General features: G+C 55.1%; 2 protein-coding genes across 2 annotated transcripts; both read left to right on the top strand.

Annotated features, from left to right (window-relative positions):
• The first annotated feature begins 4943 nt into the window (after positions 1-4943).
• LOC142907281 (ankyrin repeat domain-containing protein 50-like) lies at positions 4944-14567 on the top strand. Its single transcript, XM_076056589.1, has 3 exons — positions 4944-5913; positions 10351-10801; positions 14298-14567. Exons 2-3 carry the CDS (start codon positions 10523-10525, stop codon positions 14565-14567), a joined length of 549 nt encoding a protein of 182 aa, XP_075912704.1. The 5' UTR covers positions 4944-5913; positions 10351-10522.
• LOC116958361 (ankyrin repeat domain containing 50) lies at positions 14450-45034 on the top strand. The gene is made up of 3 exons (XM_076056553.1): positions 14450-14563; positions 20286-20638; positions 40421-45034. Exons 2-3 carry the CDS (start codon positions 20311-20313, stop codon positions 44212-44214), a joined length of 4122 nt encoding a protein of 1373 aa, XP_075912668.1. The 5' UTR covers positions 14450-14563; positions 20286-20310; the 3' UTR covers positions 44215-45034.
• Positions 45035-61936: the final 16902 nt, after the last annotated feature.

The following is a 61936-nucleotide window of genomic DNA, read 5'->3' as shown; positions in this document are numbered from 1 at the left end:
GTAATATAATACAATACAGCGTAGATAACAGGCCAACATAACAGTCAACACTCTACCTGGCTGATTACGTTCCTCTAAGGATTGCTAAATTTAAGGGAGTGTACAGATCGCAGACACATAGACACACTCTTTGGTTCTATTCGGTAAAGTCACGTGGGTAAAAAATGAAACAACAAAAATCACGACGTTTCGGCCACAACACAAGCGGCCTTCATCAGGTGAAGGGACCAGACTGTCTCTTCACTCCAGCGCTGTCCTCGAGACAGCCTGATCCCTTCACCTGATGAAGGCCGCTTGTGTTGTGGCCGAAACGTGATTTTTTTACCCACGTGACTTTACCGAATAGAACCAAAGGAGTATGGATCCTTGCAGTCACGAAAGCTTCAAATCTAGACCATACGTAGACATCTAAGCAGAGAGAGTTAGCACAGAGACACACAGACAGAGAGAGAGACACACACACACACATGGGACACAGTGAAACAGTGCTTCTGTGTCGAAGCCTTAAATAGAGGGAGGCGGAGACTGAGAGATTAAGGGATACAAATTAGCATGGACTGATTTGGAGCAAGTAGAGGCAACTACACACACACAAGACTGTTTCTACGTGACTTTACCGAAAAAACCACCAAAGAATAATTCCTGCAGTCACGAAAGTTTGAACCACCTCTGCGGGGAGGTACCACCAAGTCTCCACATACTCTTTGGTTCTATTCGGTAAAGTCACGTAGGTAAAAAAAATTAACAAAAATCACGACGTTTCGGCCACAACACAAGTAGCCTTCTTCAGGTGAAGGAACAGAACTGTCGGGACGACAGAGCTTATATTTTTTTACCCACGTGATTTTACCGAATAGATCCAAAGGGTATGGATCCTTTTGATTTAAAGCTTTCGTGACTGCAGTAATTCGTATTCTTAGCTCTTTCGGTAAAGTCACGTGGACTTTACCGAAAGAGCTAAGAGTATGGATCCTTGCAGTCACGAAAGCTTCAAATCTAGAATAGGTACCAAGTCTGTGTCTCTGCGTTGTCTCTGCTTGTGTGTCTGCCTTTGTGTCGACGTGTACGTGTCTTGTCTCTCTCCACAGTCCCTGTGGGCATGCCAATCTGATTTTGTGCCCGTTCCCCACGCTGCGGCGGCGTGTTTGTGTGTGGTGTGCCTCCTCCGGTGGGGAAGGCTGCGATGGCTGGGTCATGTAGCCAGCATGCCCAGCCACCGCATGCCGAAACAGCTTTTGTTCGTCCGGATTCAGGGGGCTAAGCGGGCGCGGCACGGGCTAGAGAAGAGATGGAGTGATGTGGTACGGGAGGACGTGGAGCTGAGTGGACTTGCCGATGACTGGTACCAGCGGTGTCAAGATCGACCTCTGTGGAGGAGGCTCGTGAAGGACGCTACTGGGCGGTTGGAGGCAGTCGCCCTCCAACAACAACGGAGGGCGGAGGAGCGACGCTCACAACAACGAGCGGAGCGCCGGGTGGCTAAAGCACAGCAGGTTGGCACAGTAGGGGGCACAGGTGGTGCATCAGCCAGTCATCTCAGTCAGTCGACCCGTGGCACCTGGGTCTGCCCCGTGACCTCCTGCCAGCGGGCGTTCGACACTTCACGTGGCCTCAAGGTGCACATAGCCTGGCACAAGCGTCGTGGTGACATCACCGCCACTTAGTGGCGAATTGTGGTTGTTGTTGGTGTGCCTCTACTTGCTCCAAGTCAGTCCATGCTAATTTGTATCCGTTTATCTCTCAGTCTCCGCCTCTCCCCCCCAACTCCTCTCCCTCTAAGGCTTCGACACAGAAGCACTGTTTCACTGTGTCCCATGTGTGTGTGTGTCTCTCTCTCTCTGTGTGTCTCAGAATCAGAAAGGGTTTTATTCGCCATGAAAGTTCACACCGACACGGAATTTACTTTGGCAGGATGGTGCATACATTCAACATATAGGAATCTAAAATCTTAAATAAGTTTTAAACAAGTCTTACTATAATAAGGTTTAAAAGTCTAACACCAAGGGGCTGAAGTATATAAAATTGAATACATATCGAATATAAAATAGCTTTAAGATATGATTTAAAAATAAAAAAATACAAATAGGTTAACATAGTTAATATCGGCAAGGTGTCATTATGTAGATAAAATGTTAAAATCTGTGTAAGCCCTTGGCCTTGTTTAACAGGCCAGCAGCCGCAGCGTGGGGAACGGGCACAAAATCAGATTGGCATGCCCACAGGGACTGTGGAGAGAGACAAGACAGATACACGTAGACACAAAGGCAGACACACAAGCAGAGACAACGCAGAGACACAGACTTGGTACCTATTCTAGATTTGAAGCTATCGTGACTGCAAGGATCCATACTCTTAGCTCTTTCGGTAAAGTCAACGTGACTTTACCGAAAGAGCTAAGAATACGAATTACTGCAGTCACGAAAGCTTTAAATCAAAAGGATCCATACCCTTTGGTTCTATTCGGTAAAGTCACGTGGGTAAAAAAAAAAATAAGCTCTGTCGTCCTGACAGTTCTGTTCCTTCACCTGAAGAAGGCTACTTGTGTTGTGGCCGAAACGTCGTGATTTTTGTTGTTTTATTTTTTTACCTACGTGACTTTACCGAATAGAACCAAAGAGCATGTCTATTTATGTGTCTGCGATCTGTACACTCTCTTAAATTTGGCAATCCTTAGAGGAACGTAATCAGCCAGGTAGAGTGTTGACTGTTATGTTGGCCTGTTATCTACGCTGTATTGTATTATATTACTCTCCGTGTCTCTTCTTCTCTCTCTACTTATATGTCTGTTTTTGTGTGTCTCAACTTAACCTATAATTTAGCAACCTTTGAAATAACGTAATCAGTCAGACCATGCGTTCATTGTGTTTTGACCGACCCTCTGTGTTGCATTATATTGTTTCCAAATTTTACTAAATCTTGTTCGATTTGATGTGCTTCTCCATCTCTCTTTGTCTCCCCCTACGTGCTAAGGCCTCGGCACGGAGACCCCTGTCTCTCTGTGCTCCGTACGTTGTGTCTCTCTTTGTGTCTCTGTGCTAACTCTCTCTGCTTAGATGTCTATGTATGTGTCTGCGATCTGTACACGCTCTTAAATTTAGCAATCCTTAGAGCAGACATGGGCAAAGTACGGCCAGTTGGGCTTTTTAATCAGGCCCGCTGAACTTGTCCAAATAATATAATTATTATTAAATTAAATTTTACCTTTTTCCTGTAATGCCCCCATTTCCCCATTAGATGGCGCACTTTGACTGGGAGTTACGACATGTTTTTGTATTGTTCATGTTCGTGCAATTTGTTAAATTGCCTCGCAAATAAATGCTTTGCTACCTGTTAAAGGCCAACTCCTTTCATGTGATGATTTTTAACACGTCATTTATACTTAGTTCACACAAACACTCCGTCCATCTCTGTTCCTGGCCCGGCCCCTCTTGTCAAATTTTAGAACCCATTGTGGCCCGCGAGTCAAAACATTTGCCCACCCCTGCCTTAAAGGAACGTAATCAGCCGGGTAGTGTTGACTGTTATGTTGGCCTGTTATCTACGCTGTATTGTATTATATTACTCTCCGTGTCTCTTCTTCTCTCTCTACTTATATGTCTGTTTTTGTGTGTCTCAACTTAACCTATAATTTAGCAACCTTTGAAATAACGTAATCAGCCAGACCATGCGTTCATTGTGTTTTGACCCACCCTCTGTGTCGCATTATATTGTTTCCAAATGTTACTAAATCTTGTTCGATTTGATGTGCTTCTCCATCTCTCTGTGTCCCATACGTTGTGTCTCTCTTTGTGTCTCTGTGCTAACTCCCTCTAATTAGGTGTCTGTATATATTTCTGCGGTTCTGTTTCCTCTCTCTCTTAAATTTAGCTCTTCTGTGCCTGATGATGATTGCTTGCGTTGCAATCGAAACGCAGTACGCTATTATGTAATTTTATTATTGTTTCTTATTTCTACGTGACTTTACCGAAAAAAAACAAAGATTAATAATTTGTATTGTCAATAACAACAATAATAACACAACACCAATAACAACCATAACCACAACAACACCGCCAACAACAATAACAACAGTAACAACAACAACAATGTTATTCTTGGTTCTTTCGGTAAAGTCACGATGAAGGGAAACAATAATATGAATCCCTGCAGTCACGAAAGCTTGAAATCAACACAACAATGTTAACAACAATGACCACAACAACAATAACCATAACCACAACAACAACAATGACCACAACAACAACTACAACAATGACCACAACAACAATAACAACAACCATAACCACAACAATAATAAAACAACAATAAATCAACAACAACAAGAGCTTGCCATTGAATAATAATAATTTCAAGGGTTGCCTAGGGCCCACGTCTTTCTCACTCTGCACTTGCCCCCTCCACTGCTGTGGAAGGCTATCGGGGCATCCTTTGACTTTACATTAATCACTCCACCTTGTTGGAACCCCGCCCACTCCGTGTAAGGCCCCGCCCACCCGCGGGTCGCGAGGCCCCGCCTTCTTGCATACAAAGCCAAATAGGTGGTGCCGAGCCCCGCCCACTTCGTATAAGTCCCCGCCGCCCCCCCCCCCACGTGGTCAACAGCCAATCGGGGGGGAGGGGTTGGGCGGGGATAAGCCTCGTACATGAATCCCCAAGGCCCCGCCCCCCCCGAGAGCCGTGTTACTCCGCCCCTCTGCCAGCAAAGTCAATGGGAGCGTTAGCCCCGCCCAGTTGGTGTTAAGGCTCAGCCCACTGATTACGAGGCCCCGCCCTCTGACCAGCAAAGCCAATGGGGGGGCAGACTGAGGCGTAAATCCCGGGCCCCCACCCCCCTTGGTCGCGAGACCACACCCAACTTGGTCGTTAGACCCCGCCCCCTAATTCGCGAGGCACCGCCCACCGCGTCGCTAGACCCCGCCCCCTGGTCGCGAGGCCCCGCCCACCGACCATCGAGTCCCCGCCCACTAATCGTGGGCGTCTCCCCACTGTCTGTATTGGACGGTGATGATGATGGTGGTGGTGATGGTGATGATGGTGATGATGATGTTGTTAGCGATGTGATGTTACGACAGCGATGGTGGCGATGTTGGTGATGTTGCCTTGAGCCCAGCGAGAGGAGGATTCTTGGTTGTTCATGGTGGTGATGATATGATGGTGATATGATCATGGTGATATGATGATGGTGGCGGTGATGATGATGATATGATGATGGTGATGGTGGCGGTGATGGCTACATCGCGGCTGTGAATCTCGTCACGAGGGAGGAGGAGGATGATGATGGTGATGTGGTGATGATGTCATGGTGATGATGATGTGATGATGATTTGATGGTAATGTGGTGATGATTTGATGTTGATGTGGTGATGTGGTGATGGTGATGATGTTGTGGTGGTGTTGATGTTGATGTGATGATGGTGTTGATGTGATGGTGATTATGGTGTTGATGTGATGATGGTGTTGATGGTGATGATGGTGATGTTGATGTGGTGATGGTGATGATGTTGATGTGATGGTGATGATGGTGATGTTGATGTGGTGATGATGGTGATGTTGATGATGTGGTGATGTTGTTGATGCTGGTGATGTTGTTGATGTGGTGATGTTAGTGATGATGTTGATGTGATGGTGATGTTGGTGATGATGATGGTGATGTTGTTGATGTGGTGATGGTGATGTTAGTGATGATGTTGATGTGATGGTGATGTTGGTAATGTGGTGATGTTAGTGATGATGTTGATGTGATGGTGATGGGGTGATGTTGTTGATGTGGTGATGTTAGTGATGATGTTGATGTGATGGTGATGTTGGTGATGATGGTGATGTTGATGTGATGGTGATGATGCTGGTGATGTTGGTGATGTTGGAGTTGTAGAGGCCGCCTTTGTGTGAGGAGCGACGGCCGCTGGGGGAAGGGTGAGTACAGTACGAGAGTACAGTACGGCATTACTGTACGAGAATACAGTACGAGAATACAGTGCAATACCTCACGTCATTACTGTACGAGAATACAGCACGAGAGTACAGTACGAGGATACAGTACGGCAGCACAGCACTGTACAGCTGTACGATAGTACAGTACGTCGATACAGCACGAGAGTACAGTACGCCGATGCAGTACGATAGTACAGTACGGCAATACTTTACGAAAGTACAGTACGGTGATACAGTACGAGAGTGCAGTACGCCAAATACAGTACGAGAGTACAGTAGGACAGTACAACAACGCAGTACGGCGATACAGTACGAGAGTACAGTGAGACACTACAACAATACAGTACCGCCGTACAGTACGAGAGTACAGTACGAAGGTCCAGTACGGGAGTACAGTACGATACTGCAGTACGCGGGTACAGTGCGAGACTGCTGCTAGAGTACAGTGGAGTGGCTTGTTTGCATCGTCTCAGTCTGTCTCAGTGTATCACTCTGTGTGTGTCTCAGTGTGTCAGTGTGTGTTTCTGTCTGTGTCTCTGTGTCTCTGTCTGTGTCTCTGTGTGTGTCTGTGTGTGTCTCTGTGTGTGTCTCTGTGTGTGTGTCTGTGTGTGTGTCTGTGTGTGTGTCTGTGTGTGTCTGTGTGTGTGTGTCTGTGTGTGTGTGTCTGTGTGTGTCGCTGTGTCTCTGTCTGTGTGTGTGTCTGTCTGTGTGTGTGTCTCAGTCTGTGTCTGTGTGTCTGTGTGTGTGTGTCTCTGTGTCTGTGTCTCTGTCTGTGTGTGTGTCTCTGTGCCTCTGTGTGTGTCTCTGTGTCTCTGTCTGTGTCTCTGTGTCTCTGTCTGTGTCTCTGTGTCTCTGTGTCTTTGTGTCTCTGTGTCTGTGTCTCAGTGTGTCTGTGTGTCTGTGTGTGTCGCTGTGTCTCAGTCTGTGTCTGTGTGTCTGTGTGTGTGTGTCTCTGTGTGTCTCTGTGTGTGTCTGTGTCTCTGTGTCTTTGTGTCTCTGTTTCTCTGTCTGTGTGTGTGTCTCTGTGCCTCTGTGTGTGTCTCTGTGTCTCTGTCTGTGTCTCTGTCTGTGTCTGTGTCTCTGTGTCTTTGTGTCTCTGTGTCTGTGTCTCAGTGTGTCTCTGTCTTTGTCTCAGTCTGTCTCTGTGTCTGTGTCTCTGTCTGTGTCTCTGTCTGTGTCTCTGTCTGTGTCTATGTGTCTGTGTCTCAGTGTGTCTGTCTGTGTCTCTTTGTCTGTGTCTCTGTGTCTCTGTGTCTCTGTCTGTGTCTCTGTGTCTCAGTCTGTGTCTGTGTCTCTGTGTCTCAGTCTGTGTCTGTGTCTCTGTGTCTCAGTCTGTGTCTCTGTGTCTCAGTGTGTCTGTGTCTCTGTCTGTGTCTCTGTGTCTGTGTCTGTCTCAGTGTCTCTGTGTCTCTGTCTCTGTGTCTCTGTCTGTGTCTGTGTCTCAGTGTGTCTGTGTCTCTGTCTGTGTCTCAGTGTGTCTGTGTCTCTGTCTGTGTCTCAGTGTGTCTGTGTCTCTGTCTGTGTCTCTGTCTGTGTCTGCCTCAGTGTCTCTGTCTGTGTCTCTGTCTGTGTCTGCCTCAGTGTCTCTGTGTCTCTGTCTGTGTCTCAGTGTGTCTGTGTCTCTGTCTGTGTCTGTTTCTCTGTCTGTGTCTCTGTCTGTGTCTCTGTGTCTCTGTCTGTGTCTCTGTGTCTCAGTCTGTATCTCTGTGTCTCTGTGTCTCAGTCTGTCTGTGTCTCTGTCTGTGTCTCAGTCTGTCTGTGTCTCTGTGTCTCTGTTTGTCTGTGTCTCAGTGTGTCTGTGTCTCAGTGTGTCTGTGTCTCACTGTCTCTGTCTGTGTCTCAGTCTGTGTCTCAGTCTGTCTGTGTCTCTGTCTGTGTCTCTGTGTCTCTGTGTTTCTGTGTCTCTGTCTGTGTCTCTGTGTCTCTGTCTGTGTCTCTGTGTCTCTGTCTGTGTCTCTGTCTGTGTCTCTGTCTCTGTCTCTGTCTGTGTCTCTGTCTGTGTCTCTGTGTCTCTGTCTCTGTGTCTATGTCTGTGTCTGTGTGTCTGTGTCTCTGTGTCTGTGTCTCTGTCTCTTTCTCTGTGTCTCTGTGTCTCTGTCTGTGTCTCTGTGTCTCTGTCTGTGTCTCTGCGTCTCTCTGTGTCTCTGTGTCTTTGTCTCGGTGTCTTTGTGTCTCTTTCTCTGTGTCTGTGTCTCTGTCTATGTCTGTGTCTCTGTCTGTGTCTCTGTGTCTGTGTGTCTCAGTCTGTCTGTGTCTCTGTGTCTCAGTGTCTCTGTGTCTCTGTTTGTGTCTGTCTCAGTGTGTCTGTGTCTCAGTGTGTCTGTGTCTCTGTGTCTCTGTCTGTGTCTCAGTCTGTGTCTCAGTGTGTCTGTGTCTCTGTTTGTGTCTGTGTCTCAGTGTGTCTGTGTCTCAATGTGTCTGTGTCTCTGTGTGTCTGTGTCTTTGTGTCTCTCTCTGTGTCTCAGTCTGTGTCTCAGTGTGTCTGTGTCTCTGTCTGTGTCTCAGTGTGTCTGTGTCTCTGTCTGTGTCTCTGTCTGTGTCTCTGTCTGTGTCTCTGTCTGTCTGTGTCTCTGTCTGTGTCTCTGTCTGTGTCTCAGTGTGTCTGTGTCTCTGTGTCTCTGTCTGTGTCTCTGTGTTTCTTGGTCTGTGTCTCTGGGTCTGTGTCTCTGTCTGTGTCTCTGTGTCTCTGTCTGTGTCTGTGTCTCTGTCTGTGTCTCTGTGTCTTTGTGTCTCTTTCTCTGTGTCTGTGTCTATGTCTGTGTCTCTGTGTCTGTGTCTCTGTGTCTGTGTCTCTTTCTCTGTGTCTCTGTCTGTGTCTCTGTGTCTCTGTCTGTGTCTCTGTGTCTCTGTGTCTCTCTGTGTCTCTGTCTGTGTCTCGGTGTCTTTGTGTCTCTTTCTCTGTGTCTCTGTGTCTCTGTCTGTGTCTATGTCTGTGTCTCTGTGTCTCTGTCTGTGTCTCTGTGTCTCTGTGTCTCTTTCTCTGTGTCTGTGTCTCTGTGTCTCTGTGTCTCAGTCTGTGTCTCAGTCTGTGTCTCTGTCTGTGTCTCAGTCTGTGTCTCAGTCTGTGTCTCTGTCTGTGTCTCTGTGTCTCAGTCTGTGTCTCAGTCTGTGTCTCAGTCTGTGTCTCTTGGTCTCTGTCTCTTGGTCTCTGTCTGTGTCTCTGTGTCTGTGTCTCTGTGTCTCTGTCTGTGTCTCTGTGTCTCTGTCTGTGTCTCTGTGTCTCTGTCTGTGTCTCTGTCTGTGTCTCTGTCTGTGTCTCTGTCTGTGTCTCTTGGTATCTGTCTCTTGGTCTCTGTCTGTGTCTCTGTGTCTCTGTCTGTGTCTCTGTGTCTCTGTCTGTGTCTCTGTCTGTGTCTCTTGGTCTCTGTCTCTTGGTCTCTGTCTGTGTCTCTCTGTGTTTCTGTGTCTCTGTCTGAGTCTCTGTGTCTCTGTCTGTGTCTCTGTGTCTCTGTCTGTGTCTCTGTCTGTGTCTCTGTGTCTCTGTCTGTGTCTCTGTCTGTGTCTCTTGGTCTATGTGTCTTGGTCTCTGTCTGTGTCTCTCTGTGTTTCTGTGTCTCTGTCTGTGTCTCTATGTCTCTCAGTCTGTGTGTCTCAGTCTGTGTCTCTCATTCTGTGTCTCTCAGTCTGTGTCTCTCAGTCTGTGTCTCTCAGTCTGTGTGTCTCTGTCTGTGTGTCTCTGTCTGTCTCTGTGTCTCAGTCTGTGTCTCAGTCTGTGTCTCAGTCTGTGTCTCTGTCTCTGTGTCTCAGTCTGTGTCTCAGTCTGTGTCTCTGTGTCTCTGTCTGTGTCTCTGTGTCCCTGTGTCACAGTCTGTGTCTCTGTGTCTCTGTCTGTGTCTCGGGCTGTCTGTGTCTCAGTCTGGAACTGGACCCATCATGCCTCCCTTCAAGGGGGGGGGGGGTCGATAAAACGACGATGAACACTCTTGTTGTTGTTGTTGTGTTGTTGTTGTGTTGTTGTGTTGTTGTTGTGTTGTTGTTGTGTTGTTGTGTTGTTGTTGTTGTGTTGTTGTTGTGTTGTTGTGTTGTTGTTGTGTTGTTGTTGTTGTGTTGTTGTTGTGTTGTTGTTGTTGTGTTGTTGTTGTTGTGTTGTTGTTGTTGTGTTGTTGTTGTTGTGTTGTGTTGTTGTTGCTGTGTTGTTGTTGTTGTGTTGTTGTGTCGTATTGTGTCGTGTTGTTGTGACACATATACAGACACACACACAGACACACACACATACACACACACAGACACACACACACAGACACACAGACATACAGACACACACACACAACGGCTGGTGCAAACTCGATGATGACGATGATGACGATCATGATGATGACGATGATGACGATTATGATGATGATGACGATCACGACGACGACGCCTTCATTTTCACCTTCGCCACCTCCCCCTCCCCGTTGAAGTGTCTCCTCTTCGCAGCGAGGCTGCGGTGCTGCCGGCGACGGCCCCGGCGGCGGCGGCGGCGGCGTGCACCCGGCGGTCAGCGGGAGGCGAGAGAATCGCCGGCACGGCCCCCACACCACCACCACCACAACCACAACCACCGCCACAACCACCACCACAATCACCGAGAGAGGACCCCCTCGGAATCATGGCGAGCAGCCTGCTGCAGGGCAAGGCCTTCTACTGCCGCGACTGGGCCTTCCAGAAGCTGCAGCACTACCTGGACGGCCGCGGCCGCGGCGGCGACGGCGGCGGCGACGGCGACGCCGGCGGCGGCGGCGGCGGCGGCGCCGTCGCCGGGGCGCTGGTGCTCGGCGGGCCCGGCAGCGGCAAGACGGCGCTCTGCTCCGAGCTGGTGTGGCCCACGTCGGCCGCCGTGCGCCAGAGGGGCCTGCACGAGCGTGTGCTGGCCTACCACTTCTGTCAGGTGCGGTGGTGGTGGTGGTGGTGGCGGTGGTGGTGGCGGTGGTGGTAGTGGCGGTGGTGGTGGTGATGGTGGTGGCGGTGGTGGTGGTGGTGGTGGTGGCGGTGGTGGTGGTGGTGGCGGCGGTGGTGGTGGTGGTGGTGGTGGCGGTGGTGGTGGTGGTGGTGGTGGTGGCGGTGGTGGTGATGGTGGTGGTGGTGGTGGTGATGGTGGTGGTGGTGGTGGTGGCGGTGGTGGTGGCGGTGGTGGTGGCGGTGATGGTGGTGGTGGTGGTAGTGGTGGGGGTGGTGGTGGTGGTGGTGGTGGCGGTGGTGGTGATGGTGGTGGTGATGGTGGTGGTGATGGTAGTGGTGGTGGTGGTGGTGATGGGGGTGGTGGTGGTGGTGGTGATGGTGGTGGTGGTGGTGGCGGCGGTGGCGGTTGTGGTGGTGGTGGATGTGGTGGGGGTGGTGGTGGTGCCGGTGGCGGTTGATGACGGTGGTGGTGGTAGCGGTGGTGGAAGTGGTGCCAGTGGTGGTAATGGTGGCGGCGGTGCTGATGGTGACAGTGGTGGTAACGGTAACGGTGGCGGTGCTGATGGTGACAGTGGTGGTAACGGTAACGGTAACGGTGGCGGTGCTGATGGTGACAGTGGTGGTAACGGCAACGGTGGCGGTGCTGATGGTGACAGTGGTGGTAACGGTAACGGTGGCGGTGCTGATGGTGCCAGTGGTGGTAACGGCAACGGTGGCGGTGGTGCTGATGGTGACAGTGGTGGTGGTAATTCGATCGCGACGCAAGCGGCCGTCCATCGGGAGGGAGATAAAATAAATAAAATTTACGGGCGCTTTGCTGTCGCGACCGAAACGCCGGGAGTCGCTTTGTTGTTACGGAGTAAAAAACCTCGTGGATTGCGAGCGACTGGGCCTGCGGACGTTCCCGCAGGACGAGCTGAACACGTTTTATTTTTTTAAAATTCAAACGCAAGATATCAACTTGATGAACGGGCCGGGGTCACGTGATCACAGCTGATACGCGAGCGCTTTGACGTACGAGTTCCCGGAAGGAATTGTTGCTCGCAATCCCAAGGTTTTTACTGTACGTATCATCATTAGACCTCCTTTGCCAGTACCAGAATGTAGCGATGATAATAATAATAATAAGAGGGGTTTTTTCCCCCTTTTTTTTCTGGCACCAAAACTGAAACCGGATTCACGTCGCTGCATTAACCACAATACCTGCGGTCAAAATGCAAACAAAAAAACATACACCACGATAATATACGTGGCGTTGTCCTTTGGTGTGGACCAATCGTTTTCAAGGACAATGCATCATCATATTATCATAGTGTTTGTGTTTTTTTGTTGGCATTTTGTGGTGAATGCAGTAAACATGAATCCTCGTAAAAAAAAGGTTTCAGTTTTGTTACCAGAAAAATGGGGAAACCCTGTTATTATTATTATATTTTGGTACTGGCAAAGGAGCTCTATTGATGATGCAGATGCTCACTCCGAGCCCTCATTACCACTTTGATAGCGGCATTGTCTATGAGCTGTGTGACGCCTTTTGGCGTCATCTGGTCGAGCACCAATTGGGTCGAGGCTCAACAAGAAAGCCGTGCCTTGGTGTGGACCAATCGGTTTCAAGGACAATGCCACATATATTATCATACGGGGTTTTTTGTTTGCATTTTGTGGTGAATAGAGTAAACATGAATCCTTGTAAAAAAGGTTTCAGTTTTGTTACCAGAAAAAAGGGGAAACCCTATTATTACATTATTATATTTTGGTACTGGCAAAGGAGCTCTATTGATGATGCAGATGCTCACCCCGAGCCCTCATTACTACTTTGATAGCGGCATTGTCTTTGAGCTGTGTGACGCGTTTTGGCGTCGTCTGGTCGAGCACCAATTGGGTCGAGGCTCAACAAGAAAGCCGTCCCTTGGTGTGGACCAATCGGTTTCAAGGACAATGCCACATATATTATCATAGTATGTGTTTTTTGTTTGCATTTTGTGGTGAATGCAGTAAACATGAATCCTTGTAAAAAAAGGTTTCAGTTTTGTTACCAGAAAAAAGGGGAAACCCTATTATTACATTATTATATTTTGGTACTGGCAAAGGAGCTCTATTGATGATGCAGATGCTCACCCCGAGCCCTCATTACTACTTTGATAGCGGCGTTGTCTTTGAGCTGTGTGATGCGTTTTGGCGTCGTCTGGTCGAGCACCAATTGGGTCGAGGCTCAACAAGAAAGCCGTCCCTTGGTGTGGACCAATCGGTGTCAAGGACAATGCATCATATATTATCATATGGGGTTTTTTGCTTGCATTTTGACCGCAGGTATTGTGGTTAATGCGGTAAACATGAATCCTCGTTAAAAAAAGGTTTCAGTTTCGTTGCCAGAAAAAAGGGGAAAAACCCTGTTATTACTGTACGTAGTTTTGTTATTTTTTTGTCCGCTTGAACCCGCCTACGTGACTTTGCCAAAACACCCCGAGAATCTGGTGGTTCAGGCTCGCGCCGTCTGAGTATTTGGCAGACCGGGGCCGGTGAAAGTGGAGATCTAGCCCTGCTCACGTTTGTCTGTTCTCCCTGCCAACGTCGCTACCGTCATCGTCACCACCGTCATCACCAACACCACCGTCATCACCGACACCACCGTCATCACCGACACCACCGTCATCACCGACACCACCTTCATCACCAACACCACCGTCATCACCAACACCACCGTCATCACCGACACCACCGTCATCACCGACACCACCGTCATCGTCACCACCGTCATCACCGACACCACCGTCATCACCGACACCACCGTCATCACCGTCATCACCGACACCACCGTCATCACCGACACCACCGTCATCACCGACACCACCGTCATCACCGACACCACCGTCATCACCAACACCACCGTCATCACCAACACCACCGTCATCACCGACACCATCGTCACCAACACCACCGTCATCACCGACACCACCGTCATCACCGACACCACCGTCATCACCAACACCACCATCACCACCAACACCACCGTCATCACCAACACCACCGTCATCACCAACACCACCGTCATCACCGACACCACCGTCATCATCGTCACCACCGTCATCACCGACACCACCGTCATAGTCATCGCCACCGCCGCCGCCATCGCCACCACCACGACCATCGCCACCACAACCCCACCACCATCGTCTCCACCACAACCACCACCACCGTCCCCACCACCACCGTTCTAACCCCCACCACCCCACCACCACCACCCCCGTCTTCACCACCACTACCACCCCACCACCACCGTCTTCACCACCACCACCACCCCACCACCACCGTCTTCACCACCACCACCACCACCACCCCACCACCACCACCACCCCACCACCACCACCACCACCACCCCACTACCACCACCACCCCACCACCACCACCCCACTACCACCACCACCGTGTTCACCACCACCACCGTGTTCACCACCGTGCTCCCCTCCCCGTGTTTGTGTGTGTGCCAGGCGTGTTCGCTGCCCGCCTCCCGCGTCTCAGCGGGTCGCTTCGTGCGCTCCCTCGTGGCCCAGCTGAGCGTCGCCCCCGGGCCGCCGCCGCCGCCGCCGCCGTCGGCCGCCGGCGCCGCCTCCGGGCCGCCGCCGCCGGCGCCGGCGCCGCCGCCGCTGTCGGCCGCCAGCGCCGCCGTCTACGCGGCGGCGCTGGCGGCGCCGGCGGCGCGGGCCGCCCTGCGGCCGGGGCAGGCCGAGCGCGACCCTGACGAGGCCTTCCGCAGGTGAGGCCTCCGCTACTACGCCGGCTACCGCCAATACAACTATTAACACTATTACTACTAATACTATTACTACTACCACTAACACTACTACAAATACTATTACTACTAATACTATTAACACTATTACTAATACTATTACTAATACTACTAATACTATTACTACTAATAATACTATTACTACTAATACTATTACTACTACCACTAACACTACTACTAATACTATTACTACTACTATTACTACTACTACTAATACTATTAACACTACTAATACTACTACTACTAATACTATTACTACTACTATTACTACTACTACTAATACTATTAACACTACTAATACTATTAACACTACTAATACTACTACTACTAATACTATTAACACTACTAATACTACTACTACTAATACTATTAACACTATTACTAATACTATTACTACTAATAATATTACTACTAATACTATTACTACTAATACTACTACTACTACCACTAACACTACTACTACCACTAACACTACTACTACGCCGGCTACCGCCAATACAACTATTAACACTATTACTACTACTAATACTATTACTACTAATACTATTAACACTACTAATACTATTACTACTAATACTATTACTACTAATACTATTACTACTAATACTACTACCACTAACACTACTACTACCACTAACACTACTACTACGCCATCTACCGCCAATACAACTATTAACACTATTACTACTACTACTAATACTATTAACACTACTAATACTACTACTACTAATACTATTAACACTACTAATACTACTACTACTACAACTACTACTACCACTAACACTACTACTACCACTAACACTACTACTACGCCGGCTACCGCCAATACAACTATTAACACTATTACTAATACTATTACTACTACTACTATTACTACTAATACTACTACTACAACTACTACCACCACTAACACTACTACTACGCCATCTACCGCCAATACAACTATTAACACTATTACTACTACTAATACTATTAACACTATTACTAATACTATTACTACTAATACTATTACTACTAATACTATTACTACTAATACTATTACTACTACAACTACTACTACCACTAACACTACTACTACGCCGGCTACCGCCAATACAACTATTAACACTATTACTACTACTAATACTATTAACACTACTAATACTACTACTACTAATACTACTACTACCACTAACACTACTACTACCACTAACACTACTACTACGCCGGCTACCGCCAATACAACTATTAACACTATTACTACTACTACTAATACTACAACTACTACCACCACTAACACTACTACTAACACTAACACTACTACTACGCCGGCTACCGCCAATACAACTATTAACACTATTACTACTACTAATACTATTAACACTATTACTAATACTATTACTACTAATACTATTACTACTAATACTATTACTACTAATAATATTACTACTAATACTACTACTAACACTACAACTACCACTAACACTACTACTACGCCGGCTACCGCCAATACAACTATTAACACTATTACTACTACTAATACTATTAACACTACTAATACTACTAATACTATTACTACTAATACTATTACTACTAATACTACTACTACTACAACTACTACCACCACTAACACTACTACTACGCCGGCTACCGCCAATACAACTATTAACACTATTACTACTACTAATACTACTACTACTATTACTACTAATACTACTACTACTACCACTAACACTACTACTATCACTAACACTACTACTAACACTAACACTACTACTACGCCAGCTACCGCCAATACAACTATTAACACTATTACTACTACTAATACTATTAACACTACTAATACTACTACTACTACTACCACTAACACTACTACTATTACTAACACTACTATTACTACTACTAACACTACTACTACGCCGGCTATCGCCAATACAACTACTGCTATCACTTCTACTACTAACACTACTACTACAACTACTAACACTACTAACACTATTACTAACACTACTACTACGCCCGCTACCGCCAATACAACTACTACTACAACTACTACTAACACTACTACTACAATTAACACTACTACTAACACTACTACTACAACTACTATTAACATTACTATTACTACCACTACTACTACAACTAACACTACTACTACGCCGGCTACCCCCAATACAACTACAACTATCACTACTACTATTAACACTACTACTACAACTACTATTACTATTACTAACACTACTACTAACACTACTACAACTACTATTACTACTACGCCGGCTACCGCTACTACAACCACTACTACAACTACTATTAACACTACTAACACTACTACTACTAACACTACTACTACGCCGGCTACCGCTACTACAACCACTACTACAACTACTATTAACACTACCATTACTACTACTACTAACACTACTACTATGCCGGCTACCGCCACTACAACTACTATTAACACTACTATTACTACTACTACTATTACTACTAATACTGTTACTAACACTACTATTACTACTAATACTACTACTATTACTAACACTACTACTACACTACTACTACCACTACAACTAACACTATTACTACTACTACCACTACTACTAACACTACTACTACGCCCGCTACCGCCACTACAACTACTGCTACGACTACCACTACTATTACTACTACTACTAACACTACTACTATTACTAACACTACTACTACAACTAACACTACTACTACACCCGCTACCGCCAATACAACTACTACTACAACTATCACTACTACTAACACTGTTAACACTACTATTACTATTACTACGACTACTACTACTAACACTGTTACTACAACTACAACTAATACTAACACTACAACTAACACTACTACTACGCCCGCTACCACCACTACAACTACTGCTACGACTACCACTACTATTACTAACACTACTATTACTACTACTAACACTACTATTACTACTACTAACACTACTATTACTAACACTACTATTACTAACACTACTATTACAACTATTACTAACACTACTACTATTACTACTAACACTACTATTACTACTACTAACACTACTACTACACCCGCTACCGCTACTACAACTACTGCTACGACTACCACTACTATTACTACAACTACTACTTCCACTACTACTACCACTACTACTACCACTACTATTACTAACACTACTATTACTAACACTACTACTATTACTACAACTACTACTTCCACTACTACTACCTCTACTACTACGCCCGCTACCGCCACTACAACTACTGCTACAACTACCACTACTACTAACACTACTACTAACACTAACACTACTACTACGCCGGCTACCGCCAATACAACTACTGCTACGACTACAACGACTATTAACACTATTACTAACACTATTATTACTACTATTACTACAACTACTACTACAACTAACACTACTACTACGCCGGCTACTGCTACTACAACTACTACTACGACTACTATTAACACTATTAACACTACTACTATTACTACTAATACTACTACTATTACTACAACTACCACTACTACTAAGACTACTACTACTATTACTACTAATACTACTACTAACACTACTACTACAACTACTATTACTACAACTACCACTACTACTACCACTACTACTAACACTACTACTACAACTAATACTACTACTAACACTACTACTACAACTACTATTACTACAACTACCACTACTACTAACACTACTACTAACACTACTACTAATACTAACACTACTACTACAACTACTATTACTACTACTAAGACTACTACTACCACTACTACTACGCCCGCTACCACTACTACAACTACTGCTACGACTACAACGACTATTAACACTACTACTAACACTAACACTACTACTACCACTACTACTATTACTACTACTATTACTAACACTACTATTGCTACTACAACTACTACTACAACTACTACTACCACTACTACAACACTACTACTACGCCGGCTACCGCTACTACAACTCCTGCTACGACTACTATTACTACTACTATTATTAACACTACTATTACTACTACTATTACTACTACTACTAACACTACTACTACAACTCACACTACTACTACAACTCCTGTCACTAACACTACTATTACTAACACTACTACTATTACTACTAATACTGCTTCTAGCACTACTACTACCACTACTACTATTACTAACACTACTATTACTACAACTACTACTACCACTGCTACTGCCACTACTATTACCACTACTACTATTACTACTACTACCACTACTACCACTACTACTACCACTACTACTACGCCTGCTACCGCCACTACAGCTACTGCTACGACTACAACTACTATTACTACTACTACAACTACTATTACTACTACAACTACTGTAACTAACACTATTAACACTACTATTACTAACACTACTACTACAAACACTACTATTACCACCACTACTACTACAACTACTATTACTACTACAACTACTGTAACTAACACTATTAACACTACTATTACTAACACTACTACAAACACTACTATTACCACCACTACTACTACAACTACTATTACTACTACAACTACTGTAACTAACACTATTAACACTACTAGTACTAACACTACTACTACTAACACTACTACTACAAACACTACTATTACTACCACTACTACTACAACTACTATTACTACTACAACTACTGTAACTAACACTATTAACACTACTATTACTAACACTACTACTACTAACACTACTACTACAAACACTACTATTACTACCACTACTACTACAACTACTATTACTACTACAACTACTGTAACTAACACTATTAACACTAATATTACTAACACTACTACTACTAACACTACTACTACAAACACTACTATTACTACCACTACTACTACAACTACTATTACTACAACTACTATTACTACAACTACTATTACTACTAATACTACTAACACTACTACTACCACTACTACTAACACTACTATTACTACTACTACTACCACTACTACTACAACTACTCTTACAACTACAACATCTGTTACTAACACTATTAACACTACTATTGCTAACACTACTACAACTACTGTTTCTACAACTACTACTAACACTACTATTACTACTACTCCTATTAATACCAATACTACTACTCCAACTACTGCTACAACTACCACTACTACTAACACTACTACTACTAACACTACTACTACTAACACTACTACAACTACTGTTACAACTACTGTTACAACTACCACTACTACTAACACTACTATTACTAACACTACTACTACAACTACAATTACAACAACAATTACTGTTTCTAACACTACTAACACTACTATTACTAACACTACTACTTCAACTACTCTTACAACTGCAACTACTGTTACTAACACTACTAACACTACCATTACTAACACTACTATTACTAACACTAGTAACACTTCTACTACTACCACTCCTACTACCACTACTACCACTACTACTACCACTACTACTCCTACCACTACTACTACCACTACTACTCCTACCACTACTACCACTACTACTACTACACCACCAATACCGCTACTACCAATACCACCACTACCACCGCCACCACCACTATCACCAACACCACTACCACCACCACCACCACCACCGCCACAACACAGCCACAACCCTGACCTCGCCCCCCCCCACCCCCCCTCCCCCCTTGCCCCCCCTCCCCCAGGGGGGTGCTGCTGCCCCTGCTGAGCATGGAGCCCCCACCCCACCCCCTGCTGCTCGTCGTGGACTCCGTGGACGAGGGGGGGAGCCTAGCGGTGCCGGACGACGCGGGGGGAGGTGGCGGTTGTGGGGGCGGTTGTGGCGGTTGTGGGGGCGGTTGCGGCGGTTGTGGGGGCGGCCACGCGGGGGAGCGGCAGGCTGAGGGGGCGGCGACCGAGGCGCAGGCGAGCGCTCCCATTGGCCGCAGCCGCGGCGTGGCCGAGCTGCTGGCCAATCAGCAGGAGCTGCTGCCCCCGTGGCTGCTGCTGGTGATCACGGCGCGCAAGCACAGCCGGCACGTCACACGCCTCTTCAGCGGTCAGTTGGGGGGGGGGGGGGGCGCTGTAGCGGTCACACAGCCACAGTGACCACAGTCACACAGCCACAGTCACACAGTCACACAGCCACAGTGACCACAGTCACACAGCCACAGTGACCACAGTCACACAGTCACAGTGACCACAGTCACACAGCCACAGTCACACAGTCACACAGCCACAGTCACACAGTCACAGTCACACAGTCACACAGCCACAGTCACACAGTCACACAGCCGGCACGTCACACGCCTCTTCAGCGGTCAGTTGGGGGGGGGGGGGGCGCTGTAGCGGTCACACAGCCACAGTCACACAGTCACACAGTCACAGTCACACAGTCACACAGCCACAGTGACCACAGTCACACAGCCACAGTGACCACAGTCACACAGCCACAGTGACCACAGTCACACAGCCACAGTCACACACTCACACAGTCACACAGCCACAGTGACCACAGTCACACAGCCACAGTGACCACAGTCACACAGTCACAGTCACACACTCACACAGTCACACAGCCACAGTGACCACAGTCACACAGCCACAGTGACCACAGTCACACAGCCACAGTGACCACAGTCACACAGCCACAGTCACAGTGACACAGTCACACAGCCGGCACGTCACACGCCTCTTCAGCGGTCAGTTGGGGGTGGGGGGCGCTGTAGCGGTCACACAGCCACAGTCACACAGCCACAGTGACCACAGTCACAGTCACACAGTCACACAGCCGGCACGTCACACGCCTCTTCAGCGGTCAGTTGGGGGGGGCGCTGTAGCGGTCACACAGCCACAGTCACACAGTCACACAGCCACAGTCACACAGTCACACAGCCACACAGTCACACAGCCACAGTCACACAGTCACACAGCCACAGTCACACAGTCACACAGCCACAGTCACAAAGTCACACAGTCACAGTCACACAGTCACACAGCCACAGTCACACAGTCACACAGTCACAGTCGCACACTCACACAGTCACACAGCCACAGTGACCACAGTCACACAGTCACAGTCACACAACCGGCACGTCACACGCCTCTTCAGCGGTCAGTTGGGGGGGGGGGTGCTGTAGCGGTCACACAGCCACAGTCACACAGTCACACAGCCACAGTGACCACAGTCACAGTGACCACAGTCACACAGTCACACAGCCACAGTCACAGTGACCACAGTCACACAGCCGTCACGTCACACGGTCACACGGTCACAGTCACACAGTCACAGTCACACAGCCACACAGTCACACAGCCACAGTCACACAGTCACACAGCCACAGTCACAGTGACCACAGTCACACAGCCGTCACGTCACACGGTCACACGGTCACAGTCACACAGTCACAGTCACACAGTCACAGTCACACAGTCACAGTCACACAGCCACACAGTCACACAGCCACAGTCACACAGTCACACAGCCACAGTCACACAGCCACACAGTCACACAGTCACAGCCACACAGTCACAGTCACACAGCCGGCACGTCACACGCCTCTTCAGCGGTCAGTTGGGGGGGGGGGGGGGGGGGCGCTGTAGCGGTCACACGGTCACACAGTCTCAGTGACCACAGTCACACAGCCACAGTCACACAGCCACAGTCACACAGCCACACAGCCACACAGTCACAGCCACACAGTCACAGTCACACAGTCACACAGCCGGCACGTCACACGCCTCTTCAGCGGTCAGTTGGGGGGGGCGCGCTGTAGCGGTCACACAGCCACAGTGACCACAGTCACACAGCCACAGTGACCACAGTCACACAGTCTCACAGTCACACAGTCACACAGCCACAGTCACACAGTCACACAGCCACAGTGACCACAGTCACACAGCCACAGTCACACAGCCACAGTCACAGTGACCACAGTCACACAGCCGTCACGTCACACGGTCACACGGTCACAGTCACACAGTCACAGTCACACAGTCACACAGCCACAGTCACACAGCCACAGTCACACAGCCACAGTCACACAGTCACACAGCCACAGTGACCACAGTCACACAGCCACACAGTCATACAGTCACAGTGACCACAGTCATACAGTCACAGTCACACAGTCACAGTCACACAGTCTCACAGTCACACAGCCACAGCCACAGTCACACAGCCACACAGTCACACAGTCACAGCCACACAGTCACAGTCACACAGTCACACAGCCGGCACGTCACACGCCTTTTCAGCGGTCAGTTGGGGGGGGGGGGGGGGGCGCTGTAGCGGTCACACAGTCACACAGTCACAGCCACACAGTCACAGTCACACAGTCACACAGCCGGCACGTCACACGCCTCTTTAGCGGTCAGTTGGGGGGGGGGGGGCGCTGTAGCGGTCACACAGCCACAGTCACACAGTCACACAGCCACAGTGACCACAGTCACACAGCCACAGTCACACAGTCACACAGCCACAGTCTCAGTGACCACATTCACACAGCCGGCACGTCACACAGCCACAGTCACGCAGCCACAGTCACACAGCCACACAGTCACACAGTCACAGCCACACAGTCACACAGTCACAGCCACACAGTCACAGTCACACAGTCACACAGCCGGCACGTCACGCGCCTCTTTAGCGGTCAGTTGGGGAGGGGGGGGCGCTGTAGCAGTCACACAGCCATAGTCACACAGTCACACAGCCACAGTGACCACAGTCACACAGCCACAGTCACACAGCCACAGTCACAGTGACCACAGTCACACAGCCGTCACGTCACACGGTCACACGGTCAGTCACACAGTCACAGTCACACAGTCACACAGTCACAGTCACACAGTCACACAGCCACAGTCACACAGTCACACAGCCACAGTCACACAGCCACAGTCACACAGTCACACAGCCACAGTCACACAGCCACAGTCACACAGTCACACAGCCACAGTGACCACAGTCACACAGCCACACAGTCATACAGTCACAGTGACCACAGTCATACAGTCACAGCCACACAGTCACAGTCACACAGTCACACAGCCACAGTCACAGTGACCACAGTCACACAGTCACACAGCCACAGTCACACAGTCTCAGTGACCACAGTCACACAGCCGGCACGTCACACAGCCACAGTCACACAGCCACAGTCACACAGCCACACAGTCACACAGTCACAGCCACACAGTCACAGTCACACAGTCACACAGCCACAGTGAGCACAGTCACACAGCCACAGTCACACAGCCACAGTCACAGTGACCACAGTCACACAGCCGTCACGTCACACGGTCACACGGTCACAGTCACACAGTCACAGTCACACAGTCACAGTCACACAGTCACAGTCACACAGTCACACAGCCACAGTCACACAGCCACAGTCACACAGCCACAGTCACACAGTCACACAGCCACAGTGACCACAGTCACACAGCCACACAGTCATACAGTCACAGTGACCACAGTCATACAGTCACAGCCACACAGTCACAGTCACACAGTCACACAGCCGGCACGTCACACGCCTCTTCAGCGGTCAGTTGGGGGGGGGGGCGCTGTAGCGGTCACACAGTCACACAGTCTCAGTGACCACAGTCACACAGCCGGCACGTCACACAGCCACAGTCACACAGCCACAGTCACACAGCCACACAGTCACACAGTCACAGCCACACAGTCACAGTCACACAGTCACACAGCCGGCACGTCACACGCCTCTTTAGCGGTCAGTTGGGGGGGGGCGCTGTAGCGGTCACACAGCCACAGTCACACAGTCACACAACCACAGTGACCACAGTCACACAGCCACAGTCACACAGTCACACAGCCACAGTCTCAGTGACCACAGTCACACAGCCGGCACGTCACACAGCCACAGTCACACAGCCACAGTCACACAGCCACACAGTCACACAGTCACAGCCACACAGTCACACAGTCACAGCCACACAGTCACAGTCACACAGTCACACAGCCGGCACGTCACACGCCTCTTTAGCGGTCAGTTGGGGGGGGGGGCGCTGTAGCGGTCACACAGCCACAGTCACACAGTCACACAGCCACAGTGACCACAGTCACACAGCCACAGTCACACAGCCACAGCCACAGTGACCACAGTCACACAGCCGTCACGTCACACGGTCACACGGTCAGTCACACAGTCACAGTCACACAGTCACAGTCACACAGTCACACAGCCACAGTCACACAGTCACACAGCCACAGTCACACAGCCACAGTCACACAGCCACAGTCACACAGTCACACAGCCACAGTCACACAGCCACAGTCACACAGCCACAGTCACACAGTCACACAGCCACAGTGACCACAGTCACACAGCCACACAGTCATACAGTCACAGTGACCACAGTCATACAGTCACAGTCACACAGTCACAGTCACACAGTCTCACAGTCACACAGCCACAGCCACAGTCACACAGCCACACAGTCACACAGTCACAGCCACACAGTCACAGTCACACAGTCACACAGCCGGCACGTCACACGCCTCTTCAGCGGTCAGTTGGGGGGGGGGGGGCGCTGTAGCGGTCACACAGTCACACAGTCTCAGTGACCACAGTCACACAGCCGGCACGTCACACAGCCACAGTCACACAGTCACAGTCACACAGTCACACAGCCGGCACGTCACACGCCTCTTCAGCGGTCAGTTGGGGGGGGGGGGGGGGGCGCTGTAGCGGTCACACAGTCACACAGTCTCAGTGACCACAGTCACACAGCCACACAGTCACACAGTCACAGCCACACAGTCACAGTCACACAGTCACACAGCCGGCACGTCACACGCCTCTTTAGCGGTCAGTTGGGGGGGGGGGGCCCTGTAGCTCACACAGCCACAGTCACACAGTCACACAGCCACAGTGACCACAGTCACAAAGCACAGTCACACAGCCACAGTCACACAGTCACACAGCCACAGTCACAGTGACCACAGTCACACAGCCGTCACGTCACACAGCCACAGTCACACAGCCACAGTCACACAGTCACACAGTCTCAGTGACCACAGTCACACAGCCGGCACGTCACACAGTCACACAGCCACACAGTCACACAGCCACACAGTCACACAGTCACACAGTCGCACAGTCACACAGCCGCACAGTCACACAGTCACACAGTCTCAGTGACCACAGTCACACAGTCGGCACGTCACACAGTCACACAGCCACAGTCACACAGTCACAGTCACACAGTCACAGTCTCACAGTCACACAGTCACAGTGACCACAGTCACAGTCACACAGTCACACAGCCACAGTCACAGTCACACAGTCACACAGCCACAGTCACAGTCACACAGTCACAGTCACACAGTCACACAGCCACAGTCACACAGTAACACAGTGACAGCCACACAGCCACACAGTCTCAGTCACACAGTCACACAGTCACACAGTCACACAGCCACAGTCACACAGTCACACAGTCTCACAGTCACACAGTCACACAGCCACAGTCACACAGTCACACAGTCTCACAGTCACACAGCCACAGTCACACAGTCTCACAGTCACACAGCCTCAGTCACACAGTCACACAGTCTCACAGTCACACAGTCACACAGCCACAGTCACACAGTCACACAGCCACAGTGACCACAGTCACAGTCACACAGCCATCACGTCACACAGCCACAGTCACACAGCCACAGTCACACAGCCACAGTCACACAGTCACACAGTCACACAGCCGTCACGTCACACAGCCACAGTCACACAGCCACAGTCATACAGCCACAGTCACACAGTCACACAGTCATACAGTCACAGAGTCACATAGTCACAGTCACACAGCCACCATCACACAGTCACACAGTCGCAGCCACACAGTAACAGTCACACAGTCACACAGCCACAGTCACACAGTCACAGCCACACAGTCACACAGTCACAGTCACGCAGCCAAAGTCACACAGTCACACAGCCACACAGCCACACAGTCAGTCACACAGCCACACCACCACCACCGTTACCAGTCACACCACAGTCACACCGCCACCCTTACCTCCACCACCGTCACCATCACCACCGTCACACCCCAGTCACACCACCGTCACACCACCGTCACACCACCACCACCACCGTCACACCACCGTCACACCACCGTCACACCACCGTCACACCACCATCACACCACAGTCACACCACCACCCCGGCCGCCTTTGTCTCTCCCCCACAGTGGCACTCACACACGTACAAAGACAAAGCTCCCCCAGGTAGCCTCTAGCAGGCTGTAGGGGCAAGTGCTGTTAGCGAGTAGCGGCAGCGCTACCTTTGAAGGCTATCGGCACTGTGGCTACACACACAGAGGGGGTGGTGGTGTGGCCGGATCCACCGCCACGCCCGGCCGCCTTTGTCTCTCCCCCACAGTGGCAATGTTGACTACACACCGCTCCATGTACTCAGTTGAGGCTGAGTCGACCTAGGTGAGGCCCAGGACCGGTTCAGAGAATCGTCACGTGGTGGTTGTGCTGGCTGTAGAGCCCAGCGTAGCGCTAACCACTGCACCACCGCTCCCGATTACCACAACCACCACCATCATCACCGCAACCACTGTCACCACCGCCACTACCACCACAGCTGCGGTGGTTGTGGCAGTGGTGGCGGTGGTGGCGGTGGTTGTGGTGGTGGTGGTTGTGGTGGTGGTGGTGGCGGTGGTTGTGGTGGTGGTGGCGGTGGTTGTGGTGGTGGTTGTGGTGGTGGTGGTTGTGGTGGTGGCAGTGGTTGTGGTGGTTGTAGTTGTGGTGGTTGTAGTGGTGGTGGTTGTGGTGGTGGTTGTGGTGGTGGTGGTGGTTGTGGTGGTGGCGGTGGTGGCGGTGGTGGTGGTGGTTGTGGTGGTGGCGGTGGTTGTGGTGGTGGTGGTTGTGGTGGTGGTTGTGGTGGTGGTGGTGGTTGTGGTGGTGGTGGTGGTGGTGGTTGGTGGTGGTGGTTGTGGTGGTGGTGGTGGTTGTGGTGGTGGTTGGTGGTGGTGGTTGTGGTGGTGGTGGTGGTTGTGGTGGTGGTGGTGGGTGGTGGTGGTGGTGTGGTGGTGGTGGTGGTTGTGGTGGTGGTGGTGGTGGTTGTGGTGGTGGCGGTGGTTGTGGTGAGAGGAGGAGGAGCAGGAATGTCCACACGCTGGCCTGGCCAATCTCACACCGTGTTTACACTTTAGGGCGAGTGTGTGCGTGTGTGTGAGTGTGTTAGAGTGAGTGAGTGTGTTAGAGTGAGTGAGTGAGTGTGTTAGAGTGAGTGAGTGTGTTAGAGTGAGTGAGTGTGTTAGAGTGTGTGGTGAGTGTGTTAGAGTGTGTGAGTGTGTTAGAGTGAGTGAGTGTGTGTTAGAGTGAGTGAGTGTGTGTTAGAGTGTGTGTTAGAGTGTGTGAGTGTGTGTGAGAGTGTGAGTGAGTGTGTGTGTGAGAGTGTGTGAGTGTGAGTGTCTGTGTATGTATGTGTCTGTGTGTGTCTGTGTGTGTGTGTCTGTGTGTGTGTCTGTGTGTGTGTCTGTGTGTGTGTCTGTGTGTGTGTGTCTGTATGTGTCTGTGTGTGTGTCTGTGTGTGTCTGTGTGTGTCTGTGTATGTGTGTGTCTGTGTGTGTGTGTCTGTGTGTGTGTGTCTGTGTGTGTGTCTGTATGTGTCTGTGTGTGTGTCTGTGTGTGTACTTGGCTGAGTCCAGGCTGAGCAGGAATGCAGAGTCAACATTATTTATTTATTTCTCTTTCCTGACCACGTGTGGAGCGCACACTCAGCCAACCCCCCACCAGCCACCAATCGCCCTCCCACCAATCACCCCCCACCAATCGCCCCCCCCCACCACCAATCACCCCCCACCACACGCACACACAGCCATACATGGGTGAGTGGATGGGTGAGTGAGTGGGTGAGTGAGTGAGTGTATGGGTGGGTGAGTGGGTGAGTGGGTGGGTGAGTGAGTGGGTGAGTGGGTGAGTGGGTGGGTGAGTGAGTGAGTGGTTGGGTGAGTGGGTGGGTGGGTGAGTGGGTGGGTGGGTGAGTGGGTGGGTGGGTGGGTGAGTGGATGGGTGGGTGAGTGGATGGGTGGGTGAGTGGATGGGTGAGTGAGTGGGTGAGTGGGTGAGTGGGTGGGTGGGTGAGTGGGTGGGTGGGTGGGTGAGTGGGTGGGTGGGTGAGTGAGTGAGTGGGTGAGTGAGTGGCTGGGTGAGTGAGTGGGTGAGTGGATGGGTGGGTGGGTGAGTGAGTGATTGGGTGAGTGGGTGAGTGAGTGAGTGGCTGGGTGACTGAGTGAGTGGGTGAGTGGGTGGGTGAGTGAATGATTGGGTGAGTGAGTGGTTGGGTGAGTGAGTGGATGGGTGAGTGAGTGGCTGGGTGAGTGAGTGGTTGGGTGAGTGAGTGAGTGGATGGGTGAGGAGGACTGGGGGACCCCCCCATCACCCCCCTCGCCCCACCCACCATCAACAGCAATCATGGCAGCTGTCAGCAGCTGCTAGGCGCAGCATTGACAGAGTGAGTAGAGATGTGTGAGTGTGTACAGATGTGTGTGTGCAGATTTGTGTATGAGTGTGTGAGTGAGTGTGTGAGTGTGTGAGTGAGTGTGTGTACACACTCTGTCACACTCACACTCACTAACAAACAAAGATCCCCCGTATAACCTCAACAGACTGTACGGGCAAGTGCTGTTAGCGAGCACCTATGAAGGCCGGAACGGTACACGAGGGGGTGGGTGGCCAGCACCACGCCCGACCGCCTTTGTCTCCCTAGTGGCGATATTTACACACCGCACAAGGTACTCATTTGAGGCTGAGTCGACCTAGGGGAGGCCCGGGACCGGTTCAGATAATCGTCACTGGTGTTGGCCGTGAGCGGGAATCGAACCCGGGTCGCCAGGTTCATAGCGCAGCGCGCTGACCGCTACACTACCACTCCCCACACACTCACTAACACACACACTCACACACACACTCACCCACCCAACCACTCACTCAACCACCCACACGCTCACACACCCACGCACACACTCAATCACACTCCCACACTCTCACACACACTCACACACACACTCACACTCTCACTCACACTCTCTCACACTCTCACACACTCACTCACACTCTCACACACTCACAATGCACACTCACAACATACTCACAACACAGTCACACACTCTAACACACTCACTCACACACTCTAACACACTCACTCACACACTCACTCACACTCTCACACACTCACACTCTCACACTCACACACTCACACACACTCTCACACACTCACACACACACACTCATAGACTCACACACTCTCACAAAACAACAACCGCCATTCGACACTAAGTGGCGGTGACATCACCACGATGCTTGTGCCAGGCCATGTGCACCTTGAGGCCACGTGAAGTATCGAACGCCCGCTGGCAGGTCACGGGGCAGACCCAAGTGCCACGGGTCGACTGACTGAGATGACTGAGATGACTGGCTGATGCACCACCTGTGCCCCCTACTGTGCCAACCTGATGTGCTTTCGCCACCCGGCGCTCCGCTCGTTGTTGTGAGCGTCGCTCCTCGGCCCTCCGTTGTTGTTGGAGGGTGACTACCTCCAATTGCCCAGTAGCGTCCTTCACGAGCCTCCTCCACAGAGGCCCATCTTTACACCGCTGGTACCAGTCGGCAAGTCCACTCAGCTCCACGTCCTCCTGTACCACATCACTCCATCTCTTCTCTAGCCCGTGCCGCGCCCGTTTAGCCCCCTCGATCCGGCCGAACAAAAGCTGTTTCGGCATGCGGTGGCTGGGCATGTGGGCTACATGACCCAGCCAACGCAGCCTTGCCTGCCGGAGGAGCTCACCGATGGGACCTTGCCCAGACCTTTCAAGAATTTGTGAGCTCCTCACACAATCCAGCCTGGTTAAACCCAGGATGGATCGTAGGCAGGCTAGCCTAAATGTTTCTAACCGGCGAAGATGTTCCATTAGGGGGGTCCACGTTTCGCAAGCGTAGAGAAGGGAGGGAATGACCGTGGCCGAGAAGACCTGAAGCTTAGTGCGGAGCGACAGACCAGGTAGCTTCCACACAGCGTTACGCAACCGATGAAAAGATATTGCCGCTCGACTGATTCGGAGTGAGACCTCTGCTGTTAAACTGGAGCCAGTCATAAGCACACTGCCCAGGTATGGGAAACTCTCCACTCTCTCCACAACTGCCCCATCACCGATTGGGAGTTGTGGGGGTGGAGTGTCCGATGGTACAAAATACCCAGGCTGGTGCTTAGTTTTGGTGGGGCTGATGGTAAGGCCCCATTTCTTAATGGCACGCTCCAGTCTCAGCAGCAGCGTCTCCAACTCCTCCTCCTAATGAGCAGCTATTACCAAATCATCGGCATACATAACGTGGTTGAGCAATAGGGAGCCATCCCTTGACCGCACCCGGGCATCGATCAGCCTCCCATTATATCTGTACCAAATGGAGATTCCCCCAGTACAGCTATTGAAGACTTCACGAACTACGTGGTCAAAATAGATGTTAAATAATGTGGGAGCCAGACACACACGCACAGACACACAGACACACACAGACACAAACACACACACAGACACAAACACACACACAGACACACACACAGACACACACGCAGACACACAGACACACGCAGACACACGCAGACACACAGAAACACACAGACACACACACAGACACATGCGAGCACAGACACACGCAGACACACGCAGACACAAAGACACAAAGACAAAAACACACAACAGACACACAGACATAGACACACACACGTGCAGACACACACGCGCAGACACACACTCGCAGACACACACACAGACACACACACAGACATACACACACTCGCAGACACACACACAGCCATACACACAGACAGACACACAGACACACACAGACACACACAGAAACAGACACACAGAGAAAAAGACACAGACACACAGAAACAGACACACACAGACACACATAGACAGACAGACATACACACAGACACACACAGACACACACAGACACACACAGACAGACACAGACACAGACAGACAGACACAGACAGACAGACACACACAGACAGACAGACACACGCAGACACACAGACAAACTGTAGGGGCAAGTGCCGTTAGCGAGTAGAAGCAGCGCTACCTATGAAGGCTACCGGCACTGTGGCTACACACACAGTGGTGGGTGGTGGTGTGGCCAGGACCACCACGCCCGGCCGCCTTTGTCTCTCCCCCAGTGGCGATGTTCACTACTCGCACTGCATCAGCTACTCGGTTGAGGCTGAGCCGACCTAGGGGGAGGTCCAGGATCGCTTCAATCAATCGCCACCGGTTTTGACCGTGAGCGGGTATCGAACTGGGGCCTCTGCCCGATTCGTAGCGCTAACCGCTGCGCCACCGCTCCCCCCCCACCCTCGTATCACGAGAGTGACGTTAACTACCTCGCCTGGTACACAGGAGGGCGTGGGTTCAATCCCAGACACTGAGAGATGTTGACTACCTCGCCTGGTACACAGGAGTGCGTGGGTTCAATCCCAGACACTGAGAGATGTTGACTACCTCGCCTGGTACGCAGGAGGTCGTGGGTTCAATCCCAGACACTGAGAGATGTTGACTACCTCGCCTGGTACACAGGAGGTCATGAGTTCAATCGCAGACACTGAGAGATGTTGACTATCTCGCCTGGTACGCAGGAGGTCGTGGGTGCAATCCCAGACACTGAGAGATGTTGACTACCTCGCGTGGTACGCAGGAGGGCGTGGGTTCAATCCCAGACACTGAGAGATGTTGACTACCTCGCCTGGTACACAGGAGGTCGTGGGTTCAATCCCAGACACTGAGAGATGTTGACTACCTCGCCTGGTATGCAGGAGGTCGTGGGTTCAATCCCAGACACTGAGAGATGTTGACTACCTCGCCTGGTACACAGGAGGTCATGAGTTCAATCCCAGACACTGAGAGATATTGACTATCTCGCCTGGTACGCAGGAGGTCGTGGGTGCAATCCCAGACACTGAGAGATGTTGACTACCTCGCCTGGTACACAGAAGTGCGTGGGTTCAATCCCAGACAGAGAGATGTTGACTACCTCGCCTGGTACACAGGAGGTCGTGGGTTCAATCCCAGACACTGAGAGATGTTGACTACCTCGCCTGGTACACAGGAGGGCGTGGGTTCAATCCCAGACCCTGAGAGATGATGACTACTTCGCCTGGTACACAGGAGGTCGTGGGTTCAATCCCAGACACTAAGAGATGTTGACTACCTCGCCAGGTACATAGGAGGTTGTGGGTTCAATCCCAGACCCTGAGTGATGTTAACTACCTCGCCTGTTACACAGGAGGTCGTGTTCTGCAGATGTAGATCCCACTGGTTCTTCGCGTTCTGCAGATGTAGATGCCACTGGTCCTTCACGTTCTGTAGATGTAGATGCCACTGGTTCTTCACGTTCCGCAGATGTAGATGCCACTGGTCCTTCACGTTCTACTGATGTAGATGCCACTGGTTCATGTTCTGTAGATGTAGATGCCACTGCTTCTTCACGTTCTGTAGATGCCACTGGTTCTTCACTTTCTGCAGATGTAGATGCCACTGGATCTTCACGTTCTGCAGATGTAGATGCCACTGGTTCTTCACGTTCTGCAGATGTAGATGCCACTAGTTCTTCACGTTCTGCAGATGTAGATGCCACTGGATCTTCACGTTTTGCAGTTGTAGATGCCACTGGTTCTTCATGTTCTGTAGATGTAGATGCCACTGGTTCTTCATGTTCTGGGGTCTCTGTGTCTCTATGCGTCTCTATGGGTCTCTGTGCATCTCTATGTATCTCTATGGGTCTCTATGTGTCTCTATGGGTCTCTGTGCATCTCTATGGGTCTCTATAGGTCTCTATAGGTCTCTATGTATCTCTATGGGTCTCTATGTATCTCTATGGGTCTCTGTGTATCTGTATGGGTCTCTATGTATCTCTATGTGTTTCTATGGGTCTCTATGTATCTCTATGGGTCTGTATGCATCTCTATATATCTCTATGGGTCTCTGTGCATCTCTATGGGTCTCTATGCATCTCTATTGGTCTCTATGTATCTCTATGTATCTCTGTGTGTTTCTATGGGTCTCTATGTATCTCTATGTATCTCTATGGGTCTCTATGCATCTCTATGGGTCTCTATGTATCTCTGTGTATCTCAATGGGTCTTTATGCGTCACTATGGGTCTCTGTGCATCTCTATGGGTCTCTATGTATCTCTATGGGTCTCTATGAATCTGTATGGGTCTCTGTGTATCTCTATGGGTCTCTATGTATCTCTATGGGTCTCTATGTATCTTTATGTATCTCTATGGGTCTCTATGCATCTCTATATATCTCTGTGGGTCTATGTGCATCTCTATGCATCTCTGTGGGTCTCTGTGCATCTCTATGTATCTCTATGTATCTCTGTGGGTCTCTGTGATATAAATGCCACGTGGCTGAGCTGCTATCACGCTGTGATGGGCAGGGGCTGCACCAACAGCTGGGGCATTAACACCCTGGTCAGATTAGAAATAGTTTATAGTGGGTGAGATGGGGTTGGCGTGACCGCTTTGTGTTGCAGGGTGCTGGCCGGTCGAACCGGTTGTAGTGGTGGGATGGGCTGGCGTCCCACACGGGGAGAGAGAGAGGGGAGAGAGAGAGAGGGGGTAGAGAGAGAGGGGGGGGGGGGTAGAGAGAGAGAGGGGGGGTAGAGAGAGAGGGGGGAGAGAGAGAGGGGGGTAGAGAGAGAGAGGGGGGTAGAGAGAGAGGGGGGTAGAGAGAGAGAGGGGTAGAGTGAGAGGGGGTAGAGTGAGAGGGGGTAGAGTGAGAGGGGGTAGAGAGAGAGGGGGTAGAGAGAGAAAGGGGAGAGAGAGAGGGGGTAGGGAGAGAGGGGGTAGAAGAGAGGGAGTAGAGAGAGAAAGGGGAGAGAGAGAGGGGGTAGAGAGAGAGGGGGTAGAGAGAGAGGGAGTAGAGAGAGAGAGGGGAGAGAGAGAGGGGGTAGGGAGAGAGGGGGTAGAGAGAGAAAGGGGAGAGAGAGAGGGGGTAGAGAGAGAGGGGGTAGAGAGAGAGGGAGTAGAGAGAGAAAGGGGAGAGAGAGAGGGGGTAGGGAGAGAGGGGGTAGAGAGAGAGGGGAGAGAGAGAGGGGGTAGAGAGAGAGGGGGTAGAGAGAGAGGGGGTAGAGAGAGAGAGGGGGTAGAGAGAGAGGGGTAGAGAGAGAGAGGGGGTAGAGAGAGGGGAGGTAGAGAGAGAGGGGAGGTAGAGAGAGAGGGGGGGTAAGAGAGAGAGGGGGGGTATAGAGAGAGGGGGGTAGAGAGAGAGAGGGGGTAGAGAGAGAGAGAGGGGGTAGAGAGAGAGAGGGGGTAGAGAGAGAGAGAGGGGTAGAGAGAGGGGGGGGTAGAGAGAGAGGGGGTAGAGAGAGAGAGGGGTAGAGAGAGAGGGGGGTAGAGAGAGGGGGGTAGAGAGAGGGGGGTAGAGAGAGGGGGGGGTAGAGAGAGAGGGGGTAGAGAGAGAGAGGGGGTAGAGAAAGAGAGGGGTAGAGAGAGGGGGGGGGGTAGAGAGAGAGGGGGGTAGAGAGAGAGAGGGGTTAGATAGAGAGGGGGGGTAGAGAGAGAGGGGGGGTAAGAGAGAGAGGGGGTAGAGAGAGAGGGGTAGAGAGAGAGAGGGGTAGAGAGAGAGAGGGTAGAGAGAGAGGGGGTATAGAGAGAGGGGAGGTAGAGAGAGAGGGGGTAGAGAAAGAGGGGGTAGAGAGAGGGGGTAGAGAGAGAGGGGTAGAGAGAGGGGGTAGAGAGAGAGGTGGGTGAAGAGGGGGGGTAGAGAGAGAGAGAGAGGGGGGTAGAGAGAGAGAGGGTGGGCAAGAGAGAGAGGGGGGGGTAGAGAGAGAGGGGGGGGGTTAGGGTAGAGAGAGAGGGGGTAGAGAGAGGGGGGGTAGAGAGAAAGAGAAGGGTAGAGAGAGAGGGGGGGTAAGAGAAAGAGGGGGGATAGAGAGAGAGAGGGGGGGGGGTAGAGAGAGAGAGGGGAGAGAGGAGAGTGGGGTAGAGAGAGAGGGGGTAGGAGAGAGGGGGTTGAGAGAGAGGGGGGTAGAGAGAGAGAGCGAGAAATCTTTTGTTAAATATTTCATTTAAAAAGGGCGGGGGTGGGGGAGGGTTAACATAAAACGAAGCATTTAAAAAAACCCAAATGATGAATGGAGCAAAGTGCCGACTACACCGAGCATCGTCTTGATTCCTCTGATCGTAAAAATAAAGAGAGAATGGGAGAGTTAGAAGGGGGGGGGTAGAGGGACTGCTACTTCTGAGCCGCCTATAACGCTGTGTAACACGATTTTTTGGTCCATGGGTACTAAGTTGTATTTCCTCATTGCTTATGCCTCAAAAGTACAGGACGTGGCTATGATTGTTATTATTGTTACCCGCAAGCTTTTGCCTCTGCGACCAGGGATTTTTATGCGAATGCGTGACACAAATGGGCCCACACGTTTTCCCGGTGACACTCGGCACATTTCGAAATGTCACTGTACGTATTGTGCGTGCGTACGTCCGTAATAAAGGTTTTTTTTTGGGTTGGATCGCGTTATTTATAAATGCGTTGTAACCCTCCACTGCCCGACACGGCCATTCAGCAAAAAAAAGTGTCACGTTGACAGAAGACAAAATAGTTCACTACTTTAGCCCACCGGTGTGTTGAATGTTGTGGATTCACTCTTCAACACACCGGTGTGTGGGGCCAAAGTAGTGAACTACTTGGTCTTTTCGATTAAAAGCTTTCGTGACTGCAAGGATTCATCTTCTTTGGCTCTTTCGGTAAAGTCGCGTAGAATGAGGATAAAATCATAAATTAATAAAATGAAATAACACAATAAAATTCTCACGACGTTTTGGCCACAGCACAAGCGGCCTTCTTCAGGTGAAAGGAACAGACCTGTCGGGACGACAGAGCTAAGCTCGCCTGAAGAAAGGCCACTTGTGTTGTGGCCGAAACGTCGTGAGAATTTAATTGCGTTGTTTTATTTATTAATTATTTTATTCTCATTTATACGTGACTTTACCGAAAGAACCAAAGAAGATACTTTGTCTTTTGTCAACGGGACGCTTTTTTTTTTGCTGATTGGCCGTGTCGGCGGCGGTGGTGGGTTACGACACATTTATAAATAACGCGATCCAACCCAAAAACTACGTTTATCATGAATGATGTTGGTCGCGAAAGCCGGACGTGCTAAAACGTGCGTACGTGTGTACGCACGTGCTATACGTATCCATGTTGTATGTACGTATGTTGCGGGGCGAGTCCAACCGAGTCGCGGACGCTATCTCGGGAGGAAACACCGTTGATTCGCGCGACGGCACGTGACGTAACGACGAAACTACGCTCGGGTCTCGAGCGCCCGCCTCGCCACGCCACGGCAGAACTCGACGCGGTTCGCGCTGTCCCGGTCCGGGCCACGAGCCCGGGTCCCGGTACCGCGCGGCCGGAGGCTTCTTCTCCCCCGCCGTGGATCTTCCAACGCCGACACTTGAAGAAGAACCCACGGGGCCCCTCGCTGAGCTGTCGTTGCACTGCTCCCGGGCTGCGGCTGGCTCCGCCCAACTGCCAGACTCCTGGAGCTCCTTCTTGAATGTTCCGTAGAGCCCCTCGGAACCATGTGACCACCCCTCAGCCACGCCCACCTGCCAGGCTCCTTCTTCTTGAATGTTCCATAGAGCCCCTCGGAACCATGTGACCACCCCTCAGCCCCGCCCACCTGCCAGGCTCCTCCTTCTTGAATGTTCCCGAGAGCCCCTCGGAACCATGTGACCGCCCCCGCGGCCCCGCCCACCTTCCAGGCTCCTCCTTCTCGAATGTTCCCGAGAGCCCCTCGGAACCATGTGACCACCCCTCGGCCCCGCCCACCTTCCAGGCTCCTCCTCCTCAAATGTTCCCTAGAGCCCCTCGGAACCATGTGACCACCTCTCAGCCCCGCCCACCTGCCAGGCTCCTCCTTGAATGTTCCCCTAGAGCCCCTCAGAACCATGTGACCACCCCTCGGCCCCGCCTACCTTCCAGGCTCCTCCTCGAATGTTCCCTAGAGCCCCTCAGAACCATGTGACCACCCCTCAGCCCCGCCCACCTGCCAGGTTCCTCCTCCTCGAATGTTCCCGAGAGCCCCTAGGAACCATGTGACCACCCCTCAGCCCTGCCCACCTTCCAGGCTCCTTCTCGAATGTTCCCTAGAGCCCCTAGGAACCATGTGACCGCCCCCTCAGCCCTGCCCACCGGTCTTCCCCCCTCCAGTATCGTGAGGTGCCACCGCGCTGACCAGGGCTCACCCGACCACCACTAGAGTCATTACGGGCAGCCCGCAACCCGGGCTGCCCGTCATGACAACATTGCCGGCCGTGACTTTGCAAGTCCTGGCACCGCATAGTGACAAGTACAGTCACTACAGTGGCATGTATGCTTTTTTGTACGTGCGTTGTACGTGTAGTTTTATAATGACGACGAATACACTTCTTATGAGGCACACTCTCTTACACAGTTGCTAACACACAGAGGGGTATACGGTCCCCTCACCCGATACCCTAAGAAAGTACAGCCTCTGGACTTAGCGTGACCTACACACAGGTCTCTTCCTAACCTAAGGAGGTACAGCCTCCGGACTTAGCGTGACCTACACACAGGTCTCTTGATACCTAAGGAGGCACAGCCTCCGGACTTAACGTGACCTACACACAGGTCTCGTGATACCTAAGGAGGTACAGCCTCCGGACTTAGCGTGACCTACACACAGCTCCCTTGCTAACCTAAGGAGGTACAGCCTCCAGACTTAGCGTGACCTACACACAGCTCTCTTGCTAACCTAAGGAGGTACAGCCTCCGGACTTAGCGTGACCTACACACAGGTCTCTTGTTAACCTAAGGAGGTACAGCCTCCAGACTTAGCGTGACCTACACACAGCTCCCTTGCTAACCTAAGGAGGTACAGCCTCCGGACTTAGCGTGACCTACACACAGGTCTCTTGATACCTAAGGAGGTACAGCCTCCGGACTTAGCGTGACCTACACACAGCTCTCTTGCTAACCTAAGGAGGCACAGTCTCCAGACTTAGCGTGACCTACACACAGCTCCCTTGCTAACCTAAGGAGGTACAGCCTCCGGACTTAGCGTGACCTACACACAGGTCTCTTGATACCTAAGGAGGTACAGCCTCCGGACTTAGCGTGACCTACACACAGCTCTCTTGCTAACCTAAGGAGGCACAGTCTCCAGACTTAGCGTGACCTACACACAGCTCTCTTTCTAACCTAAGGAGGCACAGTCTCCAGACTTAGCGTGACCTACACACAGCTCTCTTGATACCTAAGGAGGTACAGCCTCCAGACTTAGTGTGACCTACACACAGGTCTCTTCCTAACCTAAGGAGGTACAGCGTCCTATCTTGGCGGGACTTACTCACACGTCCACCGCTATCCCAGAGTCCTCCGGCTGGGACCTAGGGGAGTCTATTTGACCCACCGCTGGCCCGGCGGGTCTTGACCTCTGGTTAGGCCGAGCATTAGCCTTCAGAAGGGGTGGGAGGCTGGGTCCAGGGTCCTGGCTATCTTCAGCCCGGGCTTCTGTCTTCGTGCAGAGAGAGAACTCCTCGCCGCGCTCTGCGCGCTCACCCTTCTTATACCCGTTTGTGGCCAGGTGTAACCAATCACACACTAACACGTGGCACTGTCTGATTGGTTCTTACCAAACCGTGGCTACGATCCACTTGACCATGTCTGACCCCAATCGTTATTCACACACAGAGAGGTAACGCTGCACTGCCCCTACACTATACACTACTATACACCATATACTACACTATACACTACTATACACTACACTATACACTACACAACTATATACTACACTATACACTACACTACTATACACTACACTATACACTACACTATACACTACACTATACACTACACTATACACTACTGTACACTACACTATACACTTCACAACTATATACTACACTATACACTACACTACTATACACTACACTATACACTACACTATACACAACACTATACACTACACTATACACTACACTATACACTATACTATACACTATACTATACACTACACTACTATACACTACACTATACACTACATTATACACTACACAACTATACACTACACTATACACTACACTACTATACACTACACTATACACTACACTATACACTACACTATACACTACACTATACACTACACTATACACTACACAGGTAACGCTGCACTGCCCCCTTGATACCTGGTGGCAATGCAGGTTACTGAACAGTGAGTAGTTAGCACCTCTACATATGTGTATGTTGTACATGTGTGTGTGTGTTGTATGTATGTTGCTCTCTATGCATCTCCATGGGTCTCGATGCACCTGTAATTTCCACACCGGTGGCGGTGTTGGTGTCACCGGCAGCGATGTCACCGGTGCCGGCTGCAGTGTCACCGGTGCCGGGTGTGATGTCGGTGGTGCCTGCTGCGGTGCCGCCGGTGCCGGATGCGGTGTCACCTGTGGCATTAACCAGTGTGCCGGTGCATCCCACCACCACAACAACCACACCCACCACGACCACCACCTCCACCACACCCACCACTTCCACCGCCACCACGCCCACTACACCACAACAACTACACCCACCACCACACCCACCACCACCACCAAACCAACCCACCACCACCACCACCACACCCACCACCACCACCACAACAACTACACCCACCACCACACCCACCACCACCACCACCAAACCAACCCACCACCTCCACCACACCCACCACCACCACCAAACCAACCCCGCCGCCGCCACGCCCGCCGCCGCAAGCAGGCTTCCGCCGCCTCTGCCTGGACGACCTGCGCAAGGCGTGCGTGGTGAAGGACGTGCAGCGCTACATCCTGTGCCGCCTCGACCGCGAGGAGGCCCTCCGGCGGCAGCTGACGCCCGACACGGCCGACGTGCTCAACCAGCTGCACATCAAGAGCAACGGCTGCATCCTGTACCTGGAGCGGGCGCTGGACGGGGCCGCCGGCGGGCTCGTCGCCCTCGCCGACGTCCGCGGCATCCCCGGCACCCTCAACGGCCTCTACCTGTGGCTGTGCCAGCGGCTGTTCGCCCGCAAGCAGTTCGGGCGCGTCCAGCCGGCGCTCAACGCCGTGCTGGCCGCCGGCGGGCCGATCGCCGAGGACGAGATCTACGGCGCCGTGCGGACGCGCAACGCGGCGCTCACCCGGGACGAGTTCGCCCGGCGGACGCTGCCGGCGCTCGGCAGGGTGCTGGCGGACGCCGGCGCCGGCAAGATCCTCTTCCACCGCAGCTTCGCCGAGTGGCTGCTCGACGTGAAGCACTGCACCCAGAAGTTCCTGTGCAGCGCCGCCGAGGGTCACGCCATGCTCGCCGCCAGCCTGGCGCTGCGCGGTCGCCGCCTCTCGCCGGCGCGGACGCTGGACCTGGCGCACCACCTGGCGCGCGCCGGCCTGGGGCTCCGCGCGCACCACCTGGCGCTGTGGCTGGCGTGGAGCGGAGCGCCGGTGGGCGCGGCGCTGAGGCACGCCGAGGCCGGCGGCGGCGGCGGCGGCGGCGGCGGGTACGACGAGAACACGCTGCGGCTGCTGGCGGCCGCCGGCGGCCTCGGCGGGGACCCGGCGGGGGACGACGCCGCGGCCGCGGCCGCCGCCGCCGCCGACGACGTGGACCGGGCGGACGCCGAGGGCCGCACGCCGCTGGCCCGCGCGGCGCGCGCCGGCGACGCCGAAGCGGCCGCCCTCCTGCTGGCGCGGGGCGCCGACCCGGAGGCGGAGGACGCCGACGGGCGCGCGCCGCTGAACCTGGCGGCGCGGCAGGGCCACGCCCGCGCGGTCGCCCTGCTCCTGGCGCGGGGCGCCGACCCCGACCACGCCGACCGCGACGGCTGGACGCCGCTGCGCGCCGCCGCCCGGGGCGGCCACGGCGAGGCGGTGTCGGCGCTGCTGGCCGCCGGCGCCCGCGTGGACCGCGCCGACCGGCGCCGGCGGACGGCGCTGCGGGCGGCCGCGTGGGGCGGCCACGAGGCCGTGGCGCTGCGGCTGCTGGCGGCGGGCGCGGCGGCGGACCGGCCCGACGCGGAGGGGCGCACGCCGCTCATCGCCGCGGCCTACATGGGCCACGCCGACGTCGCCCGCCGGCTGCTGGACGCCGGCGCCCGCGTGGACCACCGCGACGCCGACGGGCGCACGGCGCTGGCCGTGGCGGCCCTCGGCGCGCCGGGCGGCGGCCACGCGGCCGCGGCGGCGCTCCTCCTGGAGCGGGGCGCCGACCCGGACCTGGCCGACCGCGACGGCGCCACGCCGCTGCTGGCGGCCGCCTCGGAGGGCCGCGCCGACGTCGCCGAGCTCCTGCTGGAGGCCGGCGCCGACCCGGACCTGGCCGACCGGCGCGGCGCCACGCCGCTGCTGGCGGCCGCGGCCGCGGGCCGGCCGGAGGCGGCGGCCGCCCTCCTGCTGTGGGGCGCCGCCGCCGACGCGGTGGACGCCGACGGCCGCACGGCCCTGGGCCTGGCGGCGGCCCGCGGCTGCGAGGGCTGCGTGGGCCTCCTGCTGCGTCGGGGCCTCGACGAGAGCCACCGGGACGACGCGGGGTGGACGCCGCTGCACCTCGCGGCGTTCGCGGGCCGGGCGGCGGTGTGCGAGGCCCTCGCCGGGCACGGGGCCCGCGTCGGCGAGGCGGACGACGACGGCCGCGTGCCGCTGGTGCTCGCCGCGCAGGAGGGCCACGAGCGCTGCGTGGAGGCCCTCCTGCGGCTGGGCTCGCCCGTCGACCGCCGGGGCTACGACGGGCGTAACGCGCTGCTGGCGGCCGCCCGCGAGGGCCACGCCGGCATCGTCCGCCTGCTGCTGGGGCCCGCCGGCGGCGCCGACGCCGACTGCCGGGACGCCGACGGGCGCCCCGCCCTCTACGCCGTGGCGCTGGAGGGCCGCGCCGACGTGGCCCGGCTGCTGCTCGACGCCGGCGCCGACCCCGAGGCGGCCGACGCGGAGGGCCGCACGGCGCTGCACGCGGCCGCGTGGCGGGGCCACGTCGGGGCCGTGCGGGCCCTGCTCGAGGCCGGCGCCGACCCCGACTCGGAGGACGGCGAGCGGCGGACGCCGCTGCAGTCGGCCGCGTGGCGGGGCCGCGCCGGGGCCGTGCGGGCCCTGCTGGCCGGGGGCGCCCGGCCCGACCGCGCCTGCAACCAGGGCGCGACGGCGCTGTGCGTCGCGGCGCAGGAGGGCCACGCCGAGGCGGCGAGGGCGCTGCTGGAGGCCGGCGCCGACCCGGCGCACGCCGACCGCTTCGGGCGCACGCCGCTGCGCGTCGCCGCCCGGGGCGGCCACGCCGACATCGTGCGCCTGCTGGAGGAGTTCGGCGCCGGTGGGGGGGGGGGAGCGTCCGCGGCGTGCCGGGCGCCGCCGCCGCAGGAGCAGCAGGAGCAGCAGCGGCGGCGGCAGCGGCGGCGGCCGCCGGACGCCCGCGGCGAGGCGCCGGGTTCCACGGTGACGTCCGCCGGATCCGGTAGCGCCGGCGAGGGCGGCGCCTGCCGCCGGCGACAGCGCCGGCTGAGCGAGTCGTCGGAGTCGCCCGGCTCGACCGGCGACCGCCAGCGGTCCTTCGGCGCCGGCGGCGGGCCCTGCCAGAGGGGGCCGCTGCCGCCGCCGCCGCCGCCGGCAACAGCGGCGGCGGCGACGCCTCCGTCGAACCGCTCCCTGCAGAGCTCCAAGACCTCGTCGCTGCGCACCGCCACCTCCTCATCGTCGTCGTCGGCAGCCACGGCGCAGACGGTGCCCTTCGACAGCCTCCAGCCCGGCGTAGCCGGCGCCGCCTGCGCCGGCTACGCCGCGCCGCCGCCGCCGCCGTCGCCGTCGGCGCTCAGCTTCACCGAGCAGATCCAGCGGCACTCGCTACCGCGCAGCGGCGGCAGCAGCCGGGGCTCGTCGGCGCTGGCGTCGCCGGCCACGCCGGGCCGGGAGACGCCGGCGTGGCCGGCGCCGGCGGCGGCGCGGCGGGGCGCCCCGGCGGCGACGCCGGCGTCTCCCGGCGGGAGCAGCGCCTCGCCGGAGAGTCCGGTACGAGGCGCCGGCGACCGCCGCCACCGTCGGCGACGCGACCCGGCGTCGCCCACGGGCGGCACCGGCGCCGCCGGCGACGCCCGGCGGCCCTCCAGGACGAGCAGCGAGGACGCGGCGCCGGCGGTGTCTCCGCGGCGCCGGCTGCTCCTCGTCGCGCCGACGACCGCCGTCGGGACCGCCGCCGTCGCGGGCCGCGGCGACCCGGCGACGGCGGCGCCGTCTCCGCCGCCGGCGCCGCCGCCGGGAGCCGGGCACCAGCGGCGCTCGGAACCGCCGGGCGAAGAACGGCAACGGCAGCAGCAGCAGCAGCAGCAGCGGCAGAAGAAACGCAACGGCATTGTCACGAACCCCAACTACGGCCTCAACCACGGCGCGCAGCAGCAGCAGCAGCAGCTAGCGGCGGCACCGGCGACGTTGCCGGCGTTGCCGACGTTGCCGGCGTGTCCCCGGCCCGCCGTGGAGCCGGTGCCGCTGGGCGCCAAGCAGGCGATGAGGCTGCAGCTGGAGGGCGCCGCCCGCAAGAAGGAGACGCCGCTTTGACGGGGTGACGCTGACTGTGTGACGCCGTGACGCTGTGACGCTGGCGGTGTGACGCTGACCGTGTGACGCTGCGACGGTGTGACGCTGGCGGTGTGACGCCGTGATGCTGGCGGTGTGACGCTGGCGGTGTGACACTGCGACGGTGTGACGCTGTGATGGCGTGACGCCGTGACGCTGGCGGTGTGACGCTGTGATGGCGTGACGCCGTGACGCTGGCGGTGTGACGCTGTGACATTGTGACGCTGGCGGTGTGACGCTGGCGGTGTGACGCTGACGGTGTCACTGTGACGGCACGGACGTTGGGGGCGCCGTGGGTGTGGGGGGGTGTCAGCGCCGTGCCGACGTCGCGCGCCGGACCCGGCGCGCGGCCGCGTGCAGCGCCGTGCGGCCCTCCGCGTCGGCCGCCTCGGGGTCGGCGCCGGCGTCGAGCAGCAGCCGGGCCACGTCGGCGCGGCCCTCCAGCGCCACGGCGTAGAGGGCGGGGCGCCCGTCGGCGTCCCGGCAGTCGGCGTCGGCGCCGCCGGCGGGCCCCTTCTCGGCGTGGGGGGTTGGAAGCGCCGGCGACGCTTTGCGATTGGTTTAGCTTGTTAGCTTGTTAGTTAGCTTGTTTGTTAGTTTGTACGTTTTTTAGTTAGTTTGTTAGCTGGTTAGCTTGTTTGTTAGTTTGTTGTTTCTCCCTCTTCTTTCGCCCGCGGGCGTAGCGGGCGGAGTGGCGGACCCTGGGAGGTGGCGCCGGCGTCGGACGCAGCGGCACGGAGTCACCGGCCATCCCCTCTCCGTCCACCCATCACGCCCCCCCCCCCTCACCCCCCCCCATCACGTCCCCCCTCACCCCCCTCCCCTCTCCCCCCTCCCCTCTCCCCCCCTCCCCTCTCCCCCCCTCCCCATCACTGCCACGAACTGCGCAGAACTTCACTGCGATTGCCAATCACGGAGGTGGTGATGGTGCCGTGTGTGTGTGTGGTGATGGTGGTGTGTGTGTGTGTGGTGATGGTGCCGTGTGTGGTGATGGTGGTGTGTGTGTGTGTGTTGATGGTGGTGTGTGTGTGTGGTGATGGTGGTGGCGTGTGTGTGTGTGTGGTGATGGTGGTGTGTGTGTGTGGTGATGGTGGTGGCGTGTGTGTGTGTGTGGTGATGGTGCTGTGTGTGTGTGTGGTGAAGGTGCCGTGTGTGTGTGTGTGGTGATGGTGGTGTGTGTGTGTGGTGATGGTGTGTGTGTGTGGTGATGGTGGTGTGTGTGTGTGTGTGGTGATGGTGGTGTGTGTGTGTGGTGATGGTGGCGTGTGTGTGTGTGTGGTGATGGTGTGTGTGTGTGTGGTGATGGTGGTGTGTATGTGTGTGTGGTGATGGTGGTGTGTGTGTGTGTGTGGTGATGGTGGCGTGTGTGTGTGTGTGGTGATGGTGGCGTGTGTGTGTGGTGATGGTGGTGTGTGTGTGTGGTGATGGTGGTGTGTGTGGTGGTGGTGGTGTGTGTGTGTGTGGTGGTGCCGTGTGTGTGTGGCGATGATGATGATGGCGTGGCGGTGATGATGATGATGATGATATCGTGGTGGTAGGGGCGGTGGTGTGATTGTGACGGTGGTGGCGATGATGGCGATGGTGGGTGGTGGTGGTGTTGGTGGCGTGTTTCCTTTGCTTTTTAACGATCTTACATCGTCGTCATCGTCGTCATCATCGCCGCCGCCACCACCACCATCATCTTTGTCAGAATGCTGCTGCTGCTGGTGGTGCTGCTGCTGCTGGTGGTGCTAGTCGGTGCTTCCTCTGTCATCTCGGCTTCTGCTTTGATTTCACACAGCGGACGAATGCAAAGGTCCCCCGGGTAGCCTGCCTAGCAGGGCTGCAGGGGCAAGTGCCGTTAGAAGCGGCCGGCGGCAGCGCCGCCTATGAAGGCTACCGGCACCGCGGCGGAGGTGGGCTGGCGGTGAGGCCGGCACCACCACGCCCCGGCCGCCTTTGTCTCTCCCCAAGCGGAGATGTTCACTGCACCACCGCCGCCGCCGCACCAGGTACACCAGGTACACTCATTTGAGGCCGAGTCGGCCTAGGGGAGGCCCAGGATCGGTTCAGATAATCGCTCTCGCTGGCGGGGCATGGCACCGAATGTATCGCCGCCGCTCCCCGCGTGGCCTGAGTGGCGGTGAGTGTGGTGGGTGCGGTTTTGGCGGTGAGTGTGGTGGGTGCGGTTTTGGCGGTGAGTGTGGTGGGTGCGGTTTTGACAGTGAGTGTGGTGGGTGCGGTTTTGGCGGTGAGTGTGGTGAGTGTGGTGGTTGCGGTGAGTGTGGCGGGTGCGGTTATGCCGGTGAGTGTGGATGATGCGGTTTTGGCGGTGAGTGTGGTAGGTGCGGTATTGGCGGTGAGTTTTGACGGTGCGGTGTTGGTGGTGAGTGTGGTGGGTGCGGTTATGGCGGTGAGTGTGGTGGGTGTGGTTATGGCGGTGAGTGTGGACGATGCGGTTTTGGTGGTGAGTGTGGTGGGTGCAGTTATGGCGGTGAGTGTGGTGGGTGCGGTTATGGCGGTGAGTGTGGTGGGTGCGGTTTTGGCGGTGAGTGTGGTGGGTGCGGTTTTGGTGGTGAGTGTGGTGGGTGCGGTTATGGCGGTGAGTGTGGTGGGTGCGGTTATGGCGGTGAGTGTGGTGGGTGCGGTTTTGGTGGTGAGTGTGGTGGGTGCGGTTATGGCGGTGAGTGTGGTGGGTGCGGTTATGGCGGTGAGTGTGGTGGGTGCGGTTTTGGCGGTGAGTGTGGTGGGTGCGGTGTTGGCGGTGAGTGTGGACGATGCGGTTAGGGAGCCGCGGTTGAACCGGTGCGGTGGTTGCGGCGAGTTGTCCTGACCCTGGCGCTCGCCACGTTGACGCGTCACTCACGGCCGCGGCCTGATGTTCGTCACTATCGTCATCGTCATGATCACCGTCATGATCACCGTCGTCGTCATCCTCACCGTCATCGTCACCGCCATCGTCCTCATCGTTATTATTATAAATATTTGAATTAAAATCAACGGAATTAATGTTTGGAAGCGGTGTGAATCGGTGGTTGGCAGTTGCGCAGCACTCGCTCACTCTCTCACTCGCTCACTCACTCTCTCGCTCACTCACTCGCTCACTCACTTGCTGACTCTCTCAATCACTCTCTCACTTGCTCACTCACTCTCTCACTCTCTCACTCGCTCACTCACTCTCACTCGCTCACTCACGCTCTCACTCGCTCACTCACTCGCTCACTCGCCTTATGAGACTCAGGAAAGGCTCTAATGCCAGGGCATTAAGTTGGCCCGACAAAGGGCATCCCTGTCTCACTCCTCGCTCGAATTTGACCGGGGGCAGTGAGGGCGCCGTTGATCTTGATCACGCACTCCGCCTCGGTGTAGAGCAGGCGGATCGTTCGGACAAAGGCATCCCCAAAGCCAAAGGTCTTGAGGGTTCCCAGCAGGTATTTGTGGTCGACTCTGTCAAAAGCCTTTTCCCGGTCAAGGGCCAGAAACGCGATTTGGATTCCCAACCTCTGGGACACCGCGATGAGGTCCCTGACCAGGAAGATGCCGTCGTGGATGGTTCGTCCGGGGGATGGTGTAGGACTGGGTCCCTGTTTACGACTTGTGCAATCACCCCTTCCAGTCGCAGGGAGAGAGCCTCTGTCAGTATTTCGTAGCCGGTGTTCATGAGGGATACCGGATGCCAGTCTTTGTAGGTGCCTCAGGTTCTCCGTTCTTGGGAAGCAGAGTGAGCACCGCCCTCCTCCAAGACTGAGGCATCACCCCCGGTGACTGAGGCTTCCTCCAGCACCTCTCTGTGGTCCTCCCGCAGGGATGGCCAAAAAGCGGCATAACACTCCCCTGTTAGCCCGTCTAACCCTGGGGATTTATCTGGGGCCAGTCCTCTTACAGCTGCGTCAAGGTCAGTCCCGGTGAGCTTTTGCTCCGGCAGCTCTTTCCCGTTTTCCCCCAGGGTGGGTCAGACCGCTCCTTGCCTCCGCTTGGGCCGCTTCCGATGTTTCTTCAGGGGAGAGAACAGGCTGCCGCAGAAGTCTCCGATGACGGCCGACTTCTGCCGGAGTTCGTGCGCCAGCACACCATCGCCATCAAAGAGGCACTCCGTGGATTTGCGTCTCCCGTTCTGCCTCCCGAGGGAGTAGAAAAGCGGGGATCCCGTGTCGAGGTCGGTGATGAGCTTCGCCCGGGATCGCACAAACGCTCCCCGCGTCTGCTCCTCCTGTAGCCCTTTGAGACGCTCCCTATTCTCGTATTCTCGGAGAAGAGCGGGGGTCGCTGTCCTCGGCGAGGCGACCCTCCAAATCGAGGACTCGGGCTTCCACGCCGGTGATGTCCGCATTCTTCATTCTGGTGCTCCCCCAGGTGTATTGTTGGCACAACAGCCTGGTGTGCACTTTGCCCATATCCCACCACTGGGCCAGAGAGTCGAACTGCGTTTTAGTTTTACGCCACTCTTCCAAAAAAGTCCTCGAACATTTCTAAGAAGGCGCCATCCTCCAGCAGCGAGTGCCAGTGGGACACTCCCCTCACGGTGGGCCCTCTCCAGCCTGACACGGAGCACGATGAGGCTGTGGTCCGTGAAGGGCGCCGCCCTGATGCCAGGCGTTATGGCGCACGTCACAAAGCTCTTAGAGACGTAAAATCTGTCGAGCCTGGACTGCGTCACCGAGCCATCGCGCCTCGTCCTCGTGCACGTGAACTGGCGTTGGCCCGGGTGATGTATGCGCCACACATCCACCAAGGCGGCTTCCTCCAGGAGTCCCTGCATTTCGCTCTCTCGCTCACTTGCTCTCTCACTCTCTCACTCACTCCCTCATTCGCTCAATCACTCACTCGCTCTCTCACTCACTCCCTCACTCGCGCTCTCACTCACTCGCTCCCTCACTCACTCGCTCCCTCACTCGCTCTCTCACTCGCTCACTCACTCGCTCGCTCTCGTACAGAGAGACACACGTGGGACGACTCTGAGAGGGAGAGGGTGTGAGAGAGAGAGGAGGGGGTGGTGGACTCTAAGGACGACTCTGAGAGAGAGGGGGGGATGGTGGACTCTTAAGGACGACTCTGAGGCCTGTCAGGTGGACGACGAGGACGAGGAGGTTACCCGGTGCTGGCAACAATTCCACCCCGAGAGTTCTGCGGTCCTCTACGCGGTGCTCGGAGAGACGACGACGACGAGCGCGCGAGGGGGAAACGCTCGATCCCATGCGCTTGGAACGGGGTGGAGTCCACGCATTCCGCCGCCGCCGCCTTCTACCTCTCAAAAATTCTTGCCGCTGATGAGGGGCCGGTCGGCTGTCGTGATGGCCCCGTGAGGACAATGAAATCTTAAGGTTTTACTCGATGAAGGCGCCGGCCTTTGAATTTGAACGAGGACCAAGCCAACACCCCGGAACGTAAAACAACGGCAAGCATTGCCGAGTCAACGATTCCCCGAGGGAGAGCGATAGCCGATCAAATCAAGGGCATCGAAACCACCGAGGACTTCATGGGCCATCCAAAAATTCACGAACCTCCGATGTCCCGTTGAGACCCACGGTTAGCGCAGTAAGGCTCTGCCACGGACAAATTGGCACAGTGCGTCAACGAAACAAGTCCAGCCCTGCATCGGTCAGGGCCTCTGTGTTTCATCGAAAAGCTCTGAACATCTCGTAAACGTAGTCAAATATATTCTTGGTTCTTTCGGTAAAGTCACCACCGCGTAGAAGGGAAACAATAAAATAATAAAATTATAAAACAATAAAATTATTTTATTGTTTCCCTTCTACGCGGCGGTGACTTTACCGAAAGAACCAAGAATACGAATCCCTGCAGTGACGAAAGCTTTAAATCAAAATGTAGTCAAAGATGTTAAGCTTAACCCTAATATTCTTGGTTCTTTCGGTAAAGTCACCACCGCTTAGAAGGGAAACAATAAAATAATAAAAATATAAAACGATAAAATTCTCACAACGTTTCGACTGCAACACCAAGCAATCATCATCACTTGATGATGACTGAGAATTGTATTGTTTTATATTTTTTATTATTTTATTGTTTCCCTTCTACGTGACTTTACAAGATTTAGTTACATTTTGATTTAAAGCTTTCGTGACTGCAGGGATTCATATTCTTGGTTCTTTTGGTAAAGTCACCACCGCGTAGAAGGGAAACAATAAAATAATAAAAATATAAAACAATTGTTTTATAATTGTAAAGTCACCACCGCGTAGAAGGGAAACAATAAAATAATACAATTATAAAATGATAAAATTCTCACGACGTTTCGACTGCAACGCCAAGCAATCATCAGTTGTGAAAACCACAGCAACACAAGCAATCATCATCAGGTGTGAAAACCACAGCAATCATTTTTCTTGCTGTGGTTTTCACAGCAGATGATGATTGCTTGTGTTGCAGTCGAAACGTCGTGAGAATTTTATCGTTTTATATATTTTTATTCTTTTATTGTTTCCCTTCTACGCGGTGGTGACTTTACCGAAAGAACCAAGAATATGAATCCCTGCAGTCACGAAAGCTTTAAATAAAAACTTAACCCTAATGATATTAATATTTCGATGTCTTCCGGACAGTCCTGTTTCTTCACCTGAGGAAGGCTACTTGTGTTGTGGCCGAAAGGTCGTGAGAATTTTATTCTGTTATTATTTTTATTATTTTATCTCCATTCTACGTGACTTTACCGAAAGAACCCCGAAGATATTAATATTTTGGGTCTTTCGGTAAAGTCACGTGGGTGTGGAGGTGCTAACTACTCACTTTTTGGTAACCTGCATTGCCACGAGGTATCAAAGGGGCAGTGCAGCGTTACCTCTCTGTGTGAATCACGGCTGGAGTCAGATGAGGTGAAGTGGATCATAGCCACGGATTGGTAAGAACCAATCAGACAGTTCCACGTGTTTGTGTGTGATTGGTTATACCTGGCCACAAACGGGTATAAGAAGGGTGAGCGCGCAGAGCGTGGCGAGGAGTTCTCTCCCTGCACGAAGACAGAAGCCCGGGCTGAAGATAGCCAGGATCCTGGACCCAGCCTCCCACCCCTTCTGAAGGCTAAGGCTCGGCCTAACCAGTGGTCAAGACCCGCTGGGCCAGCGGTGGGTCAAATAGACTCCCCTAGGTCCCAGCCGGAGGACTCTGGGATAGCGGTGGACGTGTGAGTAAGTCCCGCCAAAACAGGAGGCTGTACCTCCTTAGGTTAGGAAGAGACCTGTGTGTAGGTCACGCTAAGTCCGGAGGCTGTACCTCCTTAGGTTAGCAAGAGAGCTGTGTGTAGGTCACGCTAAGTCCGGAGACTGTGCCTCCTTAGGTTAGCAAGAGAGCTGTGTGTAGGTCACGCTAAGTCTGGAGACTGTGCCTCCTTAGGTTAGCAAGAGAGCTGTGTGTAGGTCACGCTAAGTCCAGAGGCTGTACCTCCTTAGGTATCAAGAGACCTGTGTGTAGGTCACGCTAAGTCCGGAGGCTGTACTTTCTTAGGGTATCGGGTGAGGGGACCGTATACCCCTCTGTGTGTTAGCAAACTGTGTAAGAGAAGAGTTACAATAAACAGAGTGTGCCTCACAAGAAGTTTATTCGTCATTATAACCACTACATAGGTATAAAATAAAAAAAATAAAAACATATTCTTGGTGCTTTCGGTAAAGTCACCAGTGCGTAGAAGGGAAACAATAAAATAATACAAATATAAATCAATAAAATTCTCACACCACGTTTCGACTGCAACACCAAGCAATCATCGTCAGGTGATGACGCAGACCGAAACCCGGGCTGAAGATATATTTTTTATTATTTTATTGTTTCCCTTCTACGCGGTGGTGACTTTACCGAAAGAACCAGGGATATGATTTCCTGCAGTCACGAAAGCTTTAAATAAAAATACAAATAAATCACGGCATTTCGGGCACAACACACACACACACGCGCGTCCGTTGCTTCTCGACCTGACGACGGTCGCTCATGCTGCGCCCCGAAACGTCGTGATTGATTTGTATGTTTTGTCTACCCACGTGACTTCACCGAAAGAGCGGAAGAGTAATGTCGTTAGGGTTTCGCCTAATATCCTTCGACTGCATTCACGAGGTGTTCCTGCATTCACGAAAGCCTCAAACCCCGAGGATATTTCTCGTGAGTCGTGATGTGACCTCTCTGTTCACGAGTCAATTCAATTACTCGACACTCTGGTGAGCGAGCAACGGCTTAGCCAAAGAAATCCCAAGACTAGCTGAGCGCTGTCTTAAGATCACCTCCTGCTTGTGGCAATGCGACTTCTATAATAGCGTATGCTGGGATGTGCAATCCAGAGGTTGAACACGAAATTTAACACTTCTGAAATTCGTGGTCCGCCAGGAAGTGTCTAACTGTGTTGTTGGCCTGACTGGATGTGCTTCACATAATGTTTTTTCAGGTTTGTTGAATTCTCGTCTCTCATCTTTTCGTTGTATTTACCTCCATGATTTGTTCTTGACACCTGATGAAGATCGCTTGTGTTGTGATCGAAACGTCGTGATTGTTTTGTTTTAATATTATTTCATTGTATTTCTACATATGTGACTTTACCGAAAAAAAACAATGAGTAATTTTATGCAGTCACGAAAGCTTTAATACTGTATTAATAGCGTAGCCGTTAGCGCTACGCTGCGCTATGAACCCGGCGACCCGGGTTACGATTCCCGCTCACGGCCAGTGGCGATTGTCTGAACCGGTCCCGGGCCTCCCCTAGGTCGACTCGGTCTCAAGTGAGTACCTGGTGTGTCGTAAACATCGCCACTGGGGAGACAAAGGCGGTCGGGCGTGGTGCTGGCCACCCACCCCAACGTGGAGCGTTCCGGAATTCAGAGGTGCTCGCTAACAGCACTTGCCCCTACAGTCTGTTAAGGCTCTATGGGGCGGGATCTTTGTCTATAAGCAAAAGGAAGGAGCAGCAATGGTCTCTCCTTTGTCACCTGTGGTAGCGAATTTGTACGCGGAAGATTTTGAAACAAAAGCGATAGCTTTCAGGCCACGTGTGTAAAACCATGCGCCTGGTTTAGACATGTGGACGACACATTTGTTGGGTGGTCTGGCCACGCGGCAAAGACATTTGTAGTGTTGCGGATTCTGGAGAGGTCAGAGGCGGATCTTGGAGACACCACTATTTACTAAATTTCGATTTAAAGCTTTCGTGACTGCAGGGATTCACCTTCTTGGTTCTTTTGGTAAAGTCACCGCCACGTAGAAGGGAAATAATAAAATAATAAAATATAAAACATCATTTTATTTTATTATGCTTTATTTTAATGACTTCATTATTTCCCTGCTACGTGACTTTACCGAAAGAACCAAGCAGACTATTTACTAACACAATACTTGGCGGTACAATCCCGGCACGCTCGGGGCAACGGGCCCTTCTGTCACCACTGCCTGGGGGAGGTACTGCCTCCGAGCTGACGTGCCCTAACACGGGACCGCAACTCTGGGTCCTCCGGCTACGGGTGCCTAGGGGAGGCTACTCGAACACGCCCTAGCCAGGTGCGGGTTCCGACGACCACCGGTCCCGCTCGGACCGGGCCCTCACAAGGACGTCGGGCCGGGAGTTACCAGGGTCTCATCACTGAGCCACACAGAGTCCCGGCCCTTACAAGGGCAGCGGGGCTAGGGGGTTCCCAGGGTCTCCCCACTGTGCCACATAGAATCCTGGCCCTGACAAGGGCAGCGGGGCTAGGGGGTTCCCAGGGTCTCCCCACTGAGCCACACAGAGTCCCGGCCCTCACAAGGGCAGCGGGGCTAAGGGGTTCCCAGGGTCTCCCCACTATGCCACACAGAGGCCCGGCCCTGACAAGGGCAGCGGGGCTAGGGGGTTCCCAGGGTCTCCCCACTGAGCCACACAGAGCGCCGGCCCTGAAAAGGGCAGCGGGGCTAGGGGGTTCCCAGGGTCTGCCCACTGAGGCTCACAGTGTCCCGGCCCTTACAAGGACAGCAGGGCTAGGGGGTTCCCAGGGTCTCCCCACTGAGCCACACAGAGCGCCGGCCCTGAAAAGGGCAGCGGGGCTAGGGGGTTCCCAGGGTCTCACCACTGAGCCACACAGAGCGCCGGTCCTGCTGAGCGCAGCGGGGCTAGGGGGTTCCCAGGGTCTCCCCACTGAGCCACACAGAGTCCCGGCCCTGCAGCGGGTCTAGGGGGTTCCCAGGGTCTCCCACTGAGCCACACAGAGTCCCGGCCCTGACAATTGCAGCGGGGCTAGGGCGTTCCCAGGGTCTCCCCACTGAGCCACACAGAGCGCCGGCCCTTACAAGGGCAGCGGGGCTAGGGGGTTCCCAGGGTCTCAGTACTGAGCCACACAGAGCGCCGGCCCTTACAAGGCAAGCGGGGCTAGGGGCTTCCCAGGGTCTCAGACCTGAGCTGACACAGAGTCCCGGCCGAGACAAGGGCAGCGGAGCTAGGGGGTTCCAAGGGTCTCCCCACTGAGCCACACAGAGCGCCGGCACTGACAAGCGCAGTGGGGCTAGGGAGTTCCCAGGGTCTCACCACTGTGCCACACAGAGTCCCGGCCCTGACGAGGGCAGCCGGGCTACGGAGTTCCCAGGGTCTCCCCACTGAGCCACACAGACCGCCGGCCCTGACAAGGGCAGCAGGGCTAGTGAGTTCCCATGTGCTCATCACTCAGCCACACAGAGCACCGGCCCTTACAAGGGCAGCGGGGCTAGGGGGTTCCCAGGGTCTCAGCACTGAGAGACACAGAGCGCCGGCCCTGACAAGGGCAGCGGGGCTAGGGGGTCCCAGGGTCAAAGCACTGAGCCACACAGAGCGCCAGCCCTTACAAGGGAAGTGGGGCTAGGGGGTTCCCAGGGTCTCAGCACTGAGCCACACAGAGCGCCGGCCCTGACAAGGGCAGTGGGGCTAGGGAGTTCCCAGGGTCTCACCACTGTGTCACACAGAGTCCCGGCCCTTACAAGGGCAGCGGGGCTACGGAGTTCCCATGTCCTCATCACTGAGCTACACAGAGGCCCGGCCCTTACAAGGGCAGCGAGGCTAGGGGGTTCCCAGGGTCTCAGTACTGAGCCACACAGAGCGCCGGCCCTTACAAGGCAAGCGGGGCTAGGGGCTTCCCAGGGTCTCAGCACTGAGCCACACAGAGTCCCGTCCCTCACAAGGTCATCGGGGCTAGGGGCTTCCAAGGGTCTCACCACTGAGCCACACAGAGTCCCGGCCCTGACAAGCGCAGTGGGGCTAGGGAGTTCCCATGTCCTCAGCACTGAGCCACACAGAGTCCCGGCCCTGACGAGGGCAGCGGGGCTACGGAGTTCCCAGGGTCTCCTCACTGAGCCACACAGAATCCTGGCCCTGACACGGGCAGCGGGGCTAGGGGGTTCCCAGGGTCTCAGACCTGAGCCGACACAGAGTCCCGGCCGAGACAAGGGCAGCGGAGCTAGGGGGCTCCAAGGGTCTCCCCACTGAGCCACACAGAGCGCCGGCCCTGACAAGCGCAGTGGGGCTAGGGAGTTCCCAGGGTCTCACCACTGTGCCACACAGAGTCCCGGCCCTGACGAGGGCAGCGGGGCTACGGAGTTCCCAGGGTCTCCCCACTGAGCCACACAGACCGCCGGCCCTGACAAGGGCAGCAGGGCTAGTGAGTTCACATGTCCTCATCACTCAGCCACACAGAGCACCGGCCCTTACAAGGGCAGCGGGGCTAGGGGGTTCCCAGGGTCTCAGCACTGAGCCACACAGAGTCCCGGCCCTGACAAGGGCAGTGGGGCTAGAGGGTTCCCAGGGTCTCAGCACTGAGCCACACAGAGCGCCGGCCTTTACAAGGCAAGCGGGGCTAGGGGCTTCCCAGTGTCTTAGCACTGAGCCACACAGAGTCCCGGCCCTCACAAGGGCAGCGGGGCTAGGGGGTTCTCAGCGTCTCCCCACTGAGGCACACAGAGTCCCGGCCCTGACAAGGGCAGCGGGGCTAGGGGGTCCCAGCGTCTCACCACTGAGCCACACAGATCGCCGGCCCTGACGAGGGCAGCAGGGCTTGTGGTTTCCCAGGGTCTCCCCTCTGAGCCACACAGAGCGCCGGCCGTGACGAGGGCAGCGGTGCTAGGGGGTTCCCAGGGTCTCCCCACTGAGCCACACAGAGTCCTGGCCCTGACGAGGGCAGCGGGGCTAGGGGGTTCTCAGGGTCTCCGCACTGAGCCACACAGAGTCCTGGCCTTGACGAGGGCAGCGGCGCTAGGGAGTTCCCAGGGTCTCACCACTAAGCCACACAGAGCGCCGGCCATGACAAGGGCAGCTTGGCTAGGGGGTTCCCAGGGCCTCAGCACTGAGCCACACAGAGTCCCGGCCCTTACAAGGGCAGCGGGTCTAGGGGGTTCCCAGGGTCTCAGCACTGAGCCACACAGAGTCCCGGCCCTGAGAAGGGCAGGGGGGCTAGGGAGTTCCCAGGGTCTCAGCACTGAGCCACACAGAGTCCCGGCCGTGACAAGGGCAGCGGGGCTAGGGGGTTCCCCGGGTCTCAGCACTAGCCAAACAGATTCCCGGCCCTGACAAGGGCAGCGGGGCTAGGGGGTTCCCAGGGTCTCACCACTGAGCTACACAGAGCGCCGGACCTGCCGAGCGCAGCGGGGCTAGGGGGTTCCCAGGGTCTCAGCACTGAGCCACACAGAGTCCCGGCCCTGACAATTGCAGCGGGGTTAGGGCGTTCCCAGGGTCTCCTCACTGAGCCACACAGAGCACCGGCCCTGACACGGGCAGTGGGGCTAGCGGTTTCCCAGGGTCTCAGCACTGAGCCACACAGAGTCCCGGCCCTGAGAAGGGCAGCGGGGCTAGGGGGTTCCCAGGGTCTCACCACTGAGCCACACAGAGTCCCGGCCCTTACAAGGGCAGCGGGGCTAGGGGGTTCCCAGGGTCTCAGCACTGAGCCACACAGAATCCCGGCCCTGACAAGGGCAGGGGGGCTAGGGAGTTCCCAGGGTCTCACCACTGAGCCACACAGAGTCCCGGCCCTGACAAGGGCAGTGGGGCTATGGAGTTCCCAGGGTCTCACCACTTTGCCACACAGAGCGCTGGCCCTGACAAGGGCAGCAGGGCTAGGGAGTTCCCATGTCCTCAGCACTGAGCCACACAGAGTCCTGGCCCTTACAAGGGCAGCGGGGCTAGGGGGTTCCCAGGGTCTCAGAACTGAGCCACACAGAGTCCCGGCCATGACAAGGGCAGCGGGGCTAAGGGGTTCACAGGGTCTCAGCACTGAGCCACACAGAGTCCTGGCCCTTACAAGGGCAGCGGGGCTAGGGGGTTCCCCGGGTCTCAGCACTAGCCACACAGAGTCCCGACCCTGACAAGGGCAGCGGGGCTAGGGGGTTCCCAGGGTCTCCGCAGTGAGGCTCACAGAGTCCCGGCCCTTACAAGGGCAGCAGGGCTAGGGGGTTCCCAGGGTCTCCCCACTGAGCCACACAAAGCGCCGGCCCTGAAAAGGGCAGCGGGGCTCGGGGGTTCCCAGGGTCTCACCACTGAGCTACACAGAGCGCCGGTCCTGCCGAGCGCAGCGGGGCTAGGGGTTCCCAGGGTCTCAGCACTGAGCCCCATAGAGTTCCGGCCCTGCAGCGGGTCTAGGGGGTTCCCAGGGTCTCAGCACTGTGCCACACAGAGTCTCGGCCCTGACAAGGGCAGCGGGGCTAGGGGGTTCCCATGGTCTCCCACTGAGCCACACAGAGTCCCGGCCCTGACAATTGCAGCGGGGTTAGGGTGTTCCCAGGGTCTCCCCACTGAGCCACACAGAGCGCCGGCCCTGACACGGGCAGTGTGGCTAGGGGGTTCCCAGGGTCTCAGCACTGAGCCACACAGAGTCCCGGCCCTGAGAAGGGCAGCGGGGCTAGGGGGTTCCCAGGGTCTCACCACTGAGCCACACAGAGTCCCAGCCCTGACAAGGGCAGTGGGGCTAGGGAGTTCCCAGGGTCTCACCACTGTGCCACACAGAGCGCCGGCCCTGACACGGGCAGTGGGGCTAGGGGGTTCCCAGGGTCTCCCACTGAGCCACACAGAGTCCCGGCCCTGACAATTGCAGCGGGGTTAGGGCGTTCCCAGGGTCTCCCCACTGAGCCACACAGAGCGCCGGCCCTGACACGGGCAGTGGGGCTAGGGGGTTCCCAGGGTCTCAGCACTGAGCCACACAGAGTCCCGGCCCTGAGAAGGGCAACGGGGCTAGGGGGTTCCCAGGGTCTCACCACTGAGCCACACAGAGTCCCAGCCCTGACAAGGGCAGTGGGGCTAGGGAGTTCCCAGGGTCTCACCACTGTGCCACACAGAGCGCCGGCCCTGACACGGGCAGTGGGGCTAGGGGGTTCTCAGGGTCTCAGCACTGAGCCACACAGAGTCCCGGCCCTGAGAAGGGCAGCGGGCCTAGGGGGTTCCCAGGGTCTCACCACTGAGCCACACAGAGTCCGGGCCCTGACGAGGGCAGCGGGGCTACGGGGTTCCCGGTGTCTCAGCACTGAGCCACACAGAGTCCCGGCCCTTACAAGGGCAGAAGGTGGTAGGGGGTTTCCACGGTCTCAGCACTGAGCCACACAGAGCGCCCGCCGTGACGAGGGCCGCGGGGCTAAGAGCTACCCAGGGTTTCAGCACTGAGCCACACAGAGCGCCGGCCCTGACACGCGCAGTGGGGCTAGGGGGTTCCCAGGGTCTCAGCACTGAGCCACACAGAGTCCCGGCCCTGAGAAGGGCAGCGGGGCTAGGGGGTTCCCAGGGTCTCAGCACTGAGCCACACAGAGTCCCGGCCGTGACAAGGGCAGCGGGGCTAAGGGGTTCACAGGGTCTCAGCACTGAGCCACACAGAGTCCTGGCCCTTACAAGGGCAGCGGGGCTAGGGGGTTCCCCGGGTCTCAGCACTAGCCACACAGAGTTTCGGCCCTGACAAGGGCAGCAGGGCTAGGGGGTTCCCAGGGTCTCCCCACTGAGCCACACGAAGCGCTGGCCCTGAAAATGGCAGTGGGGCTAGGGGGTTCCCAGCGTCTCACCACTGAGCTACACAGAGCGCCGGTCCTGCCGAGCGCAGCTGGGCTAGGGGGTTCCCAGGGTCTCAGCACTGTGCCACACAGAGTCCCGGCCCTGACAAGGGCAGCGGGGCTAGGGGGGTCCCAGGGTCTCCCACTGAGCCACACAGAGTCCCGCCCCTGACAATTGCAGCGGGGTTAGGGCGTTCCCAGGGTCTACTCACTGAGCCACACAGAGCGCCGGCCCTGACATGGGCAGTGGGGATAGGGGGTTCCGAGGGTCTCAGCACTGAGCCAAACAGAGTCCCGGCCGTGAGAAGGGCAGCGGGGCTAGGGGGTTCCCAGGGTCTCACCACTGAGCCACACAGAGTCCCGGCCCTGACAAGGGCAGTGGGGCTATGGAGTTCCCAGGGTTTCACCACTGTGCCACACAGAGCGCTGGCCCTGACAAGGGCAACGGGGCTAGGGAGTTCCCAGGGTCTCAGCACTGAGCCACACAGAGTCCTGGCCCTTACAAGGGCAGTGGGGCTAGGGGGTTCCCAGGGTCTCAGCACTGAGCCACACAGAGTCCCGGCCGTGACAAGGGCAGCGGGGCTAAGGGGTTCACAGGGTTTCAGCACTGAGCCACACAGAGTCCTGGCCCTTACAAGGGCAGCGGGGCTAGGGGGTTCCCCGGGTCTCAGCACTAGCCACACAGAGTCCCGACCCTGACAAGGGAAGCGGGGCAAGGGGGTTCCCAGGGTCTCAGCACTGAGCCCCATAGAGTCCCGGCCCTGCAGCGGGTCTAGGGGGTTCCCAGGGTCTCAGCACTGTGCCACACAGAGTCCCGGCCCTGACAAGGGCAGCGGGGCTAGGGGGTTCCCAGGGTCTCCCACTGAGCCACACAGACTCCCGGCCCTGACAATTGCAGCGGGGTTAGGGCGTTCCCAGGGTCTCCTCACTTGGCGCACACAGAGTCTCGGCCCTTACAAGGGCAGCAGGGCTTGGGGGTTCCCAGGGTCTCCTCACTTGGCGCACACAGAGTCCTGGCCCTGACAAGGGCAGCGGGGCTAGGGAGTTCCCAGGGTCTCAACACTGAGCCACACAGAGTCCCGGCCCTGACAAGGGCAGACGGGCCAGGGGGTTCCCAGGGTCTCAACACTGAGCCACAAAGAGTCCCGGCCCTGACGAGAGCAGCGGGGCTAGGGGTTTCCCAGGGTCTCAGCACTGAGCCACACAGAGCGCCGGCCCTTACAAGGGCAGAAGGTGGTAGGGGGTTCCCAGGGTCTCAGCACTGAGCTACACAGAGCGCCTGCCCTGACGAGGGCCGCAGGGCTAAGAGCTACCCAGGGTCTCAGCACTGAGCCACCCAGAGCGCCGGCCCTTACAAGGGAAGTGGGGCTAGGGGGTTCCCAGGGTCTCAGCACTGAGCCACACAGAGCGCCGGCCCTGACAAGGGCAGCTGGGCTACGGAGTTCCCAGGGTCTCCCCACTGAGCCACACAGAGCGCCGGCCCTTACAAGGGAAGTTGGGCTAGGGGGTTCCCAGGGACTCAGCACTGAGCCACATAGAGTCCCGGCCCTGACAAGGGCAGCGGGGCTAGGGGGTTCCCAGGGTCTCCGCAGTGAGGCTCACAGAGTCCCGGCCCTTACAAGGGCAGCAGGGCTAGGGGGTTCCCAGGGTCTCCCCACTGAGCCACACAAAGCGCCGGCCCTGAAAAGGGCAGCGGGGCTCGGGGGTTCCCAGGGTCTCACCACTGAGCTACACAGAGCGCCGGTCCTGCCGAGCGCAGCGGGGCTAGGGGTTCCCAGGGTCTCAGCACTGAGCCCCATAGAGTTCCGGCCCTGCAGCGGGTCTAGGGGGTTCCCAGGGTCTCAGCACTGTGCCACACAGAGTCTCGGCCCTGACAAGGGCAGCGGGGCTAGGGGGTTCCCATGGTCTCCCACTGAGCCACACAGAGTCCCGGCCCTGACAATTGCAGCGGGGTTAGGGTGTTCCCAGGGTCTCCCCACTGAGCCACACAGAGCGCCGGCCCTGACACGGGCAGTGTGGCTAGGGGGTTCCCAGGGTCTCAGCACTGAGCCACACAGAGTCCCGGCCCTGAGAAGGGCAGCGGGGCTAGGGGGTTCCCAGGGTCTCACCACTGAGCCACACAGAGTCCCAGCCCTGACAAGGGCAGTGGGGCTAGGGAGTTCCCAGGGTCTCACCACTGTGCCACACAGAGCGCCGGCCCTGACACGGGCAGTGGGGCTAGGGGGTTCCCAGGGTCTCCCACTGAGCCACACAGAGTCCCGGCCCTGACAATTGCAGCGGGGTTAGGGCGTTCCCAGGGTCTCCCCACTGAGCCACACAGAGCGCCGGCCCTGACACGGGCAGTGGGGCTAGGGGGTTCCCAGGGTCTCAGCACTGAGCCACACAGAGTCCCGGCCCTGAGAAGGGCAACGGGGCTAGGGGGTTCCCAGGGTCTCACCACTGAGCCACACAGAGTCCCAGCCCTGACAAGGGCAGTGGGGCTAGGGAGTTCCCAGGGTCTCACCACTGTGCCACACAGAGCGCCGGCCCTGACACGGGCAGTGGGGCTAGGGGGTTCTCAGGGTCTCAGCACTGAGCCACACAGAGTCCCGGCCCTGAGAAGGGCAGCGGGCCTAGGGGGTTCCCAGGGTCTCACCACTGAGCCACACAGAGTCCGGGCCCTGACGAGGGCAGCGGGGCTACGGGGTTCCCGGTGTCTCAGCACTGAGCCACACAGAGTCCCGGCCCTTACAAGGGCAGAAGGTGGTAGGGGGTTTCCACGGTCTCAGCACTGAGC

Source organism: Petromyzon marinus, chromosome 76, assembly GCF_048934315.1.
Source record: "Petromyzon marinus isolate PM22_M1 ecotype Great Lakes invasive population chromosome 76, UKy_Petmar_22M1.pri1.0, whole genome shotgun sequence".
Lineage (NCBI taxonomy): Eukaryota > Metazoa > Chordata > Hyperoartia > Petromyzontiformes > Petromyzontidae > Petromyzon > Petromyzon marinus.
Note: the sequence above shows the minus strand (reverse complement) of the source record. Positions and strands in the feature narration are given on the sequence as shown.

Bases quoted from the DNA above. Each gene is read 5' to 3' on its own strand.
- LOC142907281 (XM_076056589.1), top strand. From the start codon at position 10,523: ATGGCGAGCAGCCTGCTGCAGGGCAAGGCCTTCTACTGCCGCGACTGG. The intron at 10,802-14,297 runs GTGCGGTGGTGG...TGTGTGTGCCAG, and splicing joins TGGCCTACCACTTCTGTCAG to GCGTGTTCGCTGCCCGCCTC.
- LOC116958361 (XM_076056553.1), top strand. From the start codon at position 20,311: ATGGAGCCCCCACCCCACCCCCTGCTGCTCGTCGTGGACTCCGTGGAC. The intron at 20,639-40,420 runs GTCAGTTGGGGG...CGCCGCAAGCAG, and splicing joins CGTCACACGCCTCTTCAGCG to GCTTCCGCCGCCTCTGCCTG.